The 72,089-nt window shown below is 40.9% G+C and overlaps 1 long non-coding RNA gene and 1 other non-coding gene across 2 annotated transcripts; both read right to left on the reverse strand.

Moving 5' to 3' along the window:
- Positions 1-16,267: 16,267 nt before the first annotated feature.
- On the reverse strand, positions 16,268-33,036 carry LOC118707797. Its single transcript, XR_004984394.1, has 3 exons — positions 33,025-33,036; positions 27,936-27,939; positions 16,268-16,366 (listed from the first exon to the last, which is right to left on the reverse strand). It is a non-coding gene; the product is annotated as an uncharacterized LOC118707797 (long non-coding RNA).
- Positions 33,037-42,754: 9,718 nt separating this feature from the next.
- Positions 42,755-42,885, reverse strand: LOC118708549. Its single transcript, XR_004984624.1, has one exon. It is a non-coding gene; the product is annotated as a small nucleolar RNA SNORA20 (small nucleolar RNA).
- Between the last annotated feature and the right edge of the window lie 29,204 nt (positions 42,886-72,089).

The following is a 72,089-nucleotide window of genomic DNA, read 5'->3' on the forward strand; positions in this document are numbered from 1 at the left end:
GATGTTGTATTGGGGGAGAAGGCTGTGTGTCAAGTCACTCCAGAACTCCTTGTAGGACAATGAAAGCTAAGCATGGGGAAAGGAGTCAATGGGAAATCTCTGTCCCTTCCTCTCAATTTTCCTGTAAACCTAAAACTGATCTAAAAAACAAAGTCCTAAAAAATGTAAGTATAATACATATGTATACTAACACCCACTCTTTTACTGTGTAGTATTGTGTATTGACAAATTCATGTTCATATAACTATCAGCATAGACTTATTTGTAAAGTCCTTCAAATGACCATATAACAACAAATCAAGCCATTTAAAATAAGCTATAATCTACAAGTTATGCACCACTATTTAATTAATCCATATGTGTATGGTGTAAGATAAGGGGCTAATTTCATTCTGCATGTGGATACCAACTTTTGAGGTTCTGGTCAGAGCCACACACCCACTGTTTAGTGGAGTGAAAATGTAATCCACTTAAAAAATGTAAGCCATTTAGATGCTGTGGAAAAATCACACCCTCTATTTTGAATTGTTGTGCAAAGTAAAATGTATAAAAACTAAGTTAAAAAATTGCACTTAAGATTAAAAAACAAACAAAACAAAACAAAACAAAACAAAAATAGAATAGTTCCACCACCTTTCCAAATTTCCATGCTTCCCCCTTTGTAGAAAATGCTTTACTTCAGCCCAGCCCTTAGCCACTATTGAAGTGTTTTCTGTTCTTTGACCTTAAACTTTTCCAAAAATGAAAGATTGAAAAAGAAATGGAACCATACAATATATAGTCTTTTGAGTCTTGTTTCTTTCACTCAGCATAAGTTACTTGTTGGTTCTGTGATTGCATGTATCAGTAGTTGATTTTTCTTTACTGCTGAGAAGCATCCTATGGGATAGATGGACACAGTTTATCTAGTCATCCATTGAAGGACATTGGGATTATTTCCAGTTTTTGGCAATTATGAATAAAGCTGCTATAAACATTGACTTATAGGGTTTTGTGTGAATATAAGTTTTAATTTAAAATTAAATACTCAGAAGTGAGATTTATGGATTCCATGGTCAGTGTATACTGAGTGGCCAGATGATTATGATCTGAATGCAGAGATCTGGCCACTCAGTATATATATTAGAGGCCTGGTACATGAGTTCATACATAGGTGGGGTCCGGCCAGCCTGGCCAGGGGGTGGGGACATGGAAGGTTAGCCAGCCTGCCTGCGGGTCGAAAGCCTGGTAGAAGGGACAATTTGCATATTAGCCTTTTATTATATAAGGTACACACCGAGTGGCCAGATTATTATGCATTCAGAGATCAAAACAACCCGGCCACTCAGTGTATATTCAACTTTAAAAGATAAACATATTTTGAATACACCAACCTTGTATTCCTGATTTGCTCTATGATTTTGGATTAGAAGTAGATTCAGGTGTAATTTTTCGCATATAGCTATTCAATTTTCTCTCCCAGAGCAGGTGGTGAAAAGATTCTGAACATTAGTTCTTCATGGGTTTTAAAGCAAAATTGCTATATAAAGATAGGTAGTAAATGTTCAGAAATTTCCTTGGTGATATTTTTGCAGAAGAATTATAAGGAAGCAACTTTACCTCTAAGAATCACTATGAAAGCATGCAGGTCAATTGAAAACCTACCAAGATCGATTTTCTTGTTCTTTTATGCTTAACTTTCATTCTCCTACGGGGAGTTCTAGAGTAACTTCACACACAGCAAACTCCATGTTTTAAACAGAACCAGTCCATTGTCATGAAGACTTTGATGGTGAAGGAAAACTAGCACTGAAGGCCCAGTAAATAAACATTGTTACTGGGTAGCATTATGTGGGTAACCTTGTTGAGAGTAAACAGTATTTTTTATATGTCACATTATTAGTTCCATCACCTTGCCTTAGTGGATAGGATCGACATATGTTTCTTGTGTTTCCATAGGTACCTATACTTATCGCTTTGGAACAAAATCTGTTTCTCTCTAAAATAAGCAAGAGCATGGGGTCAACCAACTATTATCAGAAAACAGTGTTTTTAATTTTTATGGGCATCTTCAGAAAATCAGATACCAAATAATAGCTAGGAAGTTTATTTGTGGAGTTTGAGAAAAAGGAAATCTCTTACCTACATAACTAGTTTTATAAAGTTGCAGCACTGATTTAATATAGATCAAAATTTTTCATTGGGGAAAAAAAGCTTATATTTGGCATTGAAGAACAGAGATTCAAATCAGAATAATCAAATTAAAAAACCACTTTGATTTTTCTACATTTTAAAGTGAGGATTCTGTGATAAAAAATTAGCACTCCTTTTAGTTAAGAATTATATAATTTTGTTCAAATTAACAATAATTAATCTTTAGGGCATGAGAATAACATGCCACAATATTTTATATAACAATGCAAAATAAAATATAATAATAAAAGTTATCATAATTGCTAAATTAAGCCAGTCTATTCTAATAAAGCACTTCATTCAATGCTTTTAATTATAAACTGATCTTTTTTTTTTTTTTAAACTGGTGTTAAGTGACCTTCAAATAAACTTACTCAAAAGTCTGAGTATTGAGTTAAAAATTTTCTTTACTTTCTTCAGCATATTTATTATTGGTATTAGATTTTTAATAACTGGTAATTTTACAAATTTAATTTCTAGTAGTAATATGGGAAAGATAATACAGAAGCAATAGATGTCTTCCAATCGATTTCAAATCTTGAACAATTGCTTCAAAATGTTCACATAATGAAATAAGATGCTTTGCATTAGGACCTCTTATTTAGGAATGACAGGATCTTAATTCTGGGTCTTTGGCCAGAATCCAAAGTCAAGCGGCGGAGTGGTAGGAGAGAAGATTCATCATTATTCAGGCCTCATCCTGTGCTAAGAAAAGGAAACTCACAAGAGCATGGCTCAGAGCATTCTTAAGTTACTAAAACTTGACTTTCCTTCTTGGATTGGTAAGGTGATACATTGTTGATTCTAGAAATTTGTAATTTAAGATGCTTTCTCTGCATAGTACTCAGCAAACCATAAGATTTTTTATTTTTATTTTTATAATTTCCAGTTTCATCAAAATACAGATTATTGTTTTTTGAGTGCACTGCCATCTTAGCACAGAGTCTGCATACACTGTGGCTCCAAGGACCGGTATCTCAGAAACGTGGAGCATTCAGGATCACCTCACAAGGAATAACTTCTTGATGACTCATTGTGGGTGAACCAGAAGTTTACCATTTCACTGTTAAAAAGAAAACAAAGGACTATGTAGTTTTGAAACGCAAACATATTTTTTTACTTAGGTATTGTGTAATTTCAGATTCTGTAAGTGATATCATATTAGCGGGCTGAGAATTATTGCATTCCTTGGGGACATAGAAAAAGATGAGTCTCCCGACCACTGTGCGCCTGACCAAGACGGATCTTTAGTGGGAGGGGCGATCAGCTGAGCAGGATATCCATTTCTATTATTCAGTTTGAAGTTCTAGGATCAAAGTGTGTATTTGAGTGATTTATCATTTCTTTTTCAAATACGCCTGTTACACACACAGACGCACAATTTGTATAGTGACTTCTTTAGGAGCTTGTGGCAAGCCTTCTTGGTTGGGAGACCAGATGGCCGACATCAGCATCTCTCTCTCTCTCTCTCTCTCTCTCTCTCTCTCTCTCTCTCTCTCTCTCTTTCTCTCCCCACTCCCCCAAATTTATTAGAAAATTTAAGTCTGGCAATACACAGATTTATTCATTTAAAAACTCTGGGGATGGGGCCAGCAATATGGGCTTTAGAAAGTCTTGAGGATTCTAAGGCTCCCTCAAAAGTGAAAACTGTGGTACTTGATAATATTGCTTTGTACAAAGAAGAAAAGTTAGCTTAGAACTTTTTTTGGAATCTGGATGGCCCCTCTGCTTTTTGGGCAGTATGACAAGAAGCCAGAGTCGTATGAAGTGATAGAGAACTAACAACCCAGGGGCAGCCACCATCAGTATCTCCCAGGAGTTAGTGTTTAAACATCTCAGCTCCCTCTTCTCTGTAGTTCGGGATAATTTTGAGAGAGCATATTTCAGAGTTGTTGCTGTGGGATTGAACTCCACTTGCTGATTTTTAAAGACATTTATTTATTTATTTATTTGTTTGTTTTTATTGCTTTTCAAAGACAGAAAGGGAGAGGAAAGAGCTGGAAACCTCAATGACGAGAGAGAATCATCGATCCCTTGCCTCTTGCATGCCTTCTACTGGGGATAAGCCTGCAATCTGGGCATGTGCCCTGACCGGCGATAGAACTGTGACCTCCTGGTTAATGGGTCAGTGCTCAACCCCCGAGCCAAACTGACCAGGCCATCTTTACCATTTTTATGAGCACAGTACTGCAGTGTTCAACACAGTCACGTTGTTAGGCACTGGATCGCCACTATTTTCTATCTTCTCCTTTGTCAAACTTTAGGAAATGGTTACCTTCCCCACAAAAAGGAAAAAGTACCAAGGCATACTTTTAACGGCTGCTGTGCCATTGACATGATGGGGATAATATTGTACATTCACCCAAAACACTTGTCAACTTTGCCTTTCCCCCCTTATTATTTGGCTTTAAATAAATGATGTAGATGCTTCATTAATGGCTTTTTAGAAATCTGGCTCATTGTGGTATGCAAAAAAATGATGGAGGGGAAAGTCACTCTCTCACAGCTCTCCTTAGATGTTTGCTGTGTTTCTTTAGATCATGCAAGTCCTTCAAGTTTTCTCCACATAAAATTTTAAAAATCATAAAGCACTAGGCTTTTGTGCTCAGAACCAAGGCATTATTTTGTTTTTGTTTTTGTTTTAGCGATGAAACCTTGTATCAAGAAACTTTATGTAAAAACATCTAACATATATAATGTTGCAGAAGCAATATTTCTGAGGTCAAAGTGGGGGATAAAGAAGAATGAAGGCTGAGACCTCATAATTTAGCCTCCTCATAAAGGGAGGACCCCTAGGATATATGATAAAACAGTTTAAATTACCCCCACCTAAAAAACCCCCACAACATATCTTAATCTCTTAATTATTTATATGACATCACTTATAAGAGCTAATTTGCATGCTACAGGGGGTGAGGGAGGCTGGGGGGACATCAATGGGGAAAAAAAGAAGATATATGTACTACTACATGTAATACTTTTAACAATAAAAACATCAATAAAAAACTTTTAATTATCACTCATTAATATATGTCTTGCTGTATTTTGTGTACTAATGGGTATCCTAGGATTCTGTATAAATAAGCCAGCAATATTATGGGATAAACATTGGTTTGGGTGCCAACAGACTTTTCAGCTAACCTTGGCTCTTCTGCCAACTGTTATTTTGAAAAGTCTAATCTCTTATTTGTTGAATGAGGAACTGAACTAACCAATCTCTTAGAATTTGTTCCTTTAAGCCCTAACCTTCTATGTTTCTCCCTAATGCCTTGATATAATGACCTTATTCCTGATGAAAAGATTATCTTGGGAAATGTTGGCCAAAATTAAACCCTTTCCCCCAACATCTGGTCTAATTTCCCTTTCTTGGGCAAATAGGCACCTTGGCCGAGTTCCAGTTCAGGTAATTACATTCTGCTTGCCACAATTTTCCTTGCATTGTCAATTGGCTATGGTGTTCTTCTCTATTTCTCCTCAGTGACTTCTCCCATGATATCAGTGTCTGCTGTTTCACAAAGCAGAATGCAAGTCATGGCTTCATTCGGGGAATTTTCTTGTGTGTTAAAAAAATATAACCTTATCACCACAACGGGCCATAAACATTTCAGTATTTCTAGGTGTTTTGAAGGGTTTAGCTAAAAAAATACAAGGTGGGCTCTCATGTAGGTCTAATTTTAGGAGTGACATCATTGAGGTTTACCTAAAAATACCTCTAATTGAAAAGTATGCTGACAAAAATGGCTAATATTTATCTAAAAATTTCTAATGGGAAATCACAATGACACCGATAGCTACGGTAATAATAATAGCTTACTGTGTTTCAGATACCTTTTTTGGTTGTTAATCCTCACCTGAGGACATTTTTCCCATTTATTTTTTGAGATAGTGAAAATGAGGGAGGGAGAAAAGAGAGAGAGAGAGGGAGAGAATCATTGATGTGAGATTGTCTAACACACGTTGATTGGTTCTGCAAACAGGGTTGGGGATGGAACCTACAACCCAAGTATGCCCTTGATGGGGAATGGAACTTGTGACCCTTCAGTGAGCAGGCCAACACTCTAACCACTGAGCCATGCTAGCCAGGGCTCAGATAACCTTTTAAGTGATTTCCATGCATCTACTAATTTGTTATTGTAATTCTCATTTTGCAGATGAGGAAACTGTGGCATGGGGGAGCTGTGTCTATTGCCTACAGTTTGTGTATTTCTTCTAAGCATCTTATGGGAGACAAGACAGATCAGCTATAATGGACCCATAAAATGAGCCATTAAGAAGAATGAGGTAATTCATATGATATGTAGTAGATGCAACAAACTCTTTCTGATATATAATTGACGGAAAAGGGAAAGATATAAAATAGTGTGAATGCTAATTTTTTTTTTGAATAAGTCATGTAAAGGGCTATGTATATTTTGCTGCTGTATAAATTTCCTTTTCTGATTTGAAAGGAAACCCAAGGTAATGTTAGCAGTGGTTATCTTGGGGTGAAGGTTGATTTTATTCAAAATTAATTTTATCTTTTGTGATATTTAAATTTTTTTCTACCATGTACATGATGTGTTATTTAAACATTTTGAAATTATCAGGAAGGGTTATCTGGGTGGTACGATCATGAATAACCTCTGGATTCTTCCATGTCCCTCTTCAGAAACATAATAAATAAGATTTATATCGATAAAAGGGAATTTGGCATAAAACTAGCCTGAGAATGTCCAGACTAAGAGTAGGAAAGCTTGATTCTTTTGGACTTTTGGCCTGGAGGCTGGTGATGGGGTGAATCTGGACTGGGGGTGATGGTTGTGGTGGTGAGCCTGAGCTGGCTGAAGGTGGAGGGTGAAGGCCCTCAAAGTCATAAACAGAGAAAGGACATGAGTCGGATGTTGGTCCTATCAAAACAGAAGCCACAAACATATCACATACTTTAAAAAATACATTGAGATTTTTGAAGTCAAGTTCACAATTTGAAAAAAAGAGAGAAAGAAATCTGAGACATATGAGCACAGTCTAATCTTCAGACTTACTTCCCTCGTGGATTTAGTTTGTTACAAGGGCATTGGGCGGCAGGACCCTGGGCTTGTTCTTCCACCACCTCCCTCTTTGGTCCAGAGCATCTCAGATTCTGCTACCAATGTGCTAACGAAGCAAAAGGCCCCAGAAAACAACCACGCCATTTCATGGGAATTGCCAGTGGTAAATGTGAGTACACATAGCAGTCGGTTATCTCTTTGGGGGTTAGGTTACCCCATTCAGTGTCAGCTTGCGCAGACAATGGGTGGGGGCCAGCGACACCAGTATAATCCTTTTACCTGCCCTATCTGAACTGACACTGGAATGAAGGGGCACTCTCAGAGGGTATCAGTTTCTTCGGTAAATTCTACAAACAAGCCCCAGATCCTTTGCTTCATAATTGTGCTTCCACTCTGGGCCGAGGGAAGCCCGCTCTGCCTGTCACTCCTGCACACAGATGAAAGACTGTCTGAGCGTCTGGTGGAATTCCATTGTCGCGGTGTTTACTCAGGGCCGCCTATGCCTCCACCTAAAAACATGGGCTGTGAGGAGACGGGTTTTCATGCTAAGCACTGCATCCTGAAAGCATAAACAGCCACTAAAAGTTATTATAAAAAGAATTGGAAAGGCAGATAGGGTTTTCCGTTGATCTCAGGAAATAAATCTGTCCCCGACATGCCAACACCTTGGAGTTACCCAATACCCTGTCTTGTCATTTTTCTTTCAAAGAAGCCACACCTTCCATTTCTCATGGCAAGGACCAGTGGTGACAGACACAGCAGAATTTTATTTTCTTTTTAAAAGGACTTAGGAAACACCGGAGCTGCAATGAGATAGGGGATGAAGGAGAGCAGACAGGGAGTGGGAAGGGCCTGTTCAAGTTCTATTGTGTCCTCAGGCTCCAGAGCAAGAACTACTGTGCCGATTCAGTCTGCAGGCAGTCTTGGGGAGAAGATGTGCCCACATCCCCCTGCTCTGGGGACAGTAGCTCTACTGTTTAGATTGTTTTTTCACTTTCACCAATGTTTGTAAGCCAGTGGAAACTTCCGTGAATCTAGGTCATTCATTCACAGTCAACCAATATGTATTTACCTACCACTTATAATCTCAAAGCTTGGGGTGCTGAGAACAGACAGAGAGACCTGCCTACAGCGCTGCAGGCCAGAGGGATCCCACTAATGGGACTTTGTGTTCTTCTCTCCAGCTGAACAAACCTGAGGACACCAGGCTCCTGCCATGGACATTTCTACACTCCATAAAATCCAAACCGCTCAGCGGGATGCTGGTCCCCACTTCCTTTCCAATCTGCTTGAGCTCCCCTCTCTCTGATCTCTGATCTGTTCATTCAATATAAACTGCAAATCCCCCATACTGCTCAGGCCTACGCAGTGCCCATTGCCTGGAATGCTTCTCTTTCTGCTTAATCTGCCTCACCCCTGTTCTTTGGAGAACCAGCTCGAATGCAATTTGGCTAGTGGCCTTACCTCAGGCTTCCTGGAAACAGGGATTGCTCCTCCCTTTAGATTATTATCAGTGATATTATTTGTTTGTGTGTTTATCTCCCCAAAAAGTTTCTTGAGGATTCCAGAGAAGCACATTTTGTTCATCTCCATATCTTTAATTCTTATCAGTGCACTTGGCAATCAATAGATGCTTATTGAAGTCAAACATGTACGATTATCAATATTTTGCATGCAGAGAATATAATAAAATATACTCAGCTAGGGCACTTTTTTTTTGGTATGTCTGGGTCATTTGCAAAAATTCCCTACTGTTGGTAGTAGATGTGGCAACTCACCTACTAACAGCAAGCCCAGCAAGGCTCCTTTTGAAGGTCCTCTTATTGGTAGCAGTTTAACTTTTTCTTAAAAATGTATTTTTTTTTGTTTTCAGTTACAGTTTACATATAATATATTGTTTTTTATTGTACAGCATAATGACTAGGTATTTATATATTTACACAGAGATCACCCTGAAAAATCTAGTACTCATCTGACACCATACACAGGTAGTTCAATATTATTGACTGTATTTCCTATGCTATAGTTTACACCCCCTATGGTTATTTTGTAATTACCCGTTTGTACTTTTAATTGCTTTCCCCTTTTCACCCATCTTTCCAACACCCCTTTCATCAGGCAACCATCAAAATGCTCTCTGAAGCTATGAGTTTGTTTCTGTTTGATTTATTCATTTATTTTTAGGTTCCACATACAAGTGAAATCATATGACATTTGTCTTTCTCTATCTGACTTATTTCACTCAGCACAATGCCTTCTAGGTTCATCCATGATATTGCAGGTGACAAGATTTCATTCTTTTTAATGGCTGAATCATATTCCACTATATATATGCACCACTTCTTTTATCCATTCATCTATTGATGGACACTTAGGTTCCTTTCATAGCTTTGCTCTTGTGAGTAACACTGCAATGAACATATGGGTGCCTACATCTTTTCAAATTAGTGTTTTGGGTTTCTTCAGATAAATGCTCAGAAGTGGAATTGCTAGGCCCTTGTTTGTCTCTTGCTATAGCCTTTGCTTTAAAGTCTATTTTGTCTGGCATAAGTATTACTACTCTAGTTTTGTTTTCATTTCCAATTGCATGAACTATTATTTTCCATCCTCCTCTTTAAGTCTCTGTGTGTCTTTTGATCTGAAGTGGGTCTCTTGTAGGCAGTATATGTATGGGTCTTATTTTCTTGCCCATTCAGCCATCCTAGGTCTTTTGATTAGAGCATTTATTCTATTTGAATTTAATATAATTATTGATAGGCATGTACAATAGTATGCTTGTTTTATTATTCATAATTTTTAACATTTATTGTTTTTCATTGTTGACAGTATTACAGATGGCTCCCATTTCCTCCTCTTAATCTCCCTCAACCCAACCCGCCCGCCCGCCCGCCCCCCCACCTCAGGCCTTCACCTCACTATTGTCTGTATCCATGGGCTGTACATATGTACATATATGTTCTTTGGTTAATATCTTCTTGTCCCCTCTCACCCAACTCCTCCTCTGGAAATCTTTTGGTATGTTCCATGCTTTCGTGATTTAAGACCTGTTTTGTTCCGCAGTTTATTTTGTTCATTAGATTCCACATATAAGTGAGATCATATAGTATTTGCTTTTCTATACTAGTTTATTTTGCTTAACATAATAGACTCCAGGTCCATCCATACTGCCTCAATCCATTGTGTAAATGTACCCCAGCTTTTTTACCCACTCATCTGCTGATGGGAACTTAGGCTGTTTACAGATCTTAGGTATTGTAAATTGTGCTGCTTTGAACATAGGGGTGGATATATTCTTTCTGATTGGTGTTTCAGGATTCTTATTACTAGAAATGGAATCACTGGGTCAAATGGCAGTTCCATTTTTAAGTTTTTGAAGAAACTCCATATTGTTTTCCACAGTGGCTACATCAGTCTGCATTTCTAGGGTTCCCTTTTCTCCACATCCTCACCAGCACTTTTGTTTGTTGATGTATTGATGGTAGCCATTCTGGCAGGTGTGAGGTGATACCTTATTGTAGTTTTAACTTGCATCTCTCTGAAAATTAGTGATGATCATTTTTTCATATGTTTATTGGTCATCTGTATCTCCTTTTTGGAAAAATGTCTATTTAGGCCATTTATCCATTTTTTAATTGGATTGTTTTGTCTTTCTGGTGTTGTGTTGTATAAATACTTTATATATTTTGGAAATTAATCCCTTATAAGAGGTGTCATTGGCGAATACATTCCCCCATACAGTGGGTTCCATTTTCATTTTCTTCATGGTTTCTTTTGCTGTGCAGGAACTTTTTATTTTATGTAGTCCCACTTGCTTATTTTTACCTTTGTTTCTCTTGACCTAGGAAATGTATTAGTGAAAAAACCACCATGTGAGATGTCTGTGTGGGGTTGAGGCCCTGCTCACTGTGGCTGGGGCTCTGTTACTGAACTTTCCCTCAGGCTTCCCTCAGGTCTGTAAGTTGGCTCATCCTTTCCATGTTTCCTCTTGTCCTTTTCCATGTTTCCTGCTCACAACATTGCAGATCAGCTACACTTCAACTGGTTTTTCAAGCCGCATACTCTGCAGTTTAGCTAAAAGTCTGGTTTGGTGTTGGGAGCAAGCACATGGAGCTTCCAGCTCCTCTAAAGCCATCTTAGAAAACAACAACAACAATCTATTATTCATAATTTTGATCTTTATTTCTTCTTATTTTTAAAGGTATTCCATTAACATTCCTTGTAATATTGGTTCGGTGGTTATAAACCCCTTTGGCATTTTCTTATCTGAGGAGCTCTTTATCTGTGCTTTGATATTGAATGATAGCTTTTTGCTGTGTAATCTTCAGGTTTTTTTAATCACTTCTAATACCAGCTGTACTGGTTAATAATGCTGATTTTGTAGTAAAAGAAAATAGATAATTTCAAGAGAAACATCAAAAGTGCTTTATTCAAAGTAATGTTCATTGCTAGCTACACATTTCCCTCATCTTTCAGGTAACTTGTGGATACCATCCCAATAGAACTTTTCTTGTTTTGAGGCAAACCATTCAGAGACCCAATTTTCCATTTATCACTTTTTGAAGTGCTGCTCAGAAAGTGCATGTGCCATTGACCAGAACAAGTGGCAATCTGAAGGAGCAAGGTCTGGTGAATATGGCAGGTGGGTTAATACTTCCAAGGCAAGATCTTTTAACGTGTCTTTAACTGGTTTTGAAGTGTGTGATGGTGCGTCATGATGAAGCAAAATTACTTTGTTGTGTCTTCGGGTGCATTTTGGTCATTTTACCATCAAGGTGTGGTTCAAATTGATTATTTTTCATTGGTAGTAATCAGTATTAATGGTTTCACCTGGTTTTAGAAGCTCATAATATACCACACCTTCCTGATCCCACCGAACACAGAGCATTGTCTTCTTTCTGAAGCGATTTGGCCTTGCAGTCAGTGTTGATGGTTGGCCTGGATCAACCCATGATTTTGTGCATTTGGGATTCTCAAAATAAGTCTACTTTTCATCATCAGTCACAATTTGATGCAAAAAAGACTTTCTTTTGTGCCAGTGAAGCAACATTTTACTGATGACTTTTTGGTTTTTCATTTGTCTTTCATTCAGTTGACGTGGCACTGATTTTTCTTCTTTAAAATCTCCCCATTGCTTGTAAATGATTGGAAATTATTTGCTGTGCAATAATTTAATTGATTGCTTAATCTTTCTGCAAGCTGTTTTTGAGTTTGACACGCATCTTCATCCAATAATGCTTGTATTGGTCTTCAAACTTTTTCGGTTGACCGGGACATTCTTTGTCTTTCACATAGAAATCATCACTTTTAAAGCATTTAAACCAGCATTCATAAGTATCTTGAAATGGAGCATGTTCACCATAAACTTCCTGAAGTATATGATAACTTTCAACAGCACTTTTCTTCAAAATAAAGTAATGAATTAAAACTTCCCACAAAAGCTTTTTGGTATGAAATTTGACATTTTAAGTGTAAAAATATCTATAATGTTAACACCTTCAGAAAATTTGACATATGAAGTTTTGAAGCTTGCTGTCAAAACAACAAAATAGCATACACATCAAATTACATGTATAGCAACATATGTGTAACTTCATCTATTAAAAAAAATCCGCATTATTAACTGGTACATCTGGTATTTCATGCCAATCCTTCAGTGTGCAAAGTTTTTGTTGAGAAATCAGTACAGTCTTATGGGAGCTCCCTTGTAGGTAACTAACTGCTCTTCTCTTGCTGCTTGTAAAATTCTCTCTTTAGTCATTAACTTTGGCATTTTAATTATGCTGTGTCTTGGTGTGTGGGCCACTTTGGGTTCTTCTTGTTTGTGATTCTCAGCACTTCCTGGACTTGTGTATCATTTTCTTTCACCAGGAGAAACCTCCAGAAAAAAAGACAAATAAAATGGAAGCAAGCAATTTATTAGTTATAGAATTCAAACTAATGGTTATAAGGATGCTTTCTTACCAATATCCCTGATGATCATAGATGCTAAAATCCTCAACAAAATATTAGCAAGCCAGGTCCAACAATACATTAAAAAGGTCATACACCATGATCAAGTGAGATTTTTTTGAGGGGATACAAACTTGGTACGATATCCATAAATCAATAAATGTAATACATCACATAAACAAAATGAAGGATAATAAGATGGTTATATTGATAGATTAAAAAACCATTTCATAAAGTCCAGCGCCCATTTATGATAAAAACTCTTAGCACAGTGGGAATAGAGGGAACATACCTCAGCTTAATAGTGTTTTCCTTCAGATCAGGAACAAGTTAGGGATGTCTATTTTCACCAATATTATCTCTAATAATAAAAGTGTAATATGCTAATTAGACAGGATGACCTTCCTGATGAAGCCAGGGCTGCAAGGGAAGCCTGGGGTCCCAGGTGTCTGTCAGCAGCCAGAGGGATGCCCAGGTCCTGGATGCCAGAGAGAAGCCAGTACAAGGAAGGCCTACTCTTGCACTCATTTTGTGCATTGGGCCTCTAGTTCAATATAATACTGGAAGTCCAACCCATAGCAATCAGACATAAGAAGAAATAAAAATACATTAAAACTGGTAAGGAAGAAGTAAAACTGCCATTATTTGCAGATGACACAATACTGTATATAAATAACTAAAGATTCCACCAAATAACTACTAGAACTGATAAATGATTTCAATTAAGTAGCAGGATTTAAGATAAATATCCAGAAATCAGTTGCATTTCCATTCACTAATACTGAACTATCAGAAAGGGAAATTAAACAACAACAACAACAACAACAACAACAAAAACACAAAAAAACCCAATTGTTAAAAAAAAACAAAATACCTAGGAATAAATTTAGCCAAGGATATAAAAGATCTGTATTCAAAAAAGAAACTGAAGAAGATACCAATACATGGAAGCATATACCATGTTCATGGATAGGAAGAATTAACATTATTAAAATGTTTATACTACCCAAAGCAATCTATAAATTCAATGCAATTCCTATCAAGATACCAATGGAACATTTCACAAACCTAGAATAATTATTTCAAAACATTATACAGAACATTTCTAGTAGCCAGAGCAATCTTGAGAAAAAACCTCCACAAAGTTGGACAAATCATGCTATCTGATATAAAAGTATACCATAAAGCTATAGTAATCAAAATGGCATGGTACTGGCATGAAAAAAGACATATAGATTGATGGAACAAAATACAGAGTCCAGGAATAAATCCAAGCCTTTATAGTCAATTAATATTTGACAAAGGAGGCAACAACATAAAGCAAGGTAATGATAACCTATTCAATAACTAGGACCTAATATTCAACATTTATAAGTAACTTATAAAACTCAACACAAACAAACAAACAATACAATTAAGACATGGGCAAAGGACTAGAATAGATTATTCCAATAGACATATGAAAAGATGCTCAATGTTACTAATCAGAGAGATGCACTTCAAAACTGCAATGATGTATCACCTCACACCTATCAGAAGGGCTACCATTAAAAAACAAGTGTTGGTCGCTGACCCAAGGCGCAGCGTGGAGCAGATCCCACCCCGGAGCGCCCCAGGGCCGTGGGCCCGCCTTGGATGCATAGAAGGCCACGCGCTCCCAGTGGAGACCAGCCTGCTGGGCCGCGCCTCCGCGATTCCTGGGGGGAGTGGGGTAGGGAGCTAGAGGAGGCCTCACCAGCCAGGCACTCAGGCTGGCTGCTCAGGCCGCAGGGTCCTACCGCTGCTGGCCAACCCCGCGCCAGGTCCCCGGTCGGTCCCACTCTTCCTCACTTGTCAGCTCCTCAGCGCTGGTTGCTCTAAGGCTGCGCACCCAGCTATTGGGAGTGCTGGGCGGGGTGCCCCTGGCCCCTGGGATCCCGGGGTCCGCAGGCGGCTTATGAGGAGAGCGAATCCAGAGCCAAGGAGGAGGAATTGCCTGCCTTCAGCTCCGCATCCAGCGGCTGGCTGCGACAGCAGACAGCAGCTAGGGGTGAAGGGCGGGAGGGAAGGAGCAGGGAGCAGGTGGTTTGGATTGAGGAGCACAAGCGGCCCGCCAAAATCTTTGGGAAAATCAAGGCTTCCCACGCGCTCAAGAAAAAGACACTGCGTTTCCAAATCTGAGCTATTGTAAATTGTGCTGCTATGAGCATAGGGGTACATACATCCTTTCTGATTGGTTTTTCTGTTTTCTTGGGATATATTCCTAGAAGTGGGATCACTGGGTCAAATGGGAGTTCCATTTATAGTTTTTTTGAAAAAACTCCATACCGTTTTCCATAGTGGCTTCATCAGTCTGCATTCCCACCAGTGATACATGAGGAGGAGCTGAGTGCATTAAAAAACTGTGGTACATCTACACAAAGGAATCCTATGCTGCTGTAAAAAAGAAGGAACTCTTACCATTTGCAACAGTATGGATGGAACTGGAGAGCATTATGCTAAGCAAAATAAGCCAGTCAGAGAAAGGTAAACATCACACAATCTCACTCATTTATGGAATATAATGAACAACATAAACTGATGAACAAAAATAGAACCAGAATCATAGAAGCATCGAACAGACTGTCCAACTTATGAGAGAAGGTGGGGGGGGGGGTGAAGAGGTAAAAGATCAACCAAAGGACTTGTGTGCATGCACATAAGCATAACCAATGGACATAGACAGTAGGGGGATGAAGGCATGTGCTGGGGAGGTGGGGCTGGCCAGGGAGGGGGGAAGAGACTTGTATATTACTTTAAACAATAAAGAATTAAATAATAATAATAATAAAGACACTGCGTATCCCTTCAGGTTCTCTCAGGGTCATGACTACGGTAAGAGTTTGGAGGTTTGCTTGTGCTTCCCCCTTCATAGCCTCTGCATCACCACACTCCTAATCACCGACCCTTCAACACTCCCTTCCACAGACCATCTTTTTCTTCAAAAACCCTTCCTCTGCCCCCACCCACTGTGGTCTGGGTTGAAAAGGCTCCCGCTCCACCACAGGAAGAATGGGGGAGGAGCCCAGTTTCACCCCCTTCAGCTGAAGGCTGGGTTCTGCAGACCCTGGGCAAGCACGTTCCCTCTCTCTGAGCCTCACCTTCTGGACTAGGGGTGCACTATGGTATGCCAAAGGGGGAATTCAGTTTGAATTTCCCCATTTAGTTTAGATACTTAGGCTGTTTGATGCCCTTCCCTCCTTATTCCTCCTCTCCATGCCCAGATATGGCCTCCTCAAACACAAAACTATTCTTTCATCTCCATCCATGGGCAATTATGGAGGATTGAGAAGTAGAAGAGGGGAAGGAAGATGGCTTCCATCTTGTGAACACCCCTTACCCCCTCTGGTGAGAGGAGTTGGGGGAGCTCAGGATGTCCCTCAGCTGTTCCAATTCAGTATTTTTTTCTTTTTAAAAATTACTGTATTTATTATGACAGTGACTCCCTGGTTCACAGGAGGGCCAGATTCTGTGAGTTTCTCTAAACTCTTTGTAAATAAATGTACAATGTTAAAAACAAAACAAAACAAACAAACACAAGTGTTGACAAGGATGTGGAGAAAAGAATCCTTGTGCACTGTTGGTGGGAATGCAGATTGGTGCAGCCACTGTGGAGAACAGTATGGAGTTACCTCAAAAAATTAAAAATGGAACTGCCTTATGACCCAGAGATTCCATTTCTGGGACTATTTCCAAAGAAACCGGAAACACTAATTTATAAGAATATATACACCCCTGTGTTCTTTGCAGCTGGTTATTTACAATAGCCAAGATTTGGATACAGTCCAAGTGTCCATTAGTATATAACTGGATAAAAGGCTGTGGTACATTTACACAATGGAATACTACCCAGGGGTAAAAAGGAAATCTCATCTTTTGCAATAGCATGGATAGAACTGGAGAATATTATGCTGCATTGAATAAGCCAGTCAGGAAAAGACACATCTATCTATCTATCCTATATAATAAAAGGCTAATATGCAAATTGACTGAACTGCAGAATGACTGGATGCTATGACGAGCACTGACCACCAGGGGGGAGAGGAGTTGCTCAATGAATGAGCTTCCCCTTCTGGTCAGTGTGCTCCCACAGGGGGAGCACTGCTCAGCCAAAAGCCAGGCTCATAGCTGGCGAGTGCAGAGGCAGTTGTGGGAGTCTCTCCTGTCTCTGCAGCAGCGCTAAAGATGTCCGACTGCTGAGTTAGGCCCACTCAGGGCTCCTGGACTGCGAGAGGGCACAGGCCAGGCTACGGGAGCCTCCCCAGTGCACGAATTTCATGCACTGGGCCTCTAGTATATATAAAAAATCCTAATATGTGAATTGAACAACTGGTAGAACAACTGAACAACCAAATAATCGGTCCTATGACATGTGCTGACCACCAGGGAGCACACACGGAACATCACAGGCATCAGTTGCAGGGGGCAGAGTGTGGAACATGATGGGCCATTGGCTGTGGCAGGATGTTGGAGCAGGTGAGCAGGGGCACCAGACCAAGGCGGGGCACCTGTTGCTGTCATTGGGGTGAGCGTCTGGTTGTTACGAAAATTCTTGCTCCCACATGCCACAGTCCTGCCCAGCACTTGCACCTGCTGCCAGCACCTGGCACCTGCCCTAATCACTTCATGTTGTCAGTGGGTGTGAGTGGTGGCTGCCGACCCCAATTGCTTCTCAGCTTCTCCTCCTCCCCCTGCTCTTGAGGAGGGATTGGGGCCAGAAGCCACCTCTCACACCTGCAGCTGGCACCAGAGCTGCTGCTCACACTGGCTGCCAGCGTCTGGCACTGGCCCTGATCACTAGGCACCATCAGCGGGTGCAAACAGGGCCTGCACAGTCAGCGTGTGGGAGTGGCAGTGGTGGGAGTGGTGCAAACAGGGGACTGGGGCTGTGATGGGAGCAGCTGGGCTGGGGCGCAGAGGATGTGTTGATACTTACCCCTGGGCCCACCACAGCCTCGTATCGTGGCCCACAGTTCCTTTCAAGGTGCATAAATTCATGCACTGGGTCCCTAGTATCATATCACTTATAAGTGGAATCTAATGAACAAAATAAACTAACAACAACAACAAAAGAAACAGACTAAAAGATATACAGAACAGACTGACAACTGTCAGAGGGGAAGGGTGTTGGGGGCTGAGTGAAAATGTCGAAAGGATTAAGGAAAGAAAAAAAAAACACACCCCATAGACACAGATAATAGTATTGTGATTACAAGAGTGGAAGGAAGATGGGGGAGATAACAGAAGATAAAGGGGGATTAAATGGTGATAAAAGGAGATGTGACTTGCGGTGGTGACTACACAATATACTATACACATAATGTATTATAGCATTGTATACCTGAAACCTAAATAATTTTCTTAACCAATGTCATCCCAATAAATTCAATAAAAACACTCACACACAAAGTAGAGGGTAATGAATTAAAATTTAAAGGGTTTTCTCTTTTAAATGGAAATAGCAATCATACTAAATATAGATTAAATTCAACTTTCAAGTTATTTTAATTAAATAAGTTAAAGAATGAACTCAGTACATTCTAAGGCCTTAATCAAATGTAAAATTTTTATGTCATTATGATTATTGGGGTAAGAGAATTAGAACATTAATTTATGGAAAATTCAGATTATATTAAACATAATTTAAATCACACAGTACTGTTCAGAATCAAGTCTGTTACATTCTTACTTAAAGCAACTGACAGTGTTGGAACCACAGCTACACCTCATGTTCCTTAGTCTCTCTCAGGGCCCAGAGTTCATTGATTCTTTCAATGATACCTTCTCCCAAGAAATACAAGCTCCAGAGGAAAATCCATTTACTTTTCCAAAGATGCTCAGTCCAACCTCGAACTCCGCCTTTCGACACACCTGTGCGTCCTTTGTAGAGTGAGAAGAATGAGATTGTGCACGAAATGGTTCTCAGTGTCCAGATAACTCCATTTTTTAAAAAAGTCAAGATCTGGATGTTCCTCCCACTCCCCTTCATCATTTTTGTGGGGATGTCACATGGCACATTGCATGGACACAGTAAGTTGTCTACAACAGAGCCATGGGCAGCCTCAGAATTCATCCACCTGCTGAGTCCTGTGTGTTGTCAGCCCTGGGGCCGCGGAGAAGGGCAGGAGTACCCTTGGCTCCAGGTGGAGTGCTTTGGCCATAGACTTCTTCCAGAACCACTTGAAAAGCAGCACCCCCAAGGTGACGCTCTTCCTGGCTTTGCAGGGCAAACACAGGTTATGCCTTGCTCAGAAGGTCACCACAAGCCTCCACGTTGGGGGATGGGTCCCAGCATCCTGGTGCCCCTGCCTGCCCTCCCTCCAAATGCTATCATAGTGTAAGGCTAAGGAAAGGGGGAAAACAAATCAGGTCGCCCCAGTTGTGCTGGGGACACGTCAGCGCTCTGTGGGCCTGGCTATTTATTTTCTCTCAGAGCTGGCAGGTTCCAACCATAGAGAAATTGTATCTGGTTATTTTTTTTTTTTTTTTCAAGTTTAGAAGGCTCTTCCTTTAGTTATTGTAGAGCTTCTTATACTAGTAGTTCACATAGTCACATGATTCTCATTATTGCTATCAATCCTACTCTATCTTTCTCAAGTCTACCTCACCTCAAGAAAAGGACATAATGCTTTTTTTTTTTTTTTTTCAAAGCCCAAGGCATAAAACATATTTTATGTAATAAAAGAATTATGGGCCTGGCCTGCATGGCTCAGTGGTTGAGCATCGACCTAGGAGCCAGGAGATCATGGTTGGATTCCCGGTCAGGACACATGCCCGGGGTGTGGTCTCTATCCCCAGTGTGGGGCGTGCAGGAGGCAGCCGATCAATGATTCTCGCACATCACTGATGCGTCTCTCTCACTCTCCCTTCCTCTCTAAAATCAACATATATATGAATTATGATACCACAGTGCATAATTAAGAGTGCACCAGAAATCATTGTTCCTGAAGTCAGAAACCACACTCCGTCACAGAGACTCTCCTAAGGATAGATAGAGTCTCAAGCTTTGTGGGCTAGTCAGCGATAAGGGCCATTTCCGTAATGAGTGAAATTAAATGGCCTGCTGGTGTCCTTTCCACAACTGAGTCATGCTTCATGATGAGGGTGTGCTATTCCTTCTATTAATAGCTAGCAACTTTTAAACACAGCCATTTTACTAAAATAATTTATTCTTCAGTGGGCACCAGAGTACACAAAACTCTTTTATCTCCTGCTTTTCTAAAAAAAAAAAAATCAATTACAGTTGATATTCAATATTATTTTATATTAGTTTCAGATGTACAGCATATTGGTTAGACATTAAATGTAATTTACAAAGTGATCTCCCAAATATTTCATGGGTCCATCTGGCACTGTTCAGAGTTGTTACAGTATTATTGGCTATATTCCCTACGCTGTACTTGACATCCCCATGACTATTTTGTAACTACCAATTTGTACTTTTAATCCCTTCACCTTTTCCATCCAGTGTTCTGTTAATTTTTGTTGAGCTCCACGAAGGGGGAAGGGAAGAGGGACTTTGCCAGGAAAAGGGAAGTGGGATAAGGTGAATCATAAAAGGAACTATAGTCTTGGTGTGACCAAAAAGTCCTTTGCTTTGCAGATTCTGAATATGTTATCCCCGGTCATGAATATTTTTGACAGATTAAAAATAGTTAACATTTGCACTCCTCTGAAACACGACCCAAACTGCCTGCGATGCAGTGCGGGAAGCTGGTTGTTAACATGCACAGGGCAGGCCCACACCTGTCCACTGTGGCGCCCGTCCTTCTGTCCATGAAGGGCACACAGTTGAGTTCAAGGCCTCCCCTTCCTGTCTCATACTCTTTGCTGTGGCCTCCAAACCCTGGGAAGTGGGGGTTCTGAGTCCACTCCACGTGCAAACTCTGCACTGGGGGCCCCTCTGAGCCCAGTTGTGGTGTCCCTGCCCCCAGTTTGGTAATGCTGCCTGGACTGTTAAAGGGTCCTCCAGGTCTCTATGCCTTTATTTCTAAAATCCATCCTCCACCTTGCCAGGTGAAGCTTCTGAAATCAGAGCTGTGATTGTATCATGCCCGAGCTCAAAAATATCCCTGGTTTTATAGGTTCTACCCATGTTGCCCCTGGCCTGGGACTCTGGGCCTCCCCTGTCTGATTTCCACCTGCTGTTCTCCCAGGTTCCCTCACCACGCTGCCTTCTCCAGGAAGCCCTCTCAGTCTGATGCAGGTGCCTCCTCTCCCTTGACTTTGGGATGCTCCCTCTCCCACTCTTGTGTTTTCATTTCAGAGCCATGCTTCCTGATGCAGAAGAGATGACACCTCTTCTTTGAAGCCAGCCCCTGCTTGCCAGGCAGAAATGATCTCTCTCCATATGACACTCATCATTTTATAATAATTAAATGGATTTGTTTTGTTGTAAAAATAAAATTTGAAAACCACAACTGTAATAAATACCATTTGTATTATTATTTTTAATATTTTTATTGATTTAAGAGAGTAAGGAAAAGGAAGAGAGATAGAAACATCAAAGATGAAAAAGAATTATTATTGGCTGCCTCCTGCATTCCCCCCATTGGACATGTGCCCTTGACTAGAATCAAACTTGGGATCCTTCAATCCACAGACCCAATGCTCTATCCACTAAGTCCAACCAGATAGACCTACGTTGACTTATCCTATATAATAAAGAGGTATTATTCAAATTGACCATCATTCCAACACACAAGATGGCTGCCCCCATGTGGACACAAGATGGCCAGCAGGGGAGAAGGATGGTTAGGGGCAACCAGGCCTACAGAGGAGGGAGCAACCAGGCCACCAGGGGAGGGCATTTAGGGACAATTGGGCTGGCAGGGGAGCAGTTAGGCATTGATCAGGGGAGGGCATTTGGGGACAATTGGGCTGGCAGGGGAGCAGTTAGGCATTGATCAGGCTGGCAGGGGAGTGATTAGGAGGCAATTAGGCTGGCAGACAGTAGTGGTTACAGGCAATCAGGCAGGCAAGTGGTGGGGAGTCAGCAGTCCTGGATTGTGAAAGGGATGCCCAACTACCTGTTTAGTGTAATTGGGCCTAAACGGGCAGTTGGACATCCCTTGAGGTTGGGGGTGGTCTCAGATTGGAGAGGGTGCAGGCTGGGTTGAGGGACACCCCCTCCTCCTGTGCATGAATTTCATGCTCCAGGCCTTTAGTTTTAAATAAATGTTGAGTCATCCTGTAATTTTTTGCAACTTTTTTCCTCATTTAATATATCAAAAACATTTTTCTATGTCAAGGTATAAAAATATTCTGCACTATTTTTAACAATAATATAGTATTTTATAGTATGCATGTGCTATAATTTAACTAATTCTAGTAATAGCTATTTTTGGTTGTTTCTTATTGTTCAATTACAACAAATTATATAATAAACATTCTTACACATTTATTTTTGTATATTTGAAGAAATATTTCTGTAGGACAGATTCTAGATGTGGGATCCTTAGGTCAAAAGAGTATTTATAGCTATTTGTGTATAAAGTTATCTCACTTAGGGAGCCCTAAAGTTGGCAGGTGGATTCATGCCTCTTCAGCAGCTTTGATAAAGTCTTTAGACTGTTGACACGGGTTTGGAGGGAGAACTTTAGATAATATCACATTTCACATTTTCTGATCAAAATTAGGATCAAAACAAAAGTTGGGAGAAATATGAGGGAAAGAAATACTTATATAAATATGACAGTGTTGCTTCATGGAAAATAATCTGACTTTGGAAGTCAGAATCACACATTAGAATTACCTGGGGAATGTTAAAATATCCCAATGCCCAGGCTACAATCTAGATTCTTTAAAATAGGTTTCTGAAGGAGGGACACAAACACCCGCATTTCAAAACCTCTGAAGATCCTCCCAGTGTCCCTCTAAGGTCGAGACCCGCCGTTCAGATGTCTGTGTGCTCTGCTCAGCTATGAGGCATCTTGAACGCTCTGCTTGCATTTCCCCCCCTCTGTAACATGAGCATGTTCTGTCTGTCTCACAAGTTTCTGTGATGCCAAAATGAGATAACAGATGTGAAAACAAATGTCAAAAGATAAGAGTATTAAAAATAAAAACATATGCCACCGTCATTACAAGGTGGAGCAAAAGTAGGTCTACAGTTGCTTGTATGAAAAATAATACAATAATCAGTAAATAATAATACAAAAATAAACTGTGTTTCATGTACTCGCAACTGTAAACCTACTTTCATTCCACCCTGCATCTTTCAGTTCAGCCAGTCACAGACAAAGCAAAATGTTTAGAAAAACACTTACCATCTAAAAGTCACATAGTGAGAAAACAAAGATGACTGAAGGAGAAGAGCAGCATTTGGCTGCTTCCAGCACTGTTGTCAATGTGGGGGGATCTAATAGACAGTACAAGATTAAGAATAACACCCACCTCACCTTCAGAGGGATGGAGCATTGTGAAGGTAAACAAGACAATGTCAGGGAAAAGAGCAGTATAAATATTTGCCATCATCAGTGATAAAAACAATTGCTTCCTCTGTGGATTTTGCCTTGGCTGAATAATCATTGGAAAATTAATCAATGGTCCACATGCCTGCTGCCCACCTACTTCCCTTCTATTTAAATCCTGTGCAGAGGAATGGATAAGAAGGTCTTTGAATTTAAAATGTAACTTTGTGATTGCATTTTCTCTGGTGTGCCCTGAAATGCACTAAGTTCCTGAGCTCTGACCCTTACCTGGAATGCCCCAATGTGTCAAGCTGATTAAAGACTGAGAAGCTCTGCATTTGGAGAAATCTGTTAACTTGGTCGGATCTGCCTGGATTGTGCACCTGCCTCTTAATACCCCTTCACCATTCATCCCCTGTAATGAAGAGTTGATACTCATCACCCAGGGACCTCGGAGAATGGAAGACTGCTCAGCCTGGATTTAGTCCTCCAGATCATCTCTTCCAGTTGAATTACCATTGAGGTGAATAAGCAGAGCTCTAGAGATGTTAAGAGCTGGGAATAGATCCCACTGGGACCCCACTATATCACGTACTTGGGGTGGGAGTTTGAACCCCTCGGTACACAACAGCTGTTGAATAGCCACTCTAGTTTCCACAGTGTGGCAAGTGGTGTGTATTTGATTGTGCAAGTTGACTCCTGAGGCAGCCATGCTGCCCAATCTAGAAGCAATGGCATGAAATAGCAACATACAATGCAAAGAGAATGAATTAAATGCTAAATTGGGTGGCATGGACAGTAAGCAGTGGTGTGCTGGTAAACTATTAATAGTTCTCTGGAGAAAAAAAAAAAAAAAGCTCTGATTTGTAATGTTTATAGTCGTTGCTTATTTCTATGCTGTAAATACAACCGCCTTGGCAGATATCACTGAACATAACGTTAGGAAGAGATGGGCACCATCAGAGCAGATTTCAAAGGATAGGGAGGTTGGTGATGATTGGAAGTTTCCAGAAAGGGTAAATAAAGGGGCTTGAACTCAAGCTGAAAAATACCGAGTAAGAGATAAGCAACAGAAGTACAGCTGGCAGCAAAGATTTTACACCTTTTCCAGGTTTGGAAAGAAAGGGAAACTCCCTGAGATAAAATTTACTTCATCCCAGGACTTTTCAAATTTCTTACATTCAGAAATTTTTTGTTCTAAATTTTTTCTTTAAGGACAGTTTAAAATTTACAGGAAAGTTGTAAAGATATTACAGAGAGTTTCTGTATACCCTGCACTCAGCTTCCCCTATTTTCACGTCTTGTATTGCTATGGTACATTTGTCAGAATGAAAGAACCAATATTAATACATTAGAGGCCCGAGGCATGAAATTCATGTAAGGTAGGCTCTCTTGGCCCTGTCTGCCTCATGGCCCTGTCCCCCTACCCACTGGTCATTCTGGAAGGTCCTTCCACCATCTGATCTAGTTAGTATAGTAGCTCTATATTATATAGAATTGGTGTGAATGAAACTCTATACTTTATTTAAATTTTATTAGCGTTCCTTATTGTCCTGTTCTGTTCTGCTGTCCTAGCTCCTGAGACTCCTTTGGTCTATGACAGTCCTCAGACTTTCCTTGATTTTTATGATCTGAGGAGCACTAGACAAGTATTTTGGAGAATTCCCTTCCATTTCTATTTGTCTCATGGTTAGGTTGAGACTGTGGGTTTTCTGGGAGTAAGAATATAGAGATAAAGTGATATTTTCTTCATATCACATCAAGGATACATGCCATCAACATGATTTATCACCAAGGAAGCTGTTCTTGGCTATCTGGTCCTGGTGCTGTCTCCCCAGTGCACTTTTTGGTTTATTTGTAGGTGGTCCCAGGAAGCCCTGGGAGGGTGGAGTGAGACTGATAGGAAGGCAGGCAGTATAGACGTGTAATGAGCAGATGGCCATGGTGAGCACCTGGGGCTCAGGCCCACAGGAGACTGGTTGGGGGACTGTGTAGAACATACCTCAGATTTGTCTCTAACTGAAGGGCTAGAAAAATAGGGGTATTCAGTTCTCTAATTTTCATCTGTCATCAAGTGAGGATACTCCTGGGGACATTAAGTTTCTGGATGTTCAGGCTACCTAAGAGCTGAGAGGGTCAGAGAAAGCCCCCAGCAGTGGGTCCCAGTAGCTTTCAGTCAAAATCAGGCTGCATGCTCAGGACTGGGAGGTGCTGAGAGTCGATTATAGCCTTCCTCGCCTGTTTCCCTTAATGATAGAAATCAGAGAATTCTGCATTAAGAACATCAAATTAAGATCTCATACTAAAAGAAGTTTATATAGAAAAATAACTTCCAGAGAAGTCTCCTGGATTAGGTAAAAATAAAAACAACAACAGCAACAGAGTAACACAGCACAGATAATTCATTTTCCAGTTTACAAAGCCTTCATATACATAATCTTATTTAAAATATATTTTGAATTTCACAAGAGCCACATGAGGTTTTCAGAGCCTGTTGCTCTCCTTTTCCAGATGAGGATATCTTAGCATAGAGAGTTAGCCAACCAGTGGCAGAGGCAGAACTGCTCACCAGTTTTCCTGAGTCTAACCAAGACCAGTGTTCTAGAGTTAACAGGTTATTGGAATTTTTCACCCACTTTGGTGTCAGTGTCTGGGAAAATCAGTTTGCAGCTCAAATATTCTTTACCCCACTTCTGGTGATAGAGCCAAACCAAGCACAGGACTGCCAACTTTAAGATAAATCCAGTCTTTTTATTTCTAGATGGTTTTAAGAAGTACTTCAAATGAGAAAATGGAATATAGCACATTCCAGAACAGCCAGATAAATTCCCTCATATTAATTTGGTTTCATATGTTTCCAAAATCAGCCACAATGCTAAAACAAACAAGAAAATTGTGTACTTGAACTTAGAAATTGGAAGAATTATAAATATAGCTGTGTAAATATTTGGATTAATAACATAAACAAGAACCATGGACATTCTAGAGTCTCTTAAATATCTGAAAAATTAAAAAATATATTTTTATTGATTTAAGGGAGGAAGGGAGAGGGAGAGAGAGATAGAAATAATGCTGATGAGAGAGAATCATTGATTGGCTGCATCCTGCATGTTCCCCCCCACTGTGATAGCACCCTTGAACTGGGAATCCAACCATGACCTCCTGGTTCATAGGTTGACTTTCAGCACTGAGCCACATGGGCCAGGCTGACAATTTTTTTTTTATATGAAAGGAGTACTGAAAATCAAAGACATATTGCATTTGTCAGTGGCTGATAGTTTGTGTCTATCCAAATATTTTTTTAAAAGAGAGAAAAGAAACCCTAGAGCATAGGTAGATAGGACCTGTTAGACTGTAAGGGAATGGTGGGAGGTGGCTGGGGTGAGGATGCAGTATGGGTCTTATAAGCATTAATTAAGGTTGGTTCACATGTTATTTAAAATATTGATTCCCTGGGATGTTTCTCCAGAATTTAGTTACCTTCTTGTTCAGTTCCTATATGTTTTTCAAAAGTTCTTTTCCTCCTGCAATATCTATTAAGAATCCCAAGTATTTCAGTGATTGTTTTAATTTATGCATTTTCATTCATTTCATGTAATCCAATATGAGAAATTGTAACATGGCCACATACTAGAAATTATTAGCTGATAATTTTATATCAGAATTTAAGGAACCACCCAGGCAACGGATATGTCTTTTTACATGTAAAACACCTCTATGTGTAAAGTACTTTAGCAGACACCAGGGTCCCCTGGAGAGGTGGTTAAAACCTAGATGGGTGAGCATCACTCCCAGAGATTATGATTTTGTAGGGCTGGGATGGGACCCAAGAATTTGTCTATCTAACCACTTTCCAGGTGATATGTGTTGCTGTTGGTTGGGTCCACGCTTTGAGTAGTCCTGGTGTTGGGGCAATGATTACAGTAGGGCTTCCTATCTGACGGAAGATGGTGACTCTTTAGCACTAAATAATTTTCGGGAATAACTGGAGGTAAGGCAGATTAAATGCACGAGATGGCGGAGGAAGTGGGAAATCTGCCCAACGTGTATGTGTCCCTATACACTGTGTTGGTGGTCGCAGCAAACTGTCAATGACTTCTGAGGAATATATCTACGTTTTAAAAGACACACCCATTGCCTGGGTAGTTCCTTGGAATTCTGTCCACGTGTGTTCTGTAGTGCCTGATTTACACTTAAGACAAATACTCCCCTGGGCTAATATTTTTCAAAGCATGGAGACTGGTATCGATGGATGAATCACCAAACTCTGAATTAGAAGCTCTTGGATCTAAGACCTGGTGACGCACGCGCCTCCTCCCTTTTTTTCTGCTGTGTGACTTCAAGCAAATCACATAACCTCTCTTAGCCTTAGTGCTCCTCTCAGGCCCCCCATCATGTGGTGATAGCATGAGCCGTCCTGATCAATGTCTCGGGTGACGGCGATTGTCTACATGGGAACGAGCTGATGTCTGTATGTGTAAGGGGTTAACCGGGGAACAGCTTGTTCCCAAAGTGGAGATGGGGGTGGGCCATCCGAACGCAAGCCCAGCTCCATTGGCCCCCTGCCTGGTGTGTTGCCATATGGCGCCTCACCTTGTTCCCTTTCAAGATGAACTCTCATTCCCCAGAAAAAAATTTCTCAGCCTTACAGTCACAACTTCAAAAATGCAGTGGGGACCACATTTAAAAGGTCTTGCAAATTTTTACTTGATTTAATTTTTTTAGACTGTATTTTTAAAACAAACCCAAATATAGAGATGAAAGCCAAGAATTAAAATATACATGCAAAAAAGAAAACACTAATATTTTCAAGTATGACAAATTGAATAATCATCATAAGGAAACAATAAAGCATTAAGTGACTCGGACCAGATGATCACTGTTAGCCTTCACGATGCAGGCACATGTGGTCTGTGCAGAAGATCGGGAACAAGCCAAGCCAATGCTGGCTCCCACATTTGCAGTCACTCCCTTAATTCCTCTGTTGACAAGTGTCCCTCAGTTAATTAAACAAACTTTAACCCTGATTGGCTGAAGGGGAATGAGAAGAGACTGAGGAGTTCCGTTAAAATGACTCAGAAGGTTAAATTCTATGAGCAGGATACTCTGTATTACATTGTCTGCCAACCCATAGTTCTTTGATTTTTTAACCTGATTGTCAACCATTCTATTAATAGCATTCCTTGCTAAGATGTGGTGTTTCTCACCACGAAAAGGGAGCTAAGGAGCTGAGGCGTGGCATATCTGCAGTGAGTAAGACCTGGGGTTGAAAGTCCTGAGGAATGGAGCGATTCACTGTGTTTCATCACCCGGGGCTCTCTCTTCTCACTCCTGCCCTGTTATTCTCATCACCTCTGGCCATCATGTCTCGGTGGTTTGGCTCATGGGAGATTTTCCACATGTTAACCTGGAAGAACTGGCCCTGAAAGAGTGGAATCAGAGAGTAATGTTTCTGTGGTGGTGTCCCCTGTCACATTCTGAGGGCCCCACGGTGGGGCCCACAGTCTTGTGGACCCCGAGGCTCAACTTTAGAAGCCAACTTCTATGAACTGAGGCAGGTCATGCTGAGGCAGCCACTGAGTCTCTTGTCCCCAAAGTAATGGTTGGTGGATAACTGCTGCCTTTGAAAGAGGGATGTTTTCTTATCTATTGTAGTTAAGTAAGTGAGCCTTAGAACAAGAGTGCTTAATTTTATTTTTTGGTATAACATAAATTTTTAAACATTATGATCATTACTTTGTTTTTAAATTGAATTTGTGTAGGTGACATTGGTTAATAAAACCATACAGATTTCAAGTGTCCAACTCTATAAAGCATCATCTGCATACCGCATTCGGCACTCACCACCCAAAGTCAATCTTTACTGGTGGCACTACGGTGTTTATCTTTTATTGGGATACTCTGATTTATACTTTACTGGGATGCTCTGATTTATACTTTTTTTAGGGTCTGGGTCCCTCCAGAAACTGACCCTAAAACAAGGATTTTGAGTGGAAATTGTTTATTTGGGAGGAGCAGGATGGTGAGGCAGGGAGGGTAAGGCAGGCAATATGGATGCATGACTTTGTTAACAACTTTGTGAGTGGTTGGAGCTTATTCCTTTGGAGGGGGGGGGGGGACCCTGGAAAATGGTGTAAAACACATGTAAGTGACAGAGCTGGAGTATCAATGCCTGACCTCCGAAATATGGGGTGTTCATTCACGAAAACTTCTGGCTTTGCCGGTACAGCAGCAGTTTCAGAACTAGTCATTAAGCAAAGACAATGAAACACATAACATAGAAAGATTGGAGGATCGGGGAGGAGGTCATGGGCAGCATGAACAGCAGAAGCAGACCCTCTAAAGGGCTCCTTTCTTGAGAAAGCCCCTGGGCAGGCTCATGTTCAAGGTACAGCACTGGTATTTATCCCCTTCTAAACTATAAGTAAAAATCCTGGCCCCTCAGTTAAAAATGCCCCAAAGCCTCCCCTGCCCTCACTTTGTTGTTGTTGATAAGCACCTCCATCTCTCCTGCTGGCCCCCTAACAGGCTGCCGAGGCTGCCGGGCAGGGCCCACACCACAGTGTGCCTCATTGCAAGTGCGCACACTGATGCGGTCTGTCGGCTGGCCCTGCATGTAGAGAGCACTGTTCATTATCCCAGGAAACCTGCTGAGCTGAACTGACAAATGGGAGCTGGTGTTTCTGTAAGTGAGGTGTGCCACTTGCTTGGAAAAGAGGTGGAGACAATGCTAGACCATGTATAGGCAATGTCTGCTAGCCATGGTGCATGGGGCAGCAGTAACCACCAAAGCTGTCATCCCAGTACTTTGCTTTTATTTATTTATTCTTTATTTTACTTTTTATTTTTTCTTCTCCTCCCCACCCCCCACCCCTCAAAGTGCTTTGCTTTTAAAGAGGAAGAGGCTGAAAATGAAAGAGCAGATGTGACTTGTTTCGAGGCTCATGACCAGTTGGTGATAGATAGAGTTGGGTTTAAAAGTTAGCTCATCTTCTGTCGTGCTCAGACCATGTTTGATAGGTCAGATACAACTGCCCACTTCACAGCTGCAAGGAGGATAAAGCTCCAGGACCAGGAAGATGGGGTGATTTCCCTGATATGCAGCCTGGGGTGGTGGGAAGTGAATTTCCTCTGGCAGAAATTCCAAGATCTTGTGGTGACCTGCCAAGGGGCATTACCAGAAGGCAGAGTTGAATGTAACTCAGAAATTTACTCATTTATTTAGTTTTGACTACAAAATGAAGTTGTCTGAGCACTGTACAGAAACACACACACACACACACACACACACACCCCTAACTGGTACTCACAAGAGCATAAATGTGTTCCACAAATTGTGGTGAGTGACAGAAATCAGACAGGAATGAGACTATGTTGCATAAACCCCTTTTTAGAAAGTTCAAGAAGAGGTAACACTAATTTATAATAAGCATCAGAAGGGTGATTGTTTCTGGGTGCATGCTGATATTAACTAGGAAGAGGTGAGTGGGTGCCTAACTGGGTGAGGACAATGTTTGATACTTTGAACCAGGTGGAAGTACACAGGTGTTTTTATGGACAGCAGTCCTTGAGCTGTATATCTCAGATTGGATTTATGCTTTTTATGATGTTATATCCCACCTAAGAAAATAAAGAAAAAAAGTTCAAAGCAACACATCCTACACACCATATTTTCCGGCGTATAAGACGACCCCCTAATTTTACAGTTAAAACATAGGTTTAGGCCTGTATTCGCTGTATAAGACTACCCCCCACTTCCGAGGCAACACCAGTTCTTTTTTTTTTTTTTTTAAATATATTTTATTGATTTTGTACAGAGAGGAAGGGAGAGAGATAGAGAGTTAGAAACATCGATGAGAGAGAGAGTCATTGATCAGCTTCCTCTTGCACACCCCCTACTGGGGATATGCCCGCAACCAAGATACATGCCCTTGACCGGAATCCAATCCGGGACCTTTTAGTCCCCAAGCCGATGTTCTATCCATTGAGCCAAATCGGTTTCGGCAACACCAGTTCTTTTTTAATAGACCGCCTCTCTGGCTCTGTCTAATCCAAGCAGCTTTTTATGCATGCAAATTATACATGTTCTGTATCTGAAGCTACACTGTGTTCTAGTAAAAAGCCTGCTCGGATTGGCCAGAGTCAGAGAGGCAGTTTATTAAAAAAAGAACTAGTGTTGCCTCGGAAGTGGGGGGTAGTCTTATACAGCGAATATAGGCCTAAACCTATGTTTTAACTGTAAAATTAGGGGGTCGTCTTATATGCTGGAAAATACGGTAATAAAAGGCTAATATGCGAATCAACAGAACAGTGGAATGACAAGTTGCTATGACACACACTGACCACCAGGGGGCAGAGGCTCAATGCAGGAGCTGCCCCCTTGTGGTCAGTGCGCTCCCACAGGGGGAGGGCTGCTCAGTCAGAAGCCGAACTCACTGCAAGCGCAGTGATGGTGGTGGGAGCCTCTCCCACCTCTGTGGCAGTGCTAAAGAACCCTCAGGGATGTCTGACTGCCACGGGGAGTAGGCCTAAACCTGCAGTAGGACATTCTCGAGAGGTCCTGGTTGCGAGAGGGTGCAGACTGGGCTGAGTACCCCCCCTCCAGTGCACAAATGTCATGCATTGGGCTTTTAGTATAGCATAATGGACCATAGAATTTTAAAGAGAATTGTAATGAAAGAAATAACTTATCTCATTCATGTATCTATTCTTTCAACAAATGTCTATGGAGACTGTTGGTGCCCAGTTCATATTCCCTCATTACTCTTTTTTTTTTTTTAATATATTTTATTGATTTTGTACAGAGAGGAAGAGAGAGGGATAGAGAGTTAGAAACATCGATGAGAGAGAGTCATCGATAGCTGCCTCTTGCACACCCCCTACCGGGGATATGCCCGCAACCAAGGTACATGCCCTTGACTGGAATCAAACCCGGGACCTTTCAGTCCCCAAGCCGATGCTCTATCCATTGAGCCAAACCGGTTTCGGCTCCCTCATTACTCTTTTCCATACAAATGGACTGGATCCTACAAGAGTGTGCCTCCATGCTCTGCCTGGTGCTGAGGAACCATGGCCTACGGGAACACCCTTGGGCTGATGGAGAGAGGTGGACATGAGTACCCTGCTCCCAACACACCGAGCCCTAGTTGCCTAAAGTTCTACCTTAATCTCTCACTTCCCTGCATTGGCTGCCTTGCCTTCTTTGTCTCCTTTCCCCTTCCCCCTGTACCTAGGATCATCTCCAAAACAAACTTCTTGCACTCACATCCTTGTCCTAAGGCCTGTTTTTGGGGAAACTCAAGCTAAGTAAAGCTCCTACTTTCTTTCTGGACAACCATTCAAATCCAGTCTCTCAGGCTTATACAACTTACAGGGTGAACAATCCACAAACATAAAAAAATGAAGAGGGACAAGTGCCGAGTGGGGGAGCACTGCCCAGAAGAGACCATAGAGCCCTCAGGGGAGTGCAGGAGAGGTCCCAGAAACAGCGTCAAGAGTGATCGCACCTCCTCTCCTTCTCTTCCCCTTCTCGAACTTACACCCCTCTCTGTTTTCTTCCTCCCTTCTCTTTTACAGCCTATTTAAAGGGGCAGTCATCTAATGAAGACATTTTCTTATGTTCCTATAAATATCAGTATGTTGAATTTACCACCCATGTTGGTTTATTGTGGTGCCTCATCTTCTATCACAGAACTGAGACTTAGCCTTTATCGATACAATTGTCTCTGGATGTATGGAAACCATCTTTTACATATATTTTTAATATTTCTTCCCATCTGTGTGGCATATAGATCCCAGGAAAACCTAGCACATATTTCCCAGACCACGGGGGGAGATGCCTTTCAGGGTAGCTCAAAACTACCTACCAATCAGCAGCTGGCAGAAACGTGTACCAATAGTGATCATCTGGAAGTGGGCAGCTGACTCACATCGTGGGAGCTGTCGTTCCCACTCCAGCAGCTTTTCTGGGTGAATAATTCTTCAAAGCACATGCATTCGAGATCAGGGCATTTTTTTTTTTTTTTTTAAATGCTCCTCACCAAAATGGACAGCTCATAGCGCTCTCTAATTCACAATTCAGTAGGGTATCAAATTGAAGGCAGGCTGTGGTTTGGACATCTCTTCCCAGATAGCAGATAGACGGGGTGTCATTTCAGCAGGGATTTATGCATTTAAAATATGAGATGCTCACAATTCTGAACTGGCATGCCTGTTGGGGAGGATCATATAGAGACAGAAGACCCATTTCAATGAACTATCCATTTAAGATATTCTTTACCGTATTCTGGGTGGTATCAGGCAGCTTTATACAATGCTGCCCTTCACTTTATATTAAAAACATGGCTTAGAAAATTATGCCAAAAATGGCAGAATGTCTGTTTTTATTTCTATATTATTTTGGTCAAAACACATGTACTTCCAAAGACAAAAAAACACACACAACTCTATTAAATAAAAAAGGAATGTTCACAGTTAAGTTTCTATAGAAAACTAAACTCAATTAAGATTGGATTTTTAAAAACAGCAACTCCTCATTTATTGTTTAGAAAATGTTGATGTGAGAAAAAAGATAACTTTTTACTTTTATAAAATAACTTTTCTTTTAACCATTTATCCTTTGATAAAAATTAAGGCCTTGATTAGTCTTCTGTTGCTACTACCACAAACTTAGAGGCTCAAAAGTAACACCTGTTTATTATCTCCCAGTACATTAGACCAGATGTCGAGGCCTGGGGTGGCTGTGTTCTCTTCTTATTACAAGATTGAAATTAAGGTGATGGTCAGGCTGTGTTTCTCTCTGGAGGCTCTGGGAAGAATCTACTTCCAGACTTATTCAGGCCTTAGCTGAATTCAGTTCCTTGAGGTTGTAGGACTGAGGTCTCTAGTTCCTTGCTGGCTGTCAACAGTAGGTCACTCTTAACTCTTAGAGATCTTCCCCATCCTTTGCCATATGGCTTGCTCCATCTTCAAGTCAGCAACAGAAGCTCTCCCTTATCTTGTGTCCGTTTCACACTTCAAATATTTTCTCCCAGTAGGAGCCCAATCCCTTTTAAAAGCTCATTTGATTAGGTCAGACTCATTGAGGAGCAGCACCTAAGTTTATGTTTGATTAAGTAATTAGAAGACACTATGTATGCATGAGAGAATTTAATCTTGAGATCCATTTTAGAATTCTGTCTCCTTGGTAGATGTTGATTCATACCCACCAGAGAAATAGAAACCATGACATGAGGTATGTCAACTTCTGTAATGATTATTTAAAAGGTCCAGTGGGGAATGTAAAGTAATGCAAAGGGTTAAGTATCAGATAATCTGGTGGAACAGTGGGCTTAGTGGCTCACTGTAACCAATCACTCTCAATTTCAGTTGATGGCAGTCATGTGACAATATGTATCCAGTATTAGCAGATCTTCTCATTTTAAGAGAAATTAGAATTCTCTTGACCTTTAATAGTTGTCAATGACTTTCAATTTTTTTAAAATACTGGATGAACCAAATATTGGGTAAAACACATTCATGGTCTTGATGGGACCCATACCCCACAGTTTATTTCTTCTCCCCCCTGCAGTCCCACAGTAGTCATTTATTCATTTCATTCATTCATTCATTCATTCATTCATTCATTCATAAATAGTTATTGCACCCTAGCCGGTTGGGCTCAGGGGATAGAGCATCGGCCTGCAGACTGAAGGGTCCCAGGTTCAATTCTAGTCAAAGACACATTTTGGGTTGTGGGCTCTATCTCCAGTAGGGGGCATGCAGGAGCAGCTGGTCAATGATTATCTCTCTCTCCCTTCCTCTCTCTGAGCTCAATAAAAAAAAATTAAAAACACACACACAAAAATACAGTTATTGAGCACCTACTCTATACACACTAGGTACTGGGAATATTGGCTTGTCATGAGAAACTTCACTATGAAGGATAGTTGAGTGGAGATCTGAAGGAATGAAAGATACACAGGTGTCTCTCTAGGTGGCACATATTCCAAAAGGAAAGAACACCAAGTGCAAAGGTCCTAAGGTGGTCATCTCAGAGTGGCCTGGATGCCTGTGAACAGAGAAAGAGCAGTAGGAAATAATGTCAGAGGGATCTGTATTTGTCAGGGTTCTCCAGCTGTACATATCTGGAGCTGTCAGGTGCTTGCTATTGTGAATTAAGGATTTCCTGACAGATAGAATGGGCATGTGAGAGAAAGAGCAGGGGCAAGGATGGCTCTGTGGTTTGAGTCAGAGAAACTAGAAAGGTAAAGAAACAATCAATAGAAAGGTTAAAATGCAAATTCATACAGATGATTAATAAAATGATATATAAAAAGCTTGGCATACAAATTCAGTTCCAGCAACTGTCACTGGAAGCTAAATGAGAGTCTATATTTGTCACAACCTTGGCAGGCCTGCCATCAGCTTAACTCACTAAGACTGCTTATGACCTTGCACAACTCCTAGCAGGCTCAAGGTAGATGTTTTTTTCAACAATAAACAAACAAATAAACATTCTGAAATTGAGAATTTGAGAACCTCCTGTCTTGTCCTCTAGACCACAGTACAAACCCAAGATCCTGGTTCTAACCTTGTGCCTGTTTCTGGTGACAGGATCCTTCTCTATGACACAGTGATTAAACAGTATTTGTGTCATTTCGAAGCCTGAGACCATGATGACCTGCCCTGCCCCTAGTCACATGTGGTATACACTGCCTTCCCCTGACACATTAACTTTTAGACTGTTCTTGAGCTTTTTAATAGCTATAGGACTATTCAGATGTTCTGTTTCATCTTTGTCAGTTTTGGTAGGTTGTATTTTTCAAGGAATTTGTCCATTTCAATTATGTTGTCAAATTTGTTAGTATAAAGGTGCTCATATACTTATTATTCATTTAATGAATGTAGGGTCTGCAATGATAATCTATTTTTCCTTCCTGATCTTGGTAATTAGTGTTCTCATTCTCTTTTTTTCTACCAGCCTGGCCAAGAGTATATATATATATATATATATATTTTTTGTTTTGTTTTGTTTTGTTTTTGTTTTTGTTTTTTAATTCTACTGAAGGAGGCAATGTTCTGCTTATGTTTCTCTGTTTATCTGTCTCTGATTCAGCCTTGAAAGATTCATCTACTGGTAATTATCTGTCTGCTTGGATTTTCCAGTTATCTCTCAGATGGAGCTGAGATAGAAGTCTCATTACTACGTTATTATGTTTAGTGTCCTTCAGTGACATCTACCTTTCTGGCCTAGTGTTCTCATGCGGTCTAGCCTTTTCCTATGACTTATTTTATTTTATTTTATTATTTTCATTCAACCAAAATGTATTGAATTTTTATAATGTGCAGGCACTGGGAAGATAGCAGATGATTAAGCTGATCTCATAGAATTTGCATCCTAGTGAAAAATTGAACAATAAATATGGTAAGTCAAAATAGCATTTGCCAATAACACATTTCTCTGTATTACTATTACTTTTAAAAATCTTCCATTCGATCCCATCCTATCTTGTTATGAGCTAGTGCTCAGAATGCACCAAGCTTTTGCTAGATGGTGAGCTTCTTAAACAAGGAATAGGAGTATAAGGCTCCTTCTAGGAAGGAAGTTCCCCTGCAGGGAGGGAGCCAGGAAGGCTGTTGTTTGCAGTCTTATTGTTTACTGCTGTGGCAGCTTGTAGGCCTGGGAGTGCTGGCTGAGTTCACCTGACCCAAGTATGCACTTACATAGCTCTGTGAAGGCCTTGCTGAAACAGTCACAGTAGGCTTTTAAAATAAAGACCAGGGTGAAATAGACACATGCATTTCTAAATTCTGCATTTCTTCCTGTGTAGGATGCCATTACTGTGTGATACAAGTCATTTTGAAAAATTTTTAATTTTGGTACAGTAACTTTTAATTTTGGCATGATTTTAAACTTCCCACAACTGTTTGATATCATGTTCTGAGGCTGAAACAGGTGTCCTCCAGCCCTGGCTGGGTCTGTCTCACATGTGTAGGCCCCACTTGTCCCTCCTGTGCTGCCCCCTCCTCCTGGAGTTATTGCCCTGACTGAAATATCAGTTTCCCCAGATTTAAGGGCATTCCAATGTCTGCTGCTTAAAAACCTGAGGTGGCAAATTTAAGGAGCTTCTTTGAACTGGAAAAGGTAGACCTGAAGTTAAAGTGAGTGTCTGGCATTACTGCTCCTGTGTTAACGAGGGACAAGAAGATGCTATATCATCATCATCATCATCATCATCATTGTCATCATCTCATCATCATTCTCATAATTCCAGCAGATCTGTCCCAATTACTTTACTGAACAACCCACAGCATGAATTAGATTCTACCAAAATGGTGCCATTCATAACTTTTGGGTCATTTCCTGTTTCTTTCAGTAGATTTTTTTCCCAATAAATATTGTCTATTTTTCTACAAGAATATTGCTGTCAAAGAGCCTGAGAGGTACCTTAACTTGACAGTATATTAACTCACTAATTAAAATTAACTAGCGATGATACATTTAAAATTTTACATTCACTTGAATTAAGTAGCAGGAGTAAAAGCATTTTTTGTTTGTTTATTTCTACATATGTAGTTTGAACTGAAGTGGGAATTATGCCTGGTTGTTTCACAGAGAGAAACATTTCAATTTTGGTCTTCTATTTCAGGAGAAAATGTCTACAGTCAGTGTTTGCTTGCATTACTGCTCTTTATAAAATGCTTCAAAATGCATTTTTCTTCATGGACAAGAATTATAGCATAATAATTAAAATGTGTAATCAATATATTTATAACATTTGTAGCAAATAAAATAAAAAATGTGAGTCTTATAACACTTTGAGACCTTGATGCTAATGGTAAACAATGATAGCTATGTGTTTGAATCAGTATTAAGAATTATTAAGTATTAAGTATGATCAAGTACAATATTTTAAAGTGAAATTTTACAGAAAGAGTACATATTGTATGAACCATTTATATAAAATTCAAGAATAGGCAAAATCACCTAAACCGATTTGGCTCAGTGGATAGAGCGTCAGCCTGTGGATTGAAAGGTCCCAGGTTCAATTCCGGTAGAGGGCATATCCTTGGTTGCGGGCACATCCCCAGTGGGGGGTGTGCAGGAGGCAGCTGATCAATGTTTCTAACTCTCTATCCCTCTTCCTTCTTCTCTGTAAAAAATTAATAAAATATATTTTTTTAAAAAAAGAATAGGCAAAATCAATCCATGTTGATAGAAGCAAAAATAGTGGTTACTTTTGGGGCAGGTATTGACTAGGGGCTGGAGACCCCTTCTGGAAGGCTGGGGATGGGCTGCATCGTGATCTGGGTGGTGGTTGTGAGGGTGTGGACATACACAAACCTCACCAAGCTGTACACGTCAGATGTGTGCACTTCTCTGCATGTTCATGGTTATCTCCACAAAATAAAAATAAATATAAATATACTCCCCTAGTCCTCCCTGTGATTTATATATGGCCATAGATTTCTCTGTTATAACTGACCCAAAGCAGATTTTTCAGCAAATGTTTTTAAATGTTTGTCAAAATTGAGTTGTTTTGGAACACTATAGAGGGCTCTTGTACTAAACTATTCATCATGTCATCCCTTTAGAAAAATATGTCAGTTTAAAGATGGAATGAAATGTATTTTGTCACTATTTGTCTGCATGATTTTATTTATTTAACCCACATGCCTTTTCCTTATTTTCAGCTAAATAATTAGCAAATACAAAGTATAGTTCTGTGCTGCAGTTCTGTAGAAGTAAAAAAAGAAGAAGCCAAATGCTAATAATTATTTATGTTTCTTTTGGGTTCTTTCAAGGATTATCTGGATTTACTATAAAAGTTATATGTAGATTTATACACACACACACACATATTGATTTCAGAGAGGAAAGGAGATGGAGAGATGGAAACATCAACGATCAACGATGAGTGAGAATCATTGATCAGCTGCCTCCTGTACATCCCCTACTGGGGATCAATCTTGCAGCCTTGGCATGTGCCCTGACCAGGAATCGAACCATTACCTCCTAGTTCATGATTGATGCTCAACCTCTGAGCCATGCTGGCTGGGCTATATGTAGATTACAATAAATACTTCTGATGAAAGTATTATTTAAGAGGTTGGATGATAATTTGAGATATAAATTCATGATTGTCTCTGACTTTTTGTTCTCCACCTTTCAGCTGGCGGAGGCTCCAATTTCCAGGCCCCAGATTAGGGGTGGGACAGGGCAGATAGCAGAGGCAGCCTGAGGGCTTCCTGTCTTTTGTTGTCCAAAGCCTCAGCCGGCTGAAGTGGGTAGGGTTGGCTGGAGAAAGGTTTTTCTCTTCTGATAAAAGGAGGTTTTGAGTCTTGGGCTGGGGAGAAGGAGGTCTTTGAGTTTCTAAGAAGATAGTTCTAGACTCTTCTTGGGAGACTTTGTAGAGGAAAGCAGAGAGAACTGTCACCAGAGGCAGGAACCTAGACGCTGCCTTCACTAACTGTAAGCTCAGGGATGATGAGTATGCCATCCACACTCTGTGTGGAAAGAAGACTCAAGACAGAAACTGCCACTTGGGCCGCCTCTCATTCCAAACCTTTGGTATTGACTCAGGCCTTGGGGTTGATAGGTAAAATCCTAAGCACACCCGAGATGAAATATATTGCCAATCAGGCGGGATGAGGGGTCAAGGTGGCAAATCATGTTGGTTGAAAAGAAATGAAAGAAAGATATTTCTAGCATATCTGAGCTTATGGATGTTTCATCTGCCATGCTATGAAAACACTCTTTCCTCCAAAATTTTCACTAGCATCATCTGAAGCAATTTTTCTAGTAGCCACATGCTTTGGGACACCAAGGGAAATATTTAATGAATGAAATTTTGATCTTTGAGAGTGATATTGAAAATATCCTTTCAGATACTTTGGGGCCATGCAGCAGGCTTATAAGTCAGAAGTGAGTGTGGGTGGTGGTGGTTTGAGTATTAAGGGACTTGTCAAGGCCTGTCAACTGGGAAAGGGTGCCAGGCATTGTTTGGGTCTGGACAAGCCAACCAGCAGTCAAGGTGATACCATTAATAATTTGGTTGTTATCTACTAGGAAAGGGAAGGCTGAATGATATAGGCATGCCATTTATACAACTCTGCAAGAAAGCTGCCTTTAACACTCTCCAGGTTTGTTCCCTGCAGATTGATGGGGCAAGGGACTAGACAAAGGCAGGGTAAACACATGCCCAGTAAGGTCTGGGTGATGCCAGAAGGTGCTTATTTGTCAGTCACACCTGGGAGCGAGTCAGTGGTCAGACTAAGCATGTCCACCACAAGGGCATGAAACCGAGATATTAAACTACTGAACAAAGAGAGTTCTCCCTCTTGGCGTCCTCTCTCTCTCTCTCTGTCTCTCTCTGTCTCTCTCTCTCTCTCTCTCTCTCTCTCTCTCTCTCTCTCATTGCTCACTCCTGACCCCTGGTTTGTGAAACTCTCATGCTCTGCACTCGCCCACACAGCCCACAGACACGTGGACTCCATACATTGGACTAATGGATTGTTATTAGACTAATGCTGTACTGGATTTAATTCCACCATGGAATGGACACTCTGGACACTGGCCCTGCTTTGGGCTCTACTGGATCCCCAGCTGCACCTTTTTCAGGACCGGGTTAAGAAACAGGGGACTTTGCAACGCTAGAAATATAATTCCACGGCAATAAAAACCATTCAGTCTCCTGTGCGACTCTTTAAAGATTCATTTTCTCAAGCTATTATAAGAGCCACCCTAGTCCCACTAATGTTGAGGAAATTGGGCCCACTAAGGTCTCTGGCAATAATGGTGGACTAGGCAAACTTAAACCTCAGGACTCTGCACTTCCAGGCGACACAGAGCAGAGGTGGGGAAACCATGGAGAATCATATTACGTCTGAAATTTGATTTGTTAAAGAGGAACCACAGGCCCCAAATGGTGTCATTGTTCTAAAGATGACTTGATACCAGGCTTAACTTCAGTTTTCACCTTCCCCAAAAATGTAATTTTAATGAACCAGTTTGGAATTTCTGGTCAACACCAATGAGGTCATCTGTTACGTGGGCTCTCTCCTTTTACCTCCCTCTCGAAGAAGAGCCAACCACTATGATAAAAGCTTTGCTGTCCCTCCCCCTCACTCCCTAAAAAGATGTCCTTAACTAAAAATAATCTTTTCTTTTCTTTTGGACCTTCTTCTTATAAAACCTTCTATTTTGTAGAACCCTGGAAGCGCCATTCTAGTTAATAGATGGGGGTGTTGTCTAATTCATGAATTATTTAAGAAAGCCAATTATTTGTTCAAATTTATTCTTAAAATTAAAAAAAAAAATCCTTACTGGAGGATATGTTTTCATTGATTTTAGAAAGAGAGAAAAGGAGAGAAAAAAGTATCAATGGAGAGAGATACATTGATCAGTTGACTCCTGGATGCACCCCAACCAGGGATTGAACTTGAAACCTAGGTGAGTTGAAATCAAACCCACAACAATTTAGTGTATGGGAGGATGATCCAACCAACTGAGCTACCCGGCCGGGTTGTTAAATTTTGTAAGATCTTATAAATCTTTGAAAAATATTGAAGATACAGAAAAAAAAACAACACCAAAATCAGAAAACTACAACAAAATGTTGATCTATATAATAACGTTTACTTTTAGTTTGGGACTGGAAATGGTAACTAGGGCTGGAGGAAGGGAACTCCAAACTGCAGGTGCATTATGAGAAGGGACTGCCTCTAGCTGAAAAGTGAGAGGCTGGCAACTGCGCTCGCTTCCAGCTGGAACCTAAGCAGGAGAGCTGAGATTATGGGATGCAGGGCCCTGTCACAAGGAATGCAGGGACCTACCTCTCCGTCTCCAGGCAAGGGGAGAAGGGATTGTGTTAGGAGCTCAAAACAGAGTGTTCTAGGTATTCCCTCGGCACCCCACACCCCCTATGGGCTAGTTAAAAGTAACAAGTTCAAGGAAGCTGTTGGAATAAGAGGTGTAACATGAGAATTCACTTGATCACAGTGTCAACTTAAAAACTGTGTGTGTGTGTGTGTGTGTGTGTGTGTGTGTGTGTCCCTAACTGGGAAGCCAGCCTGGAAAGACTCGGTATTATATATGTCCAGGGAATTTGGGAAATAGTGTTCTCTCTTGACCATGAGATAGAAGAAAAATGTGACTAGGAAAGGTTACTTCCAGGGACCATTTTTTAAATTTTTTTTTAACATATGCATGCAGGAGAGATGAAATGGTTACTCCATCTCAATTGACAATGGTCTGATGTTATTTTATCCCATGCATATAACTGCTCATACCATTGAAAAGACTATAGCAGCAAATAAATAGAAGGCAGGGGCCAGTTTTAAAGAGTGGCAGCTTTGGGAAAAAGCTGAGTGATAATTCTAAAAGCTTGGCCAAGTGGAGCTGGTCCAAAGAAGAGTCTCTCATTTACCTCTCTGTTTACTAGTACTTCCTCCGACTACAGTTAAATTGCTTTTTAGCTGAAAGAGCTCACCATGTGTTTTTGGCCCTGTAAAATGTACATCAGCAAACTCAAAGAAAACCCCTAAGTTTGTAGTATTTGAAAGTAAAATTGTTCCTAAGTCTTGCCTCTTTCCAGATTCTAAGATTCACACATTTTACAATCTGCAAAGTAATGATAATATCGATAATACGTTGTTTGTGGTGTTCTGAAATCTTCATAAAAAAGATATGCAAGGTTTATAGAAGTTGGTAAAAAATGTGCACAAACGGATTAGAGAGTGAGCAGAACCCAGTAAAAGAATGGTTTGAATAATAACTTATTGATAACAGATAATACAAACTTTTTTGATTAGGCTTCAGAAGAATTTGAATAGAAATGCATTGTTTGGAATGTGTATGCTTTGGTCTCAATAAAAATATCCGGTTGCAGAAATATTTCATGTGGTTTGAGCTAACAGGCAAAAAATTAAAAATTCATTGGTATACGCTAATAGATGTAATTGTATACTTTGGAGGTAAATACAAAATGGCATAGGTTTGCTGTAATGGAACTGATTGGAAAATGATCTCTTGGAGAAAATTTATTGCTGGTCATAAGATTTCTTTGGTTTATAAAAATGCTGGGTTTAGTAAAATCCGTAGCACCAAATGAAAGTCTGCTTTAATAAAAACATGGATCTAAAGAAGTGTGGTTTTTAGTAAGTGGGCATTTGATCCATTGAAATTGTATTGGTTTATTCTACATGTTGGCTTTTCTGAAATCCATCAACCTAGAAGCATGAAGTACTGCTTGCTAGGTACTGCTCCAATAATAAAAGAAAAATACTCAAATGAACCTTATTCATCAACTGTGACTTGTTCCTTTGCCAGGTTTTCACAAAAAAGAAAAATCTTTTTGCTTTTGTCCAAGATGGCAAGACAGTCCCTTTATTGTCAGAGAAGGCACGTGGCATCACAGAACTCAGTGGTGGAAAAATACCTGCAGCGTTAGCTCATGCCACTGGCATGGGCTACCAGCACTGCTGCAGCTTCTTGCAGAGCTCTCTACACTCAGTCTGGGCAATGCTGGGCTAGGTCCTCAATGGGGACTCTGCCACTCTCCTTGGAACGGTATCTCACGGTCTAACTGACTTTATTGTTAGGAAATTGTTCACAAAATTAGGAAACTCCGAGTAAACAGAGAACTCAGACAGAACTCCTCCTCGCAGAGGGTAATGCACATATGGAGTGAGTTACTGGGAAACGTGATTGAGGCGAAGTGCACAAATGAATTCAAGAGGCTCCCAGTTTTATTTCTGGACGTGGTGGAGGAGGGAGGGGGGCATGGAGGAGGCTAGCAGGAAGGTAAGATGCATTTTTGGAAAGGCAGGCATGTAAATAATTTGACCTCTTCTTCAGATTTTGTTTTAAGGTTGTGGGATATCCCAGTGAAAGGCTACTTGGCTACATGTTCTCATCTCTTTGAGGCTGAGGGGTGTGGCAGCGTTGGGTTCTGAGTGACAATTCTGATCCTGTCATTCCTTCTCCAAGGTAAATGGTTCCAGGTAGAGGCTGGAGTGGCACTGACCCTGAGCAGAACAAATCAGCAGGAAACGAGAGAGGCTGGCACTTGTAGTGGATTCTACATCTTGAGATGGACAGGAGGTGAGTCCCAAAGGCCCTCTGTTTTTCCGTCTTGTTTTAAGCCAGGAAAGGGCAAAGGGGACTGTTTATCAGTCTTGTGACAGGCTGGTTACATGAAGACCCTGTTTTCTCCTCAAAGTTGACATCAGAATTAAGAGTGTGTGATACTGCTCAGGCAGTATCAAGTATTGTAGAATATATTGGAGAGACACAATGCCAGCTCAGAGAAAGGGGAGCCGCCAGGCCAGATGGGACCTCATTCTAGGAATTCGGAAGTCATCAGGGTCCCCAACAGCGATTTTTGCTTCGTCTCAACTTATTGGCCTTTCTTTACCTATTTGGCTGTCCGCCTCTTTTCTAGAGCCACGTGGCATCTCTTTTCTCTCCTTGACAGCTCTGGCTCTCTGTCTCTGTCCACTGATGGATCTTCTTTGCTTGTTTGTGAAAGAACATGGCTGGAATTGGCCACCCTAAGTCCTGGGTAATCTTTCCATGTGAGAGCTTGCCTGTTACAGCTGAGGTTATCTTTTCATTTCTGTTCTCAAAAGAGAGCAACTAATTGGTTGATTAATTCATGAAATACAAACCTCTTCTTGTAACCCACTCTATTTAGAGGATGAAGGAGCAAGGCATGTGATATAAACATAACTCCCTAGACACGTGCACCTTGCAGAGGCTGAGAGAGGTAGTTCCAAGAGAAGCTACAGGCAGTTGGTCCTCCCCAGTGTCTTCTAAAAGGTGCTCTCCTTGAGCTGGGATTCTTGTGATTGCTTGACCCTGAGGCATTGCTGATATGCATTTCAATGCTGAAAGGGCGTTACACATCATCTTGGCCCAAATGATCCAATTAGAAAAATTGTATTGCTACATTTTAGAACTCTTAGGAACTTTTCATGCATTCTCTCATTTAATTCTCATAACATCCCAGTTGGAAGGTACCATTATTACCCCCATTTTCATATAAGGAAACTGAAGCATGAGGAGGCAAAAAACTCACCAAGGACATACAGTGAATGCAGAGTTGGGATCCAAACCCAGAAGCTCTGCTGCAGAGCCTGCACTCAACCGCTGCCATGCACTGTCTGTGGTCATGTGAGGGGGTGGTCCAGCTGTGTGAGAAATTCAGCCATCTGACTCCTCGTGCTACTTCTCCCACTTTGGAGAACTCCAAAATTCTCGGGTTCCCCTGGTGAGTGGTCTGACTTGCTTAGCCAGACATTGAATGAAATGGTGAGTCCATGTGAGGGGACTGTCCAGGAGGCAGGACGAGAAGGGATTGGTTAGGAGTAAATGCCCTACTCATTGGATGCAGGCATGGGAAATGATAGGCCAGAGATGAGACCAAGAAGAAAATAAACTAGAAATGAGATGAAAATCTGAGAGAGACACAGCCAAGAAGTAGATTCAAGGGCTATTATTTTGTCTCATTGTTAAGAATGCCTGATCAGATGATAGAGCTAATGCTTTCTATTCTTGTTTATGTTGGTCAAAACCAGGCATCAAGGGACTTATTTTTATTTATTAAAATGATGGGACTCATGTGGCCCAGAGAGGTGGGTCTGTGCCTGGCTGGCTCATTAGGAGGTGCCTGTCTCTTCTCCCAGCAGTATCTCAGGTCTCTCCTAATTCTGCAGAGGATGATGACCTGGGTTTCCACTGTCTCTTGTTCTGAATGACATCATCCCACAAGGAAACATAGCCCCTTGCTCTGCACCTTGCCTTTTATTCATAATTTCTTTGGAAGAAATGAAACTTATGTGGAATTTTCTATTTAGTCATCCAAATATTGATATTTTCTTTCAATAAACAATCAAATAAATATTAATCAAATGTCCACTAGAACCTCCATGGTGCCAGTCTCCATGAGATGCTAAAAAAAAAAAAAAAAAAAAAAAGGGCCCTGATTTTATCAACAAAGACTTATAGGTCAATATCTGCCAATAGAATCACAATATAAAATGTCCTGTATGGTTGTTTTGGGGGTTAAACAAGGTAGTCCATATGTAACCCTACATCAAGGCCTACCACATAGTAAGTGCTCCATAATGTGAATGCAATGATTTTGGTTATTATTATCATACATTGAGTATTTATGCATAAGAATAGTTGCTTACTGAGCTGGTTACAGACCATAATTTTTCCTGCACACCTTGTTTATTTCATGGTTCCTCATTTTGGTGCCATTTTATGACTTACTCAGATTTTTGATTGCCTGAAAGTAAAGCTTGATACACAGACACAGTGCGGAGAATTACTTGGCCATTGGTCCCAGGCTGGAAGCAGGAGGGAGGGAGTGGGGAGACTGAGGCAGGGCAGGAGGAATAACCAAATAGGAGTACATTGTTGCAATTGCTGCTGTGATAGTCAGGTAGTCAGGGCCTCATGGTTTTCTGCCTGAGGGACTGGGGAGACTGGAACACTTACCCAATGGCTAAAGGTTGCCTCAGGGGCCTTCCTTCTGGGTGCTCCTGGCTGTGACCCAGTGAACAGAGAGGCCCCTGAGCAGAAGGCACAGGCAGGGGAGCTGGATTGCTAGCTCTGGGAGCTGAGGCTGGGCTCCTCCAGAGCTGTGCAGCAACAGCTTCAGCTAAAACCAGTGGCGGGCAGAGGGAATGCTGACACCAAAGGCCTCTGCTACTGAGCTAGGTGATGTGAAGGAAACTCCTGGATTGTGAGATTGACTAAGTTTCTTTTACTATATTTTATTGCTTTCAGAGAAGGGAGAGGGAGAGAGAGAGATAGAAACATCAATGATGAGAATCATTGATCGGCTGCCTCCAGCACCTTCCCCCCGACTGGGGATCGAGCCCACAACCCAGGCTTATGCCCTGACCAAAACTTGAACTGTGACCTGAGTCACATTGGCTGGACTATATTGGTTTCTCTTAAACACTTGATTAAGGGAATAACTCAGGTTGACATTGCACACCTCGCACTGGGATGTGCCTGCAACCAAGGTACATGCCCTTGACCGGAATCGAACCCGGGACCTTTCAGTCCGCAGGCCGATGCTCTGTGCACTGAGCCAAACCGATTTCGGCCACCAGGAGTTATTATAGTTCATGCAGTACATGATATGACGTAAAGGTTTCTTTTTCTCTGTGTATGTGAGCATGGATGTGAGTGCATGAGTGTGCATGTGTGTACGTGTATGTGTGTATGTAAGGGGGTTTTTAATGGATGTTTGTCCACTTAGTGGGAATGGACCCAGCCAGGAGCCATGATTAAATATTCACATCTTGTGACGTTTGCCCTTTAATTATCTGTAAACTGATTTTAATTTCTACCCCAAAAGTTGGCCAGCCTTTTCTTTAACAGGGAAAACTGATACCTGGCATCTTGGAAGGCCTTTTGAATTATTTGCTTTAAATCCTTTCAGTAAACAGATTAAACTTCTGTTTGAAATGAAGGCAGCTTTTTACTCATGTTAATGTATTGTTTTTTTCCTCCAATGGTTAAAGGCAAAGAGATAAAGGGAGATAAAGAGTCTTAAAGAGGCTTTTGTAAAGAGAGCATGTTGAAATTCCTTTTTTTTTTTTTTTTGTCTATTGCATCCCACCCCCAACTCATTTAGGCTTTCTCTAGCTTTTAAAAATCAGAAGCAAGAAAAGTTTTCTTTCCTAATCAGCCAGGTCTCACAAGCAGGCAGTATTACTCTTCATATTAAAAAAGAAAAAAAAAGAAAGAAAGAAAGCTGTGACATATCGAGGCCTGGCTGGTAACCGGTAGGCTGGGCAGGAAGATATGAAACAGACACCGTCAGGACCTGCCAGGCTGCCTCTGTCACTGAGAGACTTATGTGAATATATTACTTTATAAATAGAACAATAAGACATCATTGGACTCTCTGACACCATGTTGGTGTTTCAGTGTAAAACAGCAGGATGAGCTGGCATAGAGGTCTCCCGGAGGTGGTTCTAAAGTTTTTCACGGGAGTCAAGAGGATTCTAGATAGTGTCGTCACAAACTTAATAAAGGCCATTTTCATCATTCTTAATTGAGCAGTGAAGACATTTCTCCCTTCTTCCACCACATACTCCACAAATACAAAAGTGAACTTTAAAGAAATCTGCCTGCTCACTCTGAGTTCTGGAGCAACAAGTTTTATGCTGACAGAGAAACAACCTCTGCTCATCCCCTCCCTCCCCCCATGGCCTTAACCCTCCATAGCCCAGAAGTTGCTTGCAATCCTCAGGGACCACCTCTTGGCCATTTCTGGGCTTTTCCAGCAGGTGGATGTGGCAGCACTTCCCAGTGCATCCGAAGTTGTCAAGGCCTCGTGTTCATAACCACTTTTATGGACATTCTTAACTCTGTTCCCAGACCAGGTCATTTGCCACTTCAGAGGTGTGACAGACTCCTGGGATCAAGTGATGCATTTATCGTCTCGGCAGACCCATGGCACAGTTGAGGCAGCTTTAGGTTTGAAATGTGAAAACCTGGACTTGAGTGCCACCTGTATCCCTTGTTCACTGATTCAGTCAATAGATACTGGGAGCCACCTGGGAGCCAGGCACTGTTCTCACTGCTGAGAGTACTGTGGGGAGTCAGGCATTGCTTCTTTTGTCTACAAAACACTTAGCATAGTGGAGACACAAGAATCCATAGTAGAGAACCAGGTTTGTTTTTTTTTTTTAAAATGTTTTTATCTGTTTTTGTTAATCTCTGAGAGAGGAAGGGAGAAGGAGAGAGAGATGGAAACATCAATGATGAGAGAGAATCATTGATTGGCTGCCTCTTTCATGCCCCCCAGTGGGGATTGAGCCTGCAACCTGGGCATGTACCCTGACTAGGAACTGAACCATGACCTCCTGGTTCATAGGTTGATGCTCAATCACTGGGCTACCACTGGCTAAGCAAGGACCAGCTTTTAAATAAAGATAAATCCATCATGCACTAACACTTTTGAAATGTACAATAAAGCTAAATTACTAGAAAATAAAAATTTAAAAAGACTTGCAAAATGCAAGCCCCATGGGAGTCCAAGATGGTGATGGTTTAGGTCAGTGGTCGGCAAACTCATTAGTCAACAGAGTCAAATATCCACAGTACAATGACTGAAATTTCTTTTGAGAGCCAAAATTTTAAACTTAAACTTCTCCTAATGCCACTTCTTCAAAATATATTCGCCCAGGCCGTGGTATTTTGTGAACGAGCCACACTCAAGGGGCCAAAGAGCCGCAGTTTGCTGACCACGGGTTTAGGTTAAGGTGACCAGATCGTCCAGGTGTTGGTGGGACAGTCCTGATTTCTAACAATTTTTCCTGCGTCCTGCAGCATTTTTAAAAAGTCCTGATTTTTGGAAAGAATCTTTCCAATGTTTCCAATCTTTCAAAAAATTGAGATTTTTTTTAAATGCCGCGGGACATGGGAAAAATTGTTAGAAATCAGGATTGTCCCGTCAGCACCTGGACGATCTGGTCACCTTAGTTTAGGTTGAAGCTACAATGACCCTTCTCCCAGGGCTAAACTGTAATTACAACTACAATATAGAACAATCATCCTGAATAAGTGAAGACTAGCTTAAGAGAAGCCTATAACCAAGGACATAAAGTTTGGAGACCTGAGAGGCCTGTCTGGGTTCCCACAGGCAGCAGCTAAAGTTTGGGAGGAATATCTCAGCTGTGGGAGCTTCCCCCTGAGAAGTCTGGAGTCTAAACCTCAAACCTGGCTCCCCAGCCCAGAGCACCAGAACCAGGAAAAAGGCCCATATAATAGCTGGCTGTGAAAAGCAGTAGGGTTTCTGTCTGGCAAGGGGAGATGGCTAGAAATGCAGGCACTGTGTTAAAAGGCCAATGCACAAAATTTATTTTGCAGCCACTCACCTTGGGCACTCGCAGAGGGAGAACAGAGTAGACCAAAGCTGTGTGAGGAAATTGCAGGGTTGGTGGCTCTGGGGAGAAAGCTGAGAAGACAACTATCAGGATCCCTGTGCTGTCATTCCCTCATACTGCAGATTCCATCCTTCTCAGCAAGACCTTTCCCATCCACTCAGCATTAGCCTTTGGGGAAGCAATAGTTCCACTCTTTGAATCCTTCTCACCTAACACTGTGGAGCTTACACCCTGACTATAGTCAGAGGCTTGGTAAGTGACTGAGACTAACAGACAGTCTGCAGGAAGAAGTGGATCTCTGGGTGCTTTGTCTTTGCCTGACCTGCTCCTGGACATGGGGCTAATAAGAGCTTGGAACTTTCCACACACACATGGAAGCACAGCTGAGGGAGTAAAAAACGATGGATCACTGATAGCTCTGAACAGGTTGCTCAGGGCCAAGTGTCTGACATTTGTCTGCACCAGAGTCCCTCTGAAAAGGTGCAGAGCCAGTACACCCAGTGGCTACCTTTAGATAAGAACAGAACAGGGTCCAATAAGTTTCACAAGCAGCTTATCTACAGTGAGATATTGGCCTGCACCAAACCCTGTTAAGGCAAATTTTGTTTCATGTAATCAGCACCTGCAAAGCAGCCTGCACACTGTGTTGGGAGTTGGCAGGCAGCCTGAGGGTGGAGTCCATGCACGAATGGGCCAATAGCAATCAAGACTCAATTGCAACAGGAGGCCCCACAAAACATTCACTAGGGAGATTCTTAGAGCACCAAGTTATGGTGATCATATAAGGAGATTGTGCTGCAGGTCACCTACTAAGATTGGGTGTTGTAGCAGATCTACCTAATACATAGAAACAAACACAAACAGGCAGCCAAAATGGGGAGACAAAGAAACAGATACCAAATGAAGGAATAAGATAATTCTCCAAAAGAAGAGCTATTGGAAGTGGAGGTAAGCAATTTATCAGATATAGAGTTCAGAGTAATGATTATAAGAGTTCCCAACAGCATGAAAAAGGAAATAGCAAACATAAAGAAAGACCTGTCAGAAATAAAGAATGCTATATCTGAAATAAAGAACACACTGGAAAGAATAAATGACAGGCTTGATGAAGCAGAGGATCAAATCAGTGATTTGGAAGACAAGGCAGAAAAAAAACACCCCAGTCAGAGCAGCAAAAAGAAAAGAAAAACGAATTTAAAAAAATGAGGATAACTTAAGGAACCTTTGGGACAACATGAGACATAACAACATCTGTATAATAGAGGTACTAGAAGGAGAAGAGAGAGAGAGAGAGAGAGAGAGAGAGAGAGAGAGAGAGAGAGAGAGAGAGAGAGAGAGAGAGAGAGAGAGATACTGAGATACTATTTGAAGAAATAATATCTGAAAACTTCCCTAACCTGGTGAAGGAAGAGACATACAAGTCCAGGAATACAAATAGTCTCAAAGAATATGGACACAAAGAAGTCCATACCAAGACACATCATAATTTAAATATCAAAAGTTAATGACAAGGATAGAATCTTTTTTATTTATTTATTTATTTATTTATTTTTATTTATTTTTTTAATATATTTTATTGATTTTTTTTTTTTGCCCCCCTCCCTCCCTTGGATAGAATCTTAAAAGCTGCAAGGAAAGGCAGTTAGTTACCTAGATGGGAGTTTCCATAGGACTGTCAACTGATTTTTTAACAGAAACATTTCAGGTCAAAAGGAATTGGCATGAAATATTTAAAGTGATGAAAAAGGATCTACATTACTAAGCAAGAATATCATTAAATAGAAGAAGAAAGAGCTTCCAATAGAAGAAAGAGTGAAAGGAGTTTGTTACTTCCAAACCAATATAACCAGAAATGTTAAAGGGCTTGTGTTAAGTGGAAGAAAAAGAAAAAATAAATAGAAGAACATAGTTACAAAATAAAATGGCAATAAATACAAATCTTTCAAAAATCACTTTAAAGGTAAATGGCTTAAGTGCTCTAATCAAAAGACATAGGATAGCAGAATGGATAAGGAAACAAGGTCCATGTATGTCCTCCTCCTAGAGACTCATCTCAGAATGAAAGATACATGCAGACTAAATTAAAGGGATGAAAAAGATATATCATGCAACAGGAAATCAAATAAAAGCTGGGGTAGCAATACGTATATCTGACAAAATAGACTTTAAAACTAAGGAGATAGCAAGAAACAAAGAAGGAAACTACATAATGATAAAGGGATTAAACAAACAAGAGGATATTACCATTGTAAATATTTAAGTATCCAACATAGGAACACCTAAATATGTAAAGTGACCACTCTGTGAGTATCACTGGTCTAGTAAGTGGTATAATCCTGAGGGAGTGACTTCACCCAGACCCCAGGAAGTGGTGTACTGGAACTACAGCAGGTAGTAGACATTGCTGGGTGTCTACTCAACAGAATCCCCTCATTCCCCTCCCAGCAGACCCCTGCCTACCGAGCTATGCACCCACCACTCTCCCTGCCTTGGCAGCTGGCACCACTTCCATGTCTGTGGCAAGCCTGACTACCTAAGTATAATTCCATAGCCCCTACTCCTAAATGGTCCAAGAGAAGGCATCTGATGAGGTCCAAACTCATGATTTGCTAAGCAAGCTTTGCTATGACTTCCTGGGAAGGTTCTTTTTGTCCTTTTGAGAGAGCTTCCAAAAGCAATTCTAGTCTGTCTCCTACCAGATATAGACAGGAAGCATGCATTCCAGATGGCTGGACCATAAGCAGAAACAGCCTTAAGGTGGAGTTGATGCTGGATGTCCAGGTGGAGAGGCGAAAAAAAGTGGGCTCTTGATATATTGTTAATTCATTCTGAAGCCCTTCAATCACATGAGGCAACCTGGTTCCTTTTAGTTTACATGAACTTTAGCTGTGTTTTTTCTTTTTTGCAGCCTAAAAGGTATTCCAATGACTACACCATTGTGCAGGGTTTTCTTTAAGGCCATATCTGAACTGGAGTGATGCTAAAAATCCTTAAAACGGAATACAGCCAGGCCAAGGAAGGACTCACTGCAAATTATTGGTTTGGCGAGGCAGGTGAGTATTGGCTAATCACCAGCCCTGCCCACAGCAGAATTTCAGTTGATATCATTGCCAGAGTTTTTATTTTTCTTTCTTTTCTCCTTCCTAGAATAGCAGCAGCTCATGTACATCTGGATTGCTCCCTGTTCTCACCTCCTTTCTCTAACAAGATGTTAGAATTCACTAAACTATTTTTAATGCCTTTTCTAATTTGTTAGGATCCCTGCAGAGGAATTGAGTTGCCATTCTTTGTTGTAAGGGGAAATAGCAAGCCCCAGGCTGGAACTGGAGGTGGGCTTGGTTTATTTTTAAGCCTCTACCTTCTTGCTCCTTACTTGTCATGAGCATTCCACCCCCCATGAGCATTCCACCTCCCCATTCATCCCATATGAGAGCTTTGAAAACTTTAATTTAACGTCCTTTAGAGGAGAGAGGTTTTGCACGTTAAGGTGGTCCAAAGAAAAGGACTTTGCTGTACCCAAGAATGGTATTTAGATGGCAAGAACGCATCCATGACAGATGGTAGATGCCTTAGATGTGTCTGTCCACCCAGAATTTGACTCCAAGTCTTTTTCAGAAACATGAGACAGTGAAAGCTCAGAAGAAAGAATGAGTGAAGAAGAGGTAGAGGAAAGCAAGGAATAGACAGAAACACAAAGGAGAGGGACAGGAAGCAGACCGAGAAGGGAACAGATTGCTGTAAAAAATGCTTTCAAAAGGCACTGAACAGCCCTGCTCCAATCTCGGCCTTCTGCTGGGCCAGGTTGAGAGAGAACCATGATTTTGTTCAAAATGCACATAGTAAATTTCACTTGTGCAAATTTATCCTTACAGAGCTGAAACCAGTTTCATTTACTCTTCGTTTACAGCAGGAGAAGTTGTTCAGCGTGGGTCACATATCGTCCCTCTGGTCACCAAGTTCTGTCATATACATTTGGGTTTCCAATTAACCAACAGATGTGGAATAGGGAAACAGCTGGACCAGGCAGAGCTGTCCCACATGGCTAGATGTGTGCAAATAATGAAGCTCACAAGTTATTCAGGGGAGCTCAGCTGTAACTCATGTGAATCCCTCTGATACCCCCTGTCCGGGAGATTTTGTGATGGAGATGAGGCCAGGTCAGGCAGGAGAGGTAGGAGAGTTGACTACAGAGGTGAGCTTGATCATCTTACACCTTAAATTTCTCTTTCTGGCAAATGTTGAGGAATGGGAATGTTGTCAGGGAGAATATTGCAAAAAATAATTTTCTACAAAAATTAATATTGGCATAATAAGTAACTAATAGCAGATAGGAATCCTCAGTTGAAATATTGTTGGGCAGAAGGTGGTTTATCTGCATATAAACATAGTCCTTCTTTCTCTGTGTAGACTTTTTTCAAAATTTCAAAAGAGCAAGTAAAAAGTTCATGAGTTTCTCAGACATCAAAAAGCTCTCAAAAATGTCAACAACATCAATGTAAAACTAATAAAAATATGGCACAGATTTAGCACTTGCACTTAAAGGAAATATAAAAAAGAGGAAAGAGAAGCATATGGAAAAGCCTATTTAGGGTTTGAGCAGATGAACCAAACATAAAAAAAAAAAAAAAAAAAAAAAAGACAGAAGAAAGGGTTTTGATGGGAATGAATGCTAGGAAAAAAGACTTACTTTAGAAAAAAAAAAAATGGTAATGTCCCACCCCCTTTCCTTTTTTTTCAACATTTATATTGAAAGTGGCCCTTGGTTTCAACCATTACCTTTGACAGTCCTAATAGGAGTGGCTTTCAGACCTTATTTTCTTTTCCAGCCCACAGTGAGTGTGAAAGTCCGCCTTGCCATGGAGATTCTCTATCAATGTAGACCCATCAGAGAAGAGTGGATGTACTTTTAGGAGCAGATGACTGGGAGACTGGAGAGCTATTGAACACCTTTGAACTTCAGTTTCTGCATTTATCATATGGGGCCAGTAAACCTTCCTCACAGGTTTCTTGTGAGAATTAAGTGACATAGCATGTGGAAAGGGCCTGTACATAGTAGACATTGAGATCAACACTCTCCAACAGAACTTCCTGTGATGATGGAAGTATTCTATGTTCTCTGCTGTCCAATAGAACAGCTACCAGCCATATGTGTCAACTGAATATCTTAAATGCTACTAATGTTACCAAAGAAATAAATTTTAAATGAAATTAATTTAAATTAATTTACATTAAAGAGCCACATGTGGCTAGTGGCTGTTATGTTGGACAGCGCAGGTCTGACAATGTGGCTAATATTGATGATAATGATGATCATATGGGTATTGTTTTCTCAGGTTGTGAGTCAAATTTTCTTGCTTGGGGGGCTGTTAACATATTAGGAACTCGTGCCTCTTGGATGATGTTGGAGGCCTAACTTTTTCCATGGCAAGTTATGTCATGGTCAGGTCTCTGTGAATGTGGTCATCTGTGACCAGATAAGCTTTGTGAAAATTTCCTCAAATATTGGCAAATGGAATTAATAAGGATGAATATTAGTTCTCTTCTCCCATATATTCTAATATTCTAAATGTATAAAATGACATTAGCATATTAACATCTAATTGATATCATTATTATTTATTAATAAATGTATGAAGTGCCACTCTCAGTTGCACAATACATACATATAGGGAACATGTCTTAAATTAATTACAACAGCATTATTGCTTTATGTAACCTCTACTCTCCAGAATGCTGCTAAATCTTGTCCTTACAAATAAATATTGAGGAGAGGACCTCTGAACAACAACATAATAAACCCAAGATCAGTCATTGAAGATGGAGAAAAGCACTCTTGCTGGCCAATGTTGTTGCAAGATACTATAAAGATTAATGGAGGTGTTAAGTAGCAGGTCAGATTTCAACCAAAAACAGGGCAATGGAAGTTAGTGATACAATGCATAGAGGTTAGCATCCTGGAACACAAAGCTGAGGAGAGAAGGTTGGGCAGGGGATCTAAAAGAGCAAACAAAGCATATCCAAAGCAAGTTAGTATATCCAGGGGCCTGACTAGTGGTTGGTGGTTGTAATTGTTGGAAAATAGAAAGTATTAAGAAGTGTTTGGGTAGGGGATTCAGGAGAAGTGGGTGGAATATTTTAGTACATTTTTTGAAGATTAGCCATGAATTAAAGTTATGTAAAAACTTTATCAAATTTTGTAAGTGATGTTATATCATGAGTGAAGAAAAAATAATACTAATTGGGTATTTATATTTATGTAAAATGTATATAAATATAAAAGTATTTAAACTATGGAAGTGATATATACCTCTACCTTCGTCCAATCCTCCTAAAAGTTCTGCCAGGGAGAAACCACTATTACCCATTTCTCAGATGAGGAATCTAAACAAGATTATACTGGCTCAGGGTAATAGTTGATGGAATTGGATGTACATCCTAGAAGGGTCATTCATGTACCACCAATATTAACCATAATTATGCTACCTGTCTTCCCTAATCCCTTGCTTATCTCTGATAAGACTTGAAGTTGAACATATTTATTAAGCAGCTGTTATTACACCCAGGAAGCCATCTTCCAGGCTGTGAGAAAACTCAAGTTAGCCATACAAACAAACCATACATTTAAGTGCTTCAGCTGCAAGCTCCAAGGGGGTCCCAACAGGTAGCTAATATCAGCTGGCAGACTTTAAGATGGGTCTCCATTATTTGAGCTCCCAACTGTTAAGGCACTCCACCCCCATCAGCCTTTGCATCTTCTCAGCTAAGGAGCCCAGACACTGTAGAGCAGAAAAATGCCACCTATTGTGGTTTGCTCTCCAAATTTGTGATCCATATCATCTGTAGCATAATAAAATGGTGGCTTTATATCATTACATTCTGGGTGTGGTGTGCAACAGTAACCTGAATATTCTTTTTCTACACCATGTTTTCTATTCTCTTGCCTTTGTATCTTCATCTGATTGGATCAGGTAATTGCTATCAACCCTATTGCGTTGAGTCTTTTGAGCTAGATAATCTCATTGGTCCTTGGCTAGCCTCTGCAAGGATGCCTTTGGTCATGTGACAACTGCAATCCAGCCAATAAACAGCCTTACACAATCAGAAACTGAGCAAGGTGTTGTGGGTAAGAAAATAACATTGATAGGCTCACAGGTATTTAAAAATAAAAATAAAATGATTTAAAAATATATAAAAGCATGAAGTGAATACAATCCCATATATAGATCAGTAGTTAGTTATCACAAAATGACTATGCTGTGGTCATTTAAAAATACATTTGTGTAACATAAAAAGAGACCCAAAGCATGATATCCTGTGTTTCCTCTGTTTGTAATAGCATGTATCACCATGTTGGAAATGTAATAGGCCCTTCGTTTCTGGTTGGTATTTTCCATCTTCAGGAAAACTGAGATGCTTTGAGCAACTAGCCTAAAATTTGTCAATGGATTTCATGTTTTGCTAATAGATGGTGAGTTACTAATGTCATGCACTGGGCCTCTAATAAATAAATGAGAAGGAAACCAAATATATAGTTCTAGCCTGTCTTTGGATTTCTTCAGAAGCAGATGATGAGACAAGGATTGACATACAAGTTGTTTACTTGCAAGTATCAGGATATACTGGTAATAAGCGAGACAGAAAGGGAAGAAGATAGTCAAGGCATGATGCATTATTTAACAAGTTGCCTGAGGAAATTCCCAAGAGCCACTGTAGAACACAGCTCAGTGTAACTCTATTCAAGATGAGAGGTAAGAGAGTTAAATTATTTGTGCCCCAACTCCCTTCAGTCTTTGGCAGAGGGATCTTGCCAAGGGAAAATAATTCCTGGTCCTTCTAACCTGGCAGGAGAGAAAAGCAGGCTCAACAGCCACGGAAATTGTCATGTGTGTCTGAATATGAAAAAAAAAAAAAAATGGGGAAAAGAAGAGCAGTGGAAATCTGGCTCCATGCTTTCAAGATCAAAAGAGAGGCTCTGGCTCTCTTATAGTGCCACCAATTACATAGCATGCCTGGGGCTCCCTAGTGAAGTCTACTTCATAGTTCTGTGAATGAAGTCAATCTTTTGGGGAGAGTTTTGTGCCTTTTAAAAAAATATATTTTACTAGAGGCCCAGTGCATGAAAACTGTTGGTGCCTTTTCATAACCCCTCAGTGGACCCTGAAGGGTACCTAGAGAATGGAGTCCATGATCTCTTTCTATTGCCTAGATGAAGGAGTACTCTTAGCCCTTAAACTGGGCAGGGCAGAAGTGATTAGCTGTTACAGCATCGGGAACACTCCTCAACCACTGAGGGGTGGACATTGATGATACGTACCCCACTTGTCCACTCAAGGTGACCATTCTGAGAAGTGCTCTCAGAGGGTCCCCAATTGGACCTAACCCCACTCGCCCATAATGGTAGCCTGCTTATTGCATCTTCATTGCTTCCTTTCCTGTCTCGCTTCTCACACCCCCACCAAGTCTCCTGTTACTTCCTACCTCCATCCAATTGAATACCTCCATCCAAGGCCTGCTCTGGGAAGGGACCCAAACAAAGACATAGGATTTGTTTATTACACAGTCAAGACACTAATAGAAACACAAGCTTGGACTTTTTGAATATAAATGAAAACAATCAATATAAATAGACTACACATCATATACACTCCTTAACTTAACCTGGCCTATTTCAGACTAATGGGTTTGGGGTTAGTTTCCTGCGAAGTGCTTATTGCTCTTTAAATTCTTGGATTTCCGGATGTGGAATATTAACACTCATCTAATAAGTTGAACTACTTGTTATTTATTAGAGAACTACAAGAACTGAGCCCATATGTTTGATGGCAACTTGACAAAGCTCAGTTAAGCACTCACACCTATGAATACGAGGTGGTTTGCCAGAAAGCAGGCATTTAGTTAACCAGCCAAAGACATACACTGGAGCACTAAGAAAGGCGAACTGAATTTTGACCTGCTGGTATGCAGACTTTTCAAAGTTCTTAAATTTGAAGACAGGTTGGACATTTTTCTTGTGGAGTTCCTGGACCCAGAGTTATTTTTCATGAAGCAATTTGTAAAATTTATGAGGTGAGGATACAAAACGCCTTTTTCTCGAGCTTCATCCTGCTTACAGGCATCTCTGTAGCAAGCTGGCAAAGGGCAGTGGAAGGGCTTCTGTGGACAGTCCTGTCATTTGCTGCGGTCTTTTCATGAACCCTATGAAGAGGACGTATTCTATAACCCCTTAGCCCGATTGGAGAGAAGCACCCTTTTATAGATGAACTTTCTCTACCAACCAGGGGAATAAAAATAAGTTATTAAAATAAGGAGATTATTTGAACTTTACACATTAAAAATTACTCATTTTGACTGATCTTCCAGTTAAAAATTACATAATTTAGACTTTTGTTTTATGGATAGTGAATCTGAGGCCCAGGAAAATGAATGGATTTGCCCAAGATGACACAACCTAGCTATTATAGTACAGTACTTGCAGATTTGTCTTGCAGAACTATTTATAATTTAAAAATAAAATATAAATTTATTAAGTTATAATTGACAAAAATAAATAGCATTTAGTTAAAGTGCACAATTTGATAAGCTTTGACATGTGTATGTCTAAGCCTGTGAAACTACCACCATCAATATAACACATCCATTGTCCCTTGTGGGCCTTTGTAAATCCTTCTGCACTTCTTCCTAGGCAACCACTGATCAGCTCAGTTTGCATTTTCTAGAGTTTTACGTAAATAGAACCATAAAGGCTGTATTTCTTTGGCACAGCTTCTTTCATTTTGCATAATAATTTTTATATTCATTCATAGTATTGAGTGTATCAATATTAATACAATTCTTTTCTTAAATATTTTTATTGATTTCAGAGAGGAAGAGAGAGAGAGAGGGTGAGCAAGAGAAACATCAATCATGAGAAAGAATCATTGGTCAACTGACTCATGCACACCCAACATGGGGATCAAGCCCTCAACCCAGGCATGTGACCTGACTGCAAATTGAACCATGACCTCCTGTTTCATAGGTCACCACTCAATCACTGAGCCACACCAGCTGAGTTACACTCTTTTATTTAAGTAGGGTTTCACTCTTTTATTTAAGTATGGTGTGGATACCATAAACTGTTTATCCATTTAGCTGTTGGAAGACATGAAGTTGCTTAAGTTTTGAGCTATTATGAATAAAACTGTACAAGTATTCATGTGCAAGACTTGTGTGGACATATGCTTTTATTTCTCTCTGGTAAAATTCTAGGAATGGAACGGCTGCACCATAGGTAAGTATATTTTTAACTTTATAAGAGACCAACAAACTATTTTCCAAAGTGGTTATTCATTTTGCATTTTCACCCTCAGTAAGAGCCCTAGGAGCAAGGTTAGGACCATCGGGCAGGGACTGCAGGACTCTGGTGCCCTGAACAGGTCTAGAAGAGGAGCACAGCTCCGAGGAGGCGAGGCACGTACCTGAGGGGAGGAGCACAGCTGGATGAGGCCCAAAGTCAGGCTATTACAGCACAGAGCTCAAGGTAGGACCCCTCTTGCCCTCATGTAAGGCATCAGTAACTTATCTTGCCATCAAGAATCCATTTATTGCCCTAACCTGTTTGGCTCAGTGGATAGAGCATCGGGCTGCAGACTGAAGGGTCCCAGGTTTTGATTCTGGTCAAGGGCTGGTATCTTGGTTGCAGGCACATTCCCTGTAAGGGGCAGCTAATCGATGTTTCCAACTCTCTATACATTTCCCTTCCTCTCTGTAAAAAAGTTAAAAAAATATATCTATTTTTTTTAAAAAAAGAATCCATTTATTGCCCTGGTCCCAGCTGCTCAGTTGGTGAAAGTGTCATTTCCATATGCCAAGGTTGTGAGTTCAATTCTGGTCAAGGCACATATAGGAAGCAACTAAATCAATGTTTCTCTTTCTCTCTCTTTCTCTTTCATCTCTCTTTCCCTCTCTCCTCCCTCCCTACCTTTTCCTATCTCCCTTGCTCTCTCTTTTAAATCAATTTAAAAATTGTTTTTTAAAAGAATCAGTTTATTGCTTCACCTTTTAATAGCTATCTCCCTGTTAAAATGAGGACTGTGAGAGCAAGACCGAGCTCACAAGTATATTCCAAGTATCTAGTGGAGAGCCTCATTAGCTGTTATTAAATGACTGGTGGTTAACTAAGTGCCAGGTGGCTTACCACTCCATGTGTTAGCTCAGGGCTCACCAACAAGCCTTGAAGGTGAACATCATCATCCATAGTTTAGTGATCATCTTAGTCCATTCAGGCTGCAATAACAAAATACTGGAGACTGTGTTGTTCATAAACAGCAGAATGTTTTTCTCTGGAGATTGAAAATCTGAGGTAAGGGCATCAGTATGGTCAGATAAAGACATTCTGGATTGAAGACTTCTTGTATCTTCACATGGAGGAAGGGACAATTCAGATCTCTGGGGCCTCTTTCATAAGGTCACTAATTCTGTTCCTAAAAGCTTCATCCTCATGACTTAATCACTTTCCAAGGACAACCCCCCCCCTCCCCTCCCCGTACACACACACCTTCTAATACCATTATCTTGAGACTAGAGGCCCAATGCATGAAATTCATGCACTGGGGGTGGGAAAGAGGGGTCTCTCTGCCCAGCCTGCACCCTCTCGAAGTCTGGGACCTCTCAGGGGATGTCTGACTGCTGGCTTAGGCCCGCCCCTGGATCTAAGTCAGCAGGCAGACATTCCTCTCACAGTCTGAGACCCCTCACTCCTTACCACCAGCCTGCTCGCTGCTCCTTAGTACTGCCGCAGAGGTGGGAGAGGCTCCCATCACCACTGTTGTGTTCGCCACCCATGAGCCCAGCTTCTGGCTGAGCAGCACTCTTCCTGTGGAGCGCACTGATCATCAAGGGGCAGCTCCTGTGTTGAGCGTCTGCCCCTGGTGGTCAGTGCGCATCATAGTGACCAGTCGTTCTGCTGGTCATTCCACTGTTTGGTCGATTTGCATATTAGGTTTTTATTATATAGGATTTGGTTTTCAACATATGAATTTGGGGGGAACACAAACATTCAGACCAAAGCATTAAGGAAGAGACTGAGGTTCAGAGAAGCCCAGCTTGCCAAAGCTTACACAGTCAATAAATGGTGAGACTCAAATGCAAATCCAGGCTTTCCATTTCCAAAGCTATGTTCCTTCCACTACAGTTCATGAGAAAGCATTATGCAGAACCAAAACCAGTGATTAGATGACCTCACTTATAAATGGCCGCTTTCATTTTGTCTGTGTTATAATAAACTGAGGCTGAGTTCCCATTTCCTCTCACCACTAAAACCTTTTGAGTAATTTTTTATCTCCTGAAGTAACTGAAAAATTAAGTCTGCTCCACTCCCTCTCTTGGCAGCCTCAGCAGGAGGGCCAGTGCCCAGCCATCAACATTTAGAGTTCCAGAGTCAACACCAGGATGCTCACATGCAAAGACAAATGATAGTCCTTCCTTCTTTAGGAAACTAAAAACTTCTTCAGACAAAAATGCATGTTGGGTTTGCCCTAAGAATGGAAAGCACTTCCTGGTATGAGTATGTAAAGATACAATGCGGAGCGCAATGAAAAAAAGTATTCATTTACATAATGTGTAATGAACTGTTTAGAGACAACCAAGAATTAGTAGTCATTGGCAAGTACTTTGTGTTAAATATTTATCAGATAAAATTAAAAATTTCAAAATATTTCCAATTTAGGAGTATAATAAAAGTGTCTTAAAAATCAGAAGATAAAAGTAAAGGGATTAAGATTTATTTGTGTGTGTTTTTTAGGATTTTTACCATTTATTTGTAAGTCCTTATGTTTTCATTCCAAGCTGCAGATGATGCCTGGAATTTCTTTAACTGTCAGTGATGCTATAATCTCATTTTAGAAATGAGAAAACCTTGCTCCTATGCCCACCTTGTTCTGTGCATACATGCTATTTATGTTTTGAATAAGACCAAGTGCAAAATGCCTCTCAGTTTTCTTATTTACTTTTAAGTTCTATTTTCTCAGCCTAGTTTACACTTCAGCTGCTGGAATCGGTGCACATTCTGTCTCTGTATCATCTGCCCCAAGGCCACCAATGCTATGTTTAGTTAAGCAGAGGCCTGGCCTTGTTAGACTGCCACCCAAAATCTGTAATGGCGCCCCATTGCCTGGGTTATATCTTATTAGGGCATTTGAGACCTCTAGCCTTGGCCCCAATCCTCTTCCTGTCCACTATCTGCCACAACGCTCTAGTCCACCATGTCTGCCATCCACACCTGAGTCCCTGGGGGTTTCCATGCATTCCCTGCCCATCCTCCAACTCTAACGTGTGTCCTGTTCTCTTGCTCATAATACCCATTTCCTCTCCAACCCTCTCCTGCCTGTTGCTAGCCTTCTCCTTTGCAGAAGTTCAATTCAAATGCCACTTTCTATTCCAACCTCCAATCCTCCCTACATATGCTTCTTGCTTTTCATTCTATGGAATAGGGTTCTACCCCACTCCACACCTTGTTTAATCTCATCTATGTGTATATTTCTTCTCTCTAATTGTCTGTTCTTACAGATCTGGCAGCTGCACCTCACTCATCTTTGTGCCTAGCACAGATAAGTGTTCAGTAAATGTTTATCTGATAAATGTATTGAAATGATGCTGAGTGAAATTCTCACTAATGTGTTAATGATTGATAGCCCTTTTTGAAAAATACTGTTAGTTTCAGATACAAAGAAATTAAAGTTTAAGAGATTTGAAGGTCCAAATCAAGTAAAAGAGAGGACCCCCCAAAAAATAAAACCACCCACACACTTTTCCAACTTCAAAATAAAACTGGACTATGGAATCAGTAGCATTTTAATTCATTAAACAAAAACACTAATTTCTCTCAACTCTGTTAATCAGATGAAAGAATAAAGTTAATTTTTCCTATTGGAGATGTTTGTCAAGGCTGTGATTTTAAGGATTTTCTAAGGCTTTTATTTGCAATTCAGTTTAACTGCTTTCTAGGGCCCGAGATTCACCTGCTGGGTTTCCCAGTCCCCAAAGAGTTTTGGAACACAACGTTAGTAATAAAAATTAATGTGCCAGGGGAGAAGGTCAGTTAGTGTGGAGCCGCCTTCGATACTTTAGGTATGAAATGGGGTTAGTCAGTGATTAATGAGATCTTAACTGGCAGGACAAGATACAGTGTCCCTTCTGATTTAAGTTTGTTTTTGCAATGTGGCCCTCGTGAAAGCAAGAGCAGAAGCTATGCTGTGTGCCACGCATTGAGTGGGAGAGGTGTCCTTGCACAGCTCCGCTGTGCCACTCATTTCTGGCCCGGAGGCCCTCACAGGTCTCTCCCTTGCCAGAGCCTGCCCATGTTTTTGAATTGTATGGTGGTTTCATGTTGTGGCTAAACATCCAATGTTTACTGGGACGAAGACACTGATTCATTTTGCTCCGAGTCCTGCTTCAGTTTACAACTTACTTCTTCAGAGTAAAAAAAGGCATATACTAGCTCTCTTTTCCCACCACCTCATCTTCAGAGCATCTTTTCAGGCTGCGGTTGAAAAAGCCAGTGTCCTCCCAAGGCTGGACACAGGCACTTGTTATGACTAGTGCAGCCAGAGTCACTGAGGTCCAGCCAAGTGAGAGGACAGGGCTCCAAGAGTAAAGCCACGATGAGTTCGGGAGGGCTGAGAAGCCCAAGTCTGAGACATCAGTTAAGAAACAAGGAAGTGCCTGTTCTCTTCCATGATGTAACAGTTTTCTAAAATAATTTAAATACTGTTATCTTCTCAAGCTGGGAAATTAGGAAAAGAATTAAAATTAAAAAAAATTAAAAACTCAATAATGTTGTTAGATTTCCCATTTTCTTTGGTGATGCAATATAGCCTTGCTACTTTACTAAAAATTTTTTTTAAATTAGTATAAGTTTTTTTTTAATTTTTTAAAATATTTTTTTAAATTAAATTATTATCTGTGTACATATTTTAACATTGCCCCCCCCCCCCCATACATACCCTCCCTCCCAGAGTTTTGTGTTCATTGGTGTACTTATATGCATGTATACAAGTCCTTCGGTAAGTTATGGCCTTGTAAACATGCACTGGGGGAGGGGAGGAGGTTCCCGCAGCCCAGCCTCTGCTCTCTCACAGTCGGACATCACACAGGGGTCCTTAGAACTACCTTGGAGATGAGAGAAGCTCCTGCCACCGCTGCTGAGCTTTTATGAGCCCGGCTTCTGGCTGAATGGCACTCCCTCTGAGGGAGCACACTGGCCACCAGGGGGCAGCTCCTGCATTGAGTGTCTGCCCCCTGGTGGTCAGTGTGTGTCATAGCAGCCGGTTGTTCCACCGTTCCGTTGATTTACAAATTAGGGTTTTAAAAATATATATCCCTGCCAAAACCAGTTTGGCTCAGTGGATAGAGCGTCGGCTGAAAGGTCCCAGATTCGATTCTGGTGAAGGGCATATACCTTAGTTGCGGGCACATCCCCAGTAGGGGGTGTGCAGGAGGAAGCTGATCTATGATTCTCTCTCATCAATGTTTCTAACTCTCTATCCCTCCCTCTTCCTTTCTGTAAAAAATTAATAAAATATATTAAAAAATATATATATCCCTAACTGTAAACCAATTTTGAGCATATACTCCAGCATGTTTCATTCATCAGTGATATAAGTTCTATTGTTTTAAGATTTTATGGATATCAAACATATAGAAAAATTGGAATTAAAAAAGATGAGGAAAGTACATAAAAAATTAAAGTCTTGCAAATTGTGATGGCCCCAGGTGGACTTTCAGGCCAAAGGATACCTTATTCAATGGGAGTAGTTGCTCTGGGAGTTGTGAGGGTTGTCGATTTTACCTTGCCTTTGCCGAGGGGTGTGTGGCAGGGGTAAGAGGAGCATGTCAGCCTGACTTCGTCTCGCTCTTTGGTGTGCCTTCATTACTAGTGTTAACTTTGATCCATGTATACTTCTCAGGAATTTTTGTTTAAGCCACCTAGCCATTTTTCATAAGGGTTAGTGTAGTTAAAACCAGATAATATAATCCATAAATCCTCCAAATTGAGCACATGTGAACTGCAGCGTCACAAGGCAGAAAACCAAGGCAGGCTTGAGGGCAACACTGCCTCCAGCCTCTGGCTCCTGCCTGGAACACGACATGTGATCACCAGCCATGCAGGCCACAAAGGGCACCTCTTCCATCTGCACCTCTGATAGGACTAAGACCTGGTTTCTTATTCATGTAGAAAACCAAATGCACATAGAAGTTCTGGTGCTTTCTTCCTGTTCCATGTCTGATTGCCTCATGACTTGCCTGGGGCTGTGATGCCAGGGTTTTAGGCTGTGAAGATGGTAGGGACTGTCAGAGAGGCTCTGGGCCCTTTGAGGTACAGATGAGTGGAGAGACACAGATGGAGACTGGGGGGAAGACACAGATGGAGACTTGGAGGAACTGTAAGTGGGGAGAGAGGAAAACTTTCTAAGCTTTGAATCCAAAGGATATTGGGATCATTTCAGTGATCAAAGTGAGAATTATTGTTTGCTAATCAGGCTCCCTTACCATCTTACCTGGCACTTCAATGGAGATTTTATACCACTTCCCTTCACCACATCTGGTGGAGGAAAAGTCCCTCCATTTTAATGTTTGTCCTTTGAGATGTAAAAATAAAAACCAAAAGGTGTGTGTGTAGACACTTGGGCTAGAAAACTAGGGAATGGTTGGTCCTTTAATGTGTATATTCTGTTTACTGCAAGAATGATAAAAAGTATGAACAACAAAAAGACATTAAATACATACCTACCAACAAGTGAGTCTAAAAATCAAGTGAATAAAAAATCTGAAGAACAAAATGAATTGGTGATATATAATAGAATCAGGAACATAGAGGGAGTGGACTAACAATTCTCAGGGAGAAGGAGGTCTGAGGGGTGAGGGAAGAGATTGGACAAAAATCTTACACCTATGGATGAAGACAGTGGTGGGGGTAAGGGCATGGGGTTGGTGGGGGATCAGGTGGAGGGGAGCTATGGGGGGGTGGGAGAGGGACACCTGTAATAATCTGAACAGTAAAGATTTATTATTAAAAAAAGAATGATTTTGCTCTGAAATTTCAAAGCATTTTGCAATTTTTATCATAATGTAAAATTCAGGTTGTCTCATAGTTTATTTATAGTAATATCTCTTAGTTTATAACCTTAGGGATGATTTCTTTTTCCTTTTGAAATTGAGAAATGAGCAATGAGAGTTTACTTAGACACAGTTACAGAAATAATGGAGACATGATTTTTATTAAACTTTAGGGGGGAAAAAATTAAGCTTTTTCTTTTTTTTCTTTTTTTTGTCTCAGACCAGTAGAGGTCAAACTCACCATCTGAAGTTAGTTTGTGTTTTCTTTTTTCTTTCCTTTTCATTTTTTTAAAAAAGATCTCATTTAAAAAACGTGTGGGTCATCAGACTCCACTCAATAAAATTTGCTTCATTGATCCTAAAAAATGGCATATTAAGAAGCAGGAGCTGTATGATGGCATACATATCTCCTGGGTTTCTCTAGGCTGATTTTGCAAATAAAAGCTCAGCAGATGGACTGGACAATCTTGAGGCGACTCTCCCTCAGAAGTGGTCTGCCTGGCTGGTGTAACAAAGGTGTTCTATAAAGTTGTCAGCCATGAGGCCTTATTACAGAAAAGATGAAATGATGGTTTCAGGAATCCTTTCCCCATAAATCACACTTTGTCATGGATGTTTCTGTATTCATTAGAGGAGTAAAAGGCAGCGATAAGAGCAGGTTCATTTTTTTTTTTTTTTATAGGCTTCTGAGATGAAGGGTTAGCACACTGGCAAACAAGCCAAGTCCCTATTTCTGTATTTTGAGCTTCGTGTCGTCATCCTAGAAACTCATAGTAAAATTAAAGAGTTAATAATAATTTATAGGCTCTGCCCTGCTTTCCTATGTCAGCCCTAGTTAGTGAACTCAGGAAGGGCAAGGGGGTGAGGCACAATAATTCAAGGTTGGCCTTGAAGCTATGGCCTAATTTACAAGGCACTTAAAATCTGAACATGGCATGGCGTATTCCCTTTTGTGCTTTATGAAGAGGCTCTTTAGCCTGCTAAGTCATCTGGGAGACTCTCAGATACACAACATTGCAAACAGAACCTCCCTAGTCCATGTAGAAAGCTGTTAAGTGCCCAAGTGCTGGAACAAATTCATTCTTAGAATAAATAGTGGGTTAAATGTATGTATAGAGGTGTTTTTCTCACCACCAAAGATAAGACAATAACTGGAAGGTTGAGAAAGGATGAACGGGCCTCTTTGGATGTTGGCATTAAAAATCAGTTATATTTCTCATTTTTGAAAGCCAAACATGCCCCACGGTGTTGGGCTGAGGCTACCCAATCTGCTGCTGGAAGCCACACTGATGAGCTCTTGGCCCGGTGCCTCCTGTCCTTGCCTGGCATCCACTCTTTATCTCAACTCCAAGGTAAGTGAGAGAAGAATGACGTCAGATGCTCAAACCTTGGGATGCTGACCTAAGAGAATAACTAAAAATCCAATATTTCCCATCTGAGGAAGAATCAGTTTTTACAGCACAGGGGCAGAAAGCTGCTCTGTCCTTATCAGAGCTGCTCTAGCACTAAGCAGATTGGAAAAGGTTTGTCATAAGGGCTTCTGCCACTTACCTACCTATTTCACTCTTCTAAAGAGGTTATTGGGGCTCCACAAGGCAGCCCTGCTAGGGGCCTGCTTAAAATTTCGCTGCTGAATAAGACAGTGATTAACATTGCTCAGTGCTCAGTTATAGTCATTTATGTGCTTTGTCTCAGTTAATCTTCATTTGGTCTAACAGCAAATGACTGATATTAGCCCATTTCATAGGTGAGGAAACAGATCTAGAGAAGCTTACAGGTACATCTATACACCCAGCTTGTGAAAAGGTGAGTTAAGATTTGAGCTCAGAACTGCTCTCACTTGGTAGCCAGGGCTTACTGTCACAATGATACGCTACATGTAGATGGATTTGTGCTCAAGAGAGTTCTTTGTCCTTCACTTTACAACTCCCATGTTCTGTGTGGCATGCAGTGGTGAAAAGCTTGGTCCTGAGTCAGATCACAATATTTTAAACTTCAAGCACATTGCTTTTGGATGACCTTGGGCAAGTTCTTTGTCTTCCATATACTGTTGTTGCTGCGTATAAAAGTTGGGATAACAGCACCTGTTCTTAGGGTTGTTGGAAATTAATAATATAAATTAAATGGTGTAAAATGCTGAAAGCCTTGCCCATGCACACAGTAAGAGCTTTATAAATAGGAACTATTTTATAACCCTGTTATTAACCTTAATGTGTTCTTCCTGGGATGATAAATAGTGGTAACAGCTGGGACTTCTCTTCACTTGGGTAGATCCCACAAGAGGGGAAGCTGAAGCCACATAGCACATTATGACATTGGCATTGAGTCACTTCTTCCAGTATCCCATTGGCCAGATCTAGTCACACAGCCGATCTATCATTGATGTACTACCACCAACTGGCATAGCAGAGGAAGGGAGAGAAGGATGGCAACCATAACCTCACCTGCCACAAAGGGTACTGCCTTCTTCAAATATCACAACAGCATTCTGACAGAGGTGATGCTGGTGAGCCATCATCATCTCCATTTGGGAATACTTTTCCCAGTGGGAAATATGAGGGTGAAGGAAATCCCTGGCTCCTAATAGAGTAGATGCTGGGGCTGGTCCTTGCATTCAAGATTTTTTCACTTTACTCAGATGTTATGGTGAATCCCATCTTTGGGAGAAGCTGTATGGTAAGGCTCTTGAATCATAGCATTACGATATGACACACTTACTGTGCCAGGCACACAGGTTATCTAATTTACATTTCTCTCAGACATGTCAATATCTAGTCTTCCTGTTACTTGGCTTGTCGTATAGAAGACCAAGGCCTGTTGCTCCCATGCAGCAATGAGCCTCTATGACAGCCACTTCCCATGGTGGTCCTTGGTTTTTCTAGGTAAGACATGAGGGAAACATGTTTCCCCCCTTTTCCTTCACATGGGAATTTCCCTGTGTTTAAAATCATGTGATGATAGAGATGGTTTATTTAGAAGAGCTTTGGCCTCCTTGGAAGAAAGTTCCTGCATAAATTTGGAGTGTTATGGTGAGATGGTATCCTGGAAACGTATGTGTGAATAATAAAAATGTCAGCACCTGCCGCTGAGAACCACTGAATGAAAGGAAAGGCAAATACCAGACATCAAAGACAGTCAGAAGTTTATTTAGAGTCTAAGTCCCCTGGGTCAGGACCACACCTAGTACATTGTCACATCCAATAAATGTTGAAAAACAATTGTCTGGCACATGATCCACAGTTGTGACATCCTCGACCACCTCTTTTATAGACTCAGAATATGGTCCAGCCCCCGTGGAAATCCTCTCTGCTTACGTGCTGTTTCCTAAGCATTTGCTTATTCGTGCAGGCTCTGCTAAGGGACCAGGGCCAGTGAATTGATGTCCAGAGCAGAGAAGAGGCACTGCGAGGAACAGTGAGGGTTGGCTAAAGGGCTAAACTAGTTAAGACAGAACTGGATGAACTTATATCACATAAAACTTCAAGTGGGGAATTAGTCCAGGTACAATGTCATCAGATCCAGTCCTTACCTATCTCTTGCCTTCAGGGTAGATACAAGTGGTCCTCTGTTCACATACTCCTTGGGCTTCTGGCGAAAGCACTTGTGGCTCATTTGTTCCAGGGCTTTCTGGAGCCACAGGAACATAGTTTGCTTGCACGGTGTTGGGTGCAGGCTGGCATTGTGAAAGCCCCCAGGAGTGACTCACAACCAATCTCAGATGGGGAATTGATGTGTCAAAGCTCAGGTTTCTTTGCCCCTCAATGGGAAAATGCATAAGCATGTTCTATAGTCTTTCCCAGAGGCCTCTGACAGGACTGAACCTCAGAGGTAACCTGCTCATTTACTTTCCTCATTTATTTGCTACCATGATCTCTCTCCTGCCTCATTCCCCTAGTTCCCCATTCTGTCCAGTATAGTTTGGGATCCTCATCCAAAGAAAGCCTCTTGTCTCCAGATTTGCATCTAAGAAAATGCAATCGGAGACAACTTTGTAAAATCTAGCATACCCTCTTCTCCCACAAGTTCTGTGGGAGAGTTGCAAACCATGTGAAGTTGTACAATACTACTCTTCTGATTACCAGTTCTATGGAGGAGAGGCAGGGAAGGCCAACTCCTCAAAGAAAGAGAAAATATGACATGACTGGTCAAGTGGGTGAGCAGATGGGAAGGTGGGAAAGGGTCAAGTGGGAGGTCTAGAGGCCCTCAAAGCTTTAGGGAAATGGACCATGGACACATGGAAATAGGTACTCTGGCACTTAGATTTATTTTCAGGCAAGCAGTTCACCACAAGCCCAAAGTTCCCCTAAACAATTCCTAAAAAAAGCTTCCAGAAGTTTTGCGAATCTGGTGACCATATTTCCTGAATAAAAAATTAAGAATCGGTCTGCCAAAGAATGTTTTGTTTATGATTTGTGAATATATCTGCACAGAGAAAGTCAGAGCAAATATTGGAAATGGATTCTCCTCCAGAAGTTCTGAGATTGGTGGTCAGCACACTCAGGAGTCACCTGATTTAGTGTTT

The sequence above is a fragment of the Pipistrellus kuhlii genome, unplaced genomic scaffold (assembly GCF_014108245.1).
Source record: "Pipistrellus kuhlii isolate mPipKuh1 unplaced genomic scaffold, mPipKuh1.p scaffold_m20_p_6, whole genome shotgun sequence".
In the NCBI taxonomy this organism is placed as follows: Eukaryota; Metazoa; Chordata; class Mammalia; order Chiroptera; family Vespertilionidae; genus Pipistrellus; species Pipistrellus kuhlii.